The sequence below is a fragment of the Vombatus ursinus genome, unplaced genomic scaffold (genome assembly GCF_900497805.2).
Source record: "Vombatus ursinus unplaced genomic scaffold, bare-nosed wombat genome assembly UNPS02014801.1, whole genome shotgun sequence".
NCBI lineage: Eukaryota > Metazoa > Chordata > Mammalia > Diprotodontia > Vombatidae > Vombatus > Vombatus ursinus.
The window spans coordinates 7,607,293-7,668,373 of NW_020954579.1; the positions used below are offsets into that span (position 1 = coordinate 7,607,293).

General features: G+C 44.3%; 2 protein-coding genes across 2 annotated transcripts in view; both read left to right on the forward strand.

Moving 5' to 3' along the window:
- Nucleotides 1–4,348: 4,348 nt before the first annotated feature.
- Nucleotides 4,349–26,416, forward strand: DBF4B (DBF4 zinc finger B). The gene is made up of 13 exons (XM_027873112.1): nucleotides 4,349–4,392; nucleotides 5,084–5,157; nucleotides 6,501–6,649; nucleotides 8,150–8,332; nucleotides 9,301–9,351; nucleotides 10,218–10,302; nucleotides 12,765–12,838; nucleotides 13,759–13,795; nucleotides 15,689–15,734; nucleotides 20,467–20,583; nucleotides 22,835–22,943; nucleotides 23,201–23,325; nucleotides 24,145–26,416. The coding sequence occupies exons 2-13, from the start codon at nucleotides 5,118–5,120 to the stop codon at nucleotides 25,442–25,444; spliced, it is 2,316 nt and encodes a 771-aa protein (XP_027728913.1). The 5' UTR covers nucleotides 4,349–4,392; nucleotides 5,084–5,117; the 3' UTR covers nucleotides 25,445–26,416.
- An 18,790-nt stretch (nucleotides 26,417–45,206) lies between these two features.
- ADAM11 (ADAM metallopeptidase domain 11) overlaps nucleotides 45,207–61,081 on the forward strand; it is a 33,203-nt gene continuing 17,328 nt past the window's right edge. Inside the window, exons 1-2 of the mRNA XM_027873131.1 lie at nucleotides 45,207–45,273; nucleotides 45,874–46,052. Coding sequence (XP_027728932.1) covers nucleotides 45,207–45,273; nucleotides 45,874–46,052 — 246 coding nt within the window. The remainder of the gene's footprint in view (nucleotides 45,274–45,873; nucleotides 46,053–61,081) is intronic.

Below are 61,081 nucleotides of genomic sequence, written 5' to 3' on the forward strand. Positions count from 1 at the left end.
CCACCAGTAGTAAAGTGATATCTCACAGGGCTGTTGTGAAGATAAAATGTGAGATAAGATCCAAAAAATGCCATCCAAATGTCAGCTATTATTATTATTATTATTATTTTAAATTTAATGTCTTATTTTCCCCCAATTACATGTAAAAAAATTTTAACATTCATTTTTAAAAATTTTGAATTCCAAATTCTCTCCCTTTAAGAGTCAGCTATTATTTTTTGTTTGTTTTATTTTTTTCAGCTAGTATTGTTATTATTTTTAGGCAATTGGTGTTAAGTGACTTGCCCAGGGTCACCCAGCTAGTGTCAAGTGTTTGGTCTGAGGTCACATTTGAACTCAGGTCCTCCTGACTTCAGGGCAAGGGCTCTATGCACTGTGCCACCTAGCTGCCCCTCAGCTAGCATTATTGAGAGACAGCATGGTATAGTACAGTGGTTCTCCAGTAACGAGCTTTTATATAGTGCCTGCTATGTGCCAGGCACTGTGCTAAGCACTTTACAACTATTATCTCATTTGATCCTCATAACAACCCTGGGAAATAGGTGCTATTATGATCCCTATTTTACAGTTGAGGAAACTGAGGCAAACAGCTTAGTTAAGTGTCTGAGGCTAGATTTGAATTTGGGTCTTCCTGACTACAGGACTATCATTCTACACTTCCCCATCTAGCTGCCGTATGTAAAAAAGAGTTATTAATTGGAGAATGGCTGAGCAAGTTGTGGTATATGAATGTGATGGCATACTATTGTGCTGTAAGAAATGATGAACAGGCTGACTTCAGAAAAACCTGGAAAGACTTATATGGTCTGATGCTGAGTAAAGTGAGCAGAACCAGGAGAATGTTGTACACAATACCAGCCACGTTGCATGATGACTAATATTGATAAACTTAACCCTTCCCGGCAATACAAGGATCTAAGACATCTCTAGAGGCCTCGTGATGGAAAATGCTATCCGCATCCAAAGAAAGAACTATGGAAGTTGAATTGCTATTTTTTTTCTTTTTTGTTGAGTTTTGCTTCCTCTTTCTGATGGTTCCTTCTATTGGTTTTAATTTTTACTTATAACATCACTAATGTGAAAATATGTTTAATATGAATGTAAATGTATAGCCTATATCAGATTGTGCGCCGTCTTGGAAAGGGTCGTGGGGAGGAAGGGGGAGAAAAATTTTAAATTCAAAAGCATATGGAAGTGATTATTGATAAATCAAAATAAATTAATAAAAAAAAAATAAAAAAGAGTTATTAGAACCCAAGATCCCAACCCTCAATCCAGGGCTCTTTCCCCTATTGGCACATATTATTGCCTGTGATCATAATCTAAAAAAAGGAGTTCTGTGCTCAGAAAAGGTATGGTTCCACAAAGGGAGGGGCAGGGCTAAGAAAAGGCCGGTGGGGAGGGCTGCCTCTCCTGAGTGTCTCAGGGCATCCTGAGCACTGTGGGTGCTTCGGAAAGGAGCATCACCAAAATGAGTGGGGTGGGGTGGGGGTGGAGGGACAAGAAAGAAAAACGAAGGAGCCCTTCATTTTTAAAATGCTGACTTCACCATTTAACCTAGGTCACACTGACTCCAGTGTCTGGGTTCTCCTTACACTTCTCTTCATTTCTGTCCTTTTCAAAACATCTCCCACTCTGGTTCCCATCAAGCCATGTCCTGCTATAGCAGAGAGTGACCTATACTGAAAGGCCTTGACAATCTGGAGGCTTTGTTCCTTCCAGCTTCATCACTTGCCGACCTTCAGCCTCTCAATTTCTTCATCTGTAAAATGAGGTGTTTGGTCTAAATGGTCGCTAAACTTCCAGCTAGATAGCGAAGTGGATACAACGTAGGCCCTGAAGTCAGGAGGACCTGAGTTCAAATTTGACTTCAGACCAAACACTTGACACTTACTAGCTGTGGGACTCTGGGCAAATCACTTAACCCCAATTGCCTTAAAAAAAAAAAAAGCACTTACACAGTGCTCCTCCCAAGGTGGTTGTAAGGATCAGATCAGACATTTGAAAAGAATCTGGAACTGCTTCTTCTGACTCCACATCCAAGATTCTTTCCATAACCCTGGATTTGGAGTCAGAGAACCTGGTTTCAAATCCTGCCTGCATCATTTATAACCTATGTGACCTTGGACAAATCATTTAACTTCTCTGAGCCTCAGTTTCCTCATATGTAAAATGAGGGACTAGATGACCTCTATAATCCTTTCCAGCTCTAAATCTATGATCTATAATCTACTTGTTGTTACTGAGACATTTCAGTGGAGTCTAACTCTTTGTGACCTCATTTAGGGTTTTCTTGGCAAAGATACTGGAGTGGTTTGCCATTTCCTTCTCCAGCTCTTTTAACAGATGAGGAAACTGAGGCAAACAGGGTTAAGTGACTTGCCCAGGGTCACACAGCTAATAAGTGTCTGAGGCCGGATTTGAACTCCTAAATATGAATCTTCCTGACTCCAGGCTTGGAACTCTATCCACTGTGCCACCTAGCTGTCCCTATAATCTATTTAGTGGCAGCTAAGTGTATTGTGGATGGAATACTGGGACTGAAGTCAGGAAGCTCTGAGTTCAAATTCTGCCTCAGATACTTACTAGCTCTTGTTATCTTGGCAAGTCTCTTAACCTGTTTGCCTCAGTTTCCTCAGTTCTAAAATGGGGATAAATAATAGTACTTACCTCCTAAGGTGGTTGTAAGGATCAGATCAGACATTTGAAAAGCACTTACACAGGAGCAGCTAGATAGCGAAGTGGATACAACGTAGGCCCTGAAGTCAGGAGGACCTGAGTTCAAATTTGACTTCAGACCAAACACTTGACACTTACTAGCTGTGGGACTCTGGGCAAATCACTTAACCCCAATTGCCTTAAAAAAAAAAAAAGCACTTACACAGTGCCTGGCACTTAAGTCTATTATGCAAACACTGTGCTAGGCATTATGAGGCATTCAAAGAAAAGTGAGACTTGGTCTCTGCCCTTAAGAAACCTACAACATTCAGGGAGATGTGAACACATGAATAAGTACTTGAGTACTTGACTTTTGTGGATAAGCCCTCTACCATATCCAGACTCCTCTACAAGTTAGTAAACTAGTCTTTGAGAGTTGCTATGGTGGCAAAATTCACTATTAGGCCAACTTTGAGCCTCCCCAATCTTAGTCTGATCTTAGATGGGTAGACACAGTCGTCCATCAGCCAAATACTCAAAAGACTTTCCACTTTAGCAGAATCTGCTAGAGATTGTGTTCTGCTGGCAAAGTTTTCAACTATAAATGGATGACATTCAGCCAAAAATGCAGAGAAAGACATAGATTTTTCAGACCCTGCTAATATGGGAATTTTATTTTTCTGGACCTCGAAAGCCTGTGATGACGGTTTTATTATCTCCAGTTTATCCTGTTTATAGCTTATTTATACGTAGTTTGCTTGTTGTTTCCTCCAGTAAATTGTGAGCTCCTTGAGGGCAGGGATCATCTTTTGTCTTTTTTTTTTTTTAAATCTCCAGGGAAGATAAGCACAGTGCCTGGCACATAGTAGACAATTAAAAGATGCTTGACTATTTTAAACAAATTTGCTCAATGAGAGGGGCAAAATAAAAACTTTTTTTTTTAAAGAATAAAAGGATGAACAGAGGACTTAAGTGGATGGCGCATAGATAACAATTGGGGAGAAAAGCAGGTAAGGGAATAAGTATTTCTTAAACACCTACTATGTGCCAGGCATTGCGCTAATAGCTTTACAAATATTGTATCATCTGATCAGCACCCCCTCACACACTAGTAACACTGGCAAAGGCAGGGATCACCGTGGGCTGGAAGCCTTTAGGGAAAACTCTTGGAGGTGGGAGTTGAAGAGGGTCTTCAGGGACGCCCAAAGGTATTTGAATGGGTGGGATTCAGTTCGAGTAAAACGAAACAGGTAAGAACTGCTGAAACTCCTCCGCCCCCACACACAATTATCCGTCCACAACCCGCCTGGGCCTCATAGATAATAACCAAGAGGCACCGCCCTCCTCATCGTCCCGGGGCGGGGAGGGTAACAAGGTAACGGGCTGGAAACCCAATCACGACCCTCCCCACGGGACGCACTGGCGGCCCGCCCCGCCCCCTTTAAACTTTAAAGCCTCGCCCGCAGTCTTGCACAAGAGGTGGGGCGAGCAAAGCAGAAATCTTAGCCAATGGGAAGTCGGGAGAGGCGGGGCCAAGGCAGGGAGCGGAGTGAAGCGGAGGGCGCGCGTCGCGTCGTCTGCCGAGATTTTTTGTCCCCCTGCGGCCGCCGTCCTACCTCTTCACGCGGTGGTTGGGTTGTTTCTAGGGGCGGAGCGGACGGGAAATTTAAACTTAGAGCCGCGGCTGAGGGCGCGGGGGACTGGACGACGGCCCGGCCCGGAGCCGCGGGGGAGGTAGGAGGCGAAAGAAGGAAGCCGGACAACGAACGCGGCCCTCGAAATCGAGACGGGGAAGGGAAGCAGGAGGGGGGGACCCGGATTGAAGGAAGGACAGTCGGGGGGGGCCTTGGGGAGCACAGTGGGGAGGGGGAGGGGGCACCTGAAGGGGCTGGGGAGCATCAATTGTGGGTTAGCTTGGGCCCATGAAGGGGGCTGGAGACCACAGGCTGAGCAACAGGGGTGGGAGAGCACAATCAAGAAGGAGAATGGGGAGCACAAGTTGAGGGGTCTGGCAGCACAGATTAAGGAGAATGGAGGGGGATGGGGAGCACAAGTTGGGGAGGGGGAAGTGGCTACGGAGGGGGATGGGAGCACGGAGTAATGATAATGAGGACATAGAGGGGACTGGGGAGCACAGATTAAAGAGAATGGAGGGAGATGGGGCACAGGTTGAGGAGGGGGCCAGGGCTGTGGAGGGAGACGGGGAGCACAGGTTGAGGAGGGGCATGGGGAACACAGGTTGAGGGAGGAAAGAGACAGAGTGGGCTGGGGGAAGGTCAGGAGGTCATGAAGGACCACCAGCAGGAGAGCACCCTCTGGCCTCTGTGAGCTGGACCGCAGATGGGGTGATCCAGGTTGGGGAAGGCTGACAGGCAGAGCCTGGGGCTGGTGGGTGTTGAGCAGCTGCTCTCTTCTTCTTTCCCAGGTGTGTGGTCAGGGTCCTCCAGCCTGGGAAGCTGATGTCTGAGATGAGGCTCAAGCCCCTGCCTCGACATTCAGGTAGGTGTTGAAGCCTGGCCTACTCATCATGGACTTGTTTTCAGTCGATTCAGTCTTGTCCTTCTCTTCATGACCCTATTTGAGATTTTCTCGGCAAAGATGCTGGAGTGGTTTGCCATTTCCTTCTCCAGCTGATTTTACAGATGAGAAACTGAGGTAAACAGGGTTAAGTGATTTGCCTAGAGTCACACAGCTAGGAAGTGTCTGAGGCCATATTTGAACTCAGGTCTTAAGGTGACTCAAGGCCAAGGGCTCTATTCACTGCGCCTCCTCACAGAGGGATTTATTTTTTACCTTACTGGGTTTGTAGTATAGGAAAGTAGAAAGCTCTGGGCTTGAAGTTGGGAGACTTGGGCTCTGGTCATTGATGTGCCACTAACTGCCCTAATCTTAGGGAAGTCACTTGCTTCACTTTTCTGGGCCTTAGTTGCCTCATCTGTAAAATGCAAGAATTAAATTAGATGTTCTTGAGGAGCCCTTCCTTCCACTTCTCTCAGGCTATTTTGTATTTCTTTATCCTATATGCCTTGTTTTACTCTTAGTAGTAAGTTTCTTGACAACAAAGGACTGTTGTTTTTTGTCTGAGGCAAATGGTGAAGATGAGGATAGTTAGAAATGAGGACAGATAGATATATTCAGAAACAAAAGCTAACCTTAACTTTAGCTCTGGTTCCTGCTTTATCTGCCTGTAATCATTTATTAAGCACTTACTGTATGCTAGGCACTTTGGATACAAAGACAGAAGTGAAATGAGCTCTTCCCTTGAGGAACTTGCAGTAAGGGGGGGTTGAAGAGGGCAGAGAATAGCATATTTATAAAGTATAGATACAAAATAGATATGATATGGAGTGGGGTGGGGAGGGAGATGAGAAAAGGTCGAAGGGCTTGTCCTAAACATTGTAGAAAATTGGAGATTCTCAGAGGCACAGGAGAGGAAGGAGTGCATTTCAGGCATGGGGGACAGCCCGTGGAGATGGGAAATGGAGAGCTGTGGATGAAGAACAAGAAAATAGTCACTGCATGTGGGCAGGGAGTAATGTGTCATAAGGCCAGAGACGTAGCTTGGGGCCAGGTTGTAAAGGGCTTTAAATGCCAAACAAGAATTTATATTTGATTGTGAAAAGTCAATGATATAAGCAAGTGGAATTGTAACTTTAAACATTTGAGGCATCCAAGAAACTCATAAATAGTAGGGAAAGAGAGTGCAAATGTGATCGTCAGCATTTTGTCAAGGAGAAAACTAGCAGAAGGAGGCATGAGTCAAGTATCTTGTCAGTGAGGACACTCTAGTACCCATAAACATTTTGCTTATTGTTCTTTTTTAACTGTCTTTTTTTTTCTAGGGGCTCAAGTGATCAGTTGGTTAGGAAAAAAACATAAAGAACCTCCTGGTGAAATGAGACAGCCACTTTCTGGAAAGTCCTTCTACTTGGATCTGCCTGCTGGCAAGAATCTCCAGTTTCTGATGAGGGCTATCCAGCAGCTGGGTGGAGTGAGTGACAGATTTGTCTTTTTTTGGGGAGGGGAGGAAGGGGAGGTCTTGTGCCTGTTGGGACTAAGAATTAGAGAGGGATTAGATTAGTGATTCACACCCATAAATATCTCATTAGATTGTCAAAATTAATTTAAGCTAATTAAATAGTCTATAAGTATGCCACTCAATCGCTTCTGATGAGTATAGGAGCAGAAGTGGGGTTTAGGGATAGGGGGTGCATTGTGAAATCATGCAAATGGTAAACTGTCGAAAAGATTGGGACTGAGTTTGTTGTATACTTTGGATTTAGCAAATAGTTAAATTGGAAAAAAGATATTAAACAGAGTTTAAAGTCACATGGACACATGCTAAGGTCAGAGCTCCCATGAGGCTCTATATGGTTCTTGTCTTTGGAGATAGCATAGTGAGCTACTAGTGCTTGGCTCAGCAGCAAGTAAACACGGAAGCTTAAGCTTTGTCTAAACTGGGTCAAAGTACAAAGGTTCCTTGCCATCAAACTGGTAGGAATGAAAATTTGAGCAAAGAAACTTTGGAATGGGGAATGGAATAAAGAGTTGCTGATCAGAATTAGTCTGATTTTGTCCTCTTCATTCATCACAGTGATTCTCCTACCTAACTTCTGGCATTATAATAATACCTAACATTTACATAGCACTTTAAGGTTTGCAAAGCACTTTCCTTATATTATTTCATTTGACCCTCAAAATAGCTCTGGGAGGTATGTGTTATTATTGGCCCGATTTTACATTCATTCTTGCACATATTCAGTGCAGTTATCTATATTAGTAACAGCCAGAACTTTTCCTTGGTCTGTTTTCTGAATGAAAATACCAAGTATCTCAATATGCCATTTGAAAGTACTCTGTTTCCTTCTAACACCACCTAAAAAGGAACTGGAGGTTCTTCCACTGGAAATCACAAATTGCCAAATATCCTTTTCTTCTCTTGTTTTTCCTAAGCTCCTTTTTAAGAGTAGTCTTGCCGTAATTAGAGATTCAGTTCTCATATGGGTCAGTTTACTTCACATTTAAAAAAAGCAAAAACTGTTCCAATTTTCAAAAAAAAAATCAATAAACATTTATTAAGCATCTTCCATGTGCCAGACAGTGTACTAAGTAGTGTTATAGCCAGCTCTCTCACAGATAATGTGGAAGTCGGAGCATAAAGGAGAAGAGCTATGGATGGCCCAGTGTAGACTCATGTTTATTCCCAAAAAAACAACTCGTTATCCATGGCTTACTACTGCGGGGTCAGAAGCATTATCTCTGTACAGTTGACTGGGTTTTGTTTTGTTTTGTTTGCTTATAGTTTGGATTGATATTTTCTAGCTGGGAGTTTTCTACAAAGCTGTCCTCAGACTATTTCAAAGAATTGACATTTCTTCACTTCTGGCTTGATGAGAGGCAGAATTACCTCCCCAGACCTTGGTATTGATGCTTCCATTCTGCAATTGCAACCTTTTTTTTAAAACCACTTTTCTCCCCCCTCTGCTTGCAGGTGATTGAGAGCTTTCTAAGTAAGGAAGTGAGCTACATCATAACTAGCCGCAGGGAGCCCAAAGCAGAGAAGAGTGCAGTGGGCCACCAGGGCTTCGAGAGCCTTAGGAAAAGGCGGGTGGAAATGACCTCTCCAACTGATCCTAAAGGTGGCCAGAAGCTTGGGCCGAAGCCAAGAGATGCTGTAAGAATTTCTGAATCGAGAGACTGAGAATGTGAACCTTCCTTTGTGTGTTTATATAGCCTTGGGGGTGGGGAAGAGCTCTGTCCAGAAGGAGGGTGGTGGGCTCCTACTGTCATTTGGGATAGACTTCTCTTTTCTGAATCAGGGGCTATGAATGTTTTATCACAGCTCATTGACCCTGGAAACCCTCAGCGACCCTGGTTGCAGTATCTTATCACTCCCAAGTGTATTTATCCATACAACTCTTAAATGACGGATCCATTCCTCTTTACATAAGAAGTGGCATGTATGTTGCCTGAGTGTGTATGATAAGATCCCTGGGGAGTGGCTTCCTTTGTCTTACTTTGGAGCCACCAACAATGATGCAGATAACCCTAAAAGTCACCTTAATTACCTTCCTAACTAACTTAGGTCAATACTAAAGTTTACAATAACGACAACAGCTAGCATTTACTTAGCACTTTACAGTCATTACCTCATTGGATATGTTCCCTGGGCATAAATTGGCACAGGTCAGGTCAGATGTGTATTGCAGATGGGAAGGCATTAACAATTTACTGCAGATTGGCATCATTGTAGAGTTATCATAAAGGCAGAAATTCTGGGATAGAATTTAAAAGACCCACGTTTTAGTCCTACTTGTGCAAGGTCTTCTGTGTCTTACAGTTGAGCCATATGGATCTTTAAAGAATGGCTCTATTTGTAACTGTCTCAGAGCCCTTCTAACAGGATGGGATTTGACAGCTGGAGTGCCTGTATTTAGGTGTCAGCTCTGCTTTTGGCTCGCTAGGAAATCTGGTCTTCGGTCACATTGAGGTTTTACATTTCACTCCTTAACAGTGACTGTACCTTGGGGTGAAGAACATGCCATCGTAGGGGAGGTGTAGCAAGACCATAGTTTTTAAACTATACCTGGTGTTAGGTAAGCATCAGCTCTGAAATTTCATTTTTGTCCTTTTTCCTGGCAGGTTCCGATGAGCAGAGGGAAGGAGCTGTTGCAAAAGGCCATCCGAAATCAGGCAAGCTTGGGAAGGGCAGTAACTCAGGAAGCATGTTCCTGCCCTGAATTCTTTGGCCTCTCCTGAAAGCTACCGTGGGGTATATGGGCCTGTGGGTTTGATAGATGTTGCTGATTTTTACCTAAAAAAGGAAAGTAAATGTGCTTTCCATTTCGTCTAGTCAAGTGAGTGAGTAGTGTAGAGTGGTTCTGGGTCAAAGGACCTGGGTTCAAATTTTACTTCAGACATTTTCTCCCTTTGTGACCTTGGACAAGTCACTGAACTCTCCCTTGCCTCAGTGTCCTCATCTGCAAAATGAGAGGGTTGGCCTAGATGCCTCATCCATTCTAGCTCCAAATCTCTGATCCTGTGACGTATTGTGTGAGCTGCTAGATTTTGGGATGCAGTGAGTGGAGAAAAATCACCGTCAGACTCAGTTATCCACGAGTTATTTCTGAGGCGCTTTCCCTCTATTGTTTCGCTCACTCACTACCATTAACTCTGTGGAATAAAGAGGCTTCAATAGCTGCCCTAAGACTTTGAATTGGCACTCAGACTTCTGGGACAGCTGCATAGGTGCATGTTCTAATTGGCTTGGTAATAACGCCGAAGAAGCAGCTCTCTGTCCTGCCTGTGTCATTTACCAGCTGTGTGAGTTTGGGTAAATCACCTCTCCTCTCTGAGCCTCACTTCCTTCCTTGTTTCATATGCCTCCAGGTTATGGAAGGAAAATACTTTAAGTGTGTTGCCATTTATTTATTGTCCCTTTCAGTTCTTATGGATGTCTGGGAGGTGACTGTATGAAGAAGGTCTAGGAAGCCCTGTTTTCCTGATTCTTGTGCCTGGGGATATCTTGAGGACCTGACTCTTTTGTTCCCTCTTTCCAGGGTAGCCCCAGTGGCAGCCCAGGTGGCAGCAGCAGCCTCCTGGCCAATGCCCGATCCTGGGGAGTGCGGATCCTCCACGTCGATGGTACTGTCTAACCCTCCTTCTGTGTGGTCAGCATGGGGTGGGGATTGATGAATGTGAGCGAAGAAGCGAATCTCTGTGGGACAGATCATAGATGGTTTGGGGCGTAAGCAGTGGAATGAGAGGATGGGACATAAGTTACTTTAAAACTTTATTTACCAATTTTTAAGTTAAGTTACATTGATGCCTTTTTGAAAAACACCATACTTATTTCCAGTACATCCTCTGTTGTAACAAGGAAAGACAGTTAAGAAAAACCAACTCTCACAGCATCTGTGTTCCCATCATTCTGCGCTTAGTTTCCAGTGCCCTTACTGAGAAAATGAAAGTCTGTTTCAGCTTCTGGCCTGGTGAACCTAGATTGGTGGTTGCATTGAATCTGAGACTTTTTCATGCTTTTTTCATTTGCATTATTATAGTCAGTGTGTATATTGTTCTGCTGGTTCTGTTTTTCGTTCTGCTTCCGTTTATACAAGTCTTGCCCTGTTTCAGGGGTTTTGTTTTTCTTGCTTTCTCTGTGAGGAGGAAGAGAATGTGGATCTAAAAATAAAATGACATTGAATTAAAAAAGAAAATCAAGAAAAAAGCCATGGAAAACAGGAATGCTGGTATGGTGCTGGAGAGGAGCAGATGTCCTGCTTTTTACATTCATTCAGCCCATCTACACGCATTTATCAAGCACTGCCCCAGGCACTGTGCTAGATGCTGGGGAAACAGAGACAAACATGAAACAATTCCTGCCCTCCCGGAGCTTATAGGAAGAAAACAACCCCAAAAAACCAAGTCTCCCACTGCTTCTCAGAATTCCTCATCTTGTTATGTAGCCCAATAATTCATTATTTCTTGTAGTGCAGTAATATCCCATTACATTCATATATACAGTTTGTTCAAGTATCCCCAATCAATGGGCACCTGCTTATTTTTAGGTTTTTTCTGCTGAAAAAATCTTGATATGGATATTTTAGTGTATATAGGACCTTTCTTTCGGGTTTTGACCCCTCTGAGGTATATTTACAGTAGTAGGATGATGAAGTCAAAGGGTATAGATAATGTAGTTGTATTGCTCCCATAATTCCAAATTGTTTCTCAGAACAGTTGGATCGCTTGATAGCATCACCAAAAGTATATTAGAGTTCCTGTCTTTCCATAACCCCTCCAACATTGTCTGTTTCTGGATTTTATCATCTTTATCAGCTTGCTGAGTATATGGTGAAACCTCAGAATTGTTTTAATTTTCATGTTTCTTATTATTAGTAATTTGGAACATTTTTTTTCTTTAGAAAATTGTTCATATCCTTTACCAACTTTTGAGGAATGGCTTTTAGATATATATTTGTATCGATTCCCTTTATAGCTTACATATCTTTTATCAGAAATACCTGAAGCAAAGGTTTTTCGTTTTGTTTTGTTTTATGGTAGCGTCATAGGAGTGATTTCATCCCCACATATTTTATCAGGAATTTGGAGTACTTTTTTAAAATGACCATGGAATGGATTATATTGAACTTTACTTCTGCAATTACAGGTGTAAGTCTGGAAATGCCAGTTTTACCACCTTTTTAGTTCTAAGTCTGAGTCTTTGTGGCATTTTCTACTCTTAACTTATAGAAAAATCAGTATGATATAGTGGGTAGAATCCTGCACTTAGTCATGAAGAACTGGTTTCAAAACCTGTCTCAGATACTTACTGTCTGTGACTCTGGACAAGTCACAATCTCTCTACGCCTCCTGTTTTTTTCTTCTACAAAACAGAGAAAAATACCTACCTCATATGATTGTTTTAACAATTAAAAGAGGTGATATATATATATATATGTATGATATATATATAGTTTTGCAAACCTTAAAATCCTATAGCACTTTAAATAAAATAAATGTAACCTGCCATCATTATTGACTAGAGGGATGCTAATCTCCCTCCACCCTAAATTTTAAGTCCACCCACACAAGCACAGTAGGCCATCAGCTAGCTAGTTTTGAGTACCCTCGATCTAGAGGGACTTAGAGTTGCTGGAAATTAAGTTTCTCCCAAATTCTTTGCATTTCTTCCTTTCTGGTGGGTTGATTAAGTTCTGGAATGGTCATCCCCCTGCCCCTCCCCTCTGAGAGGACATCTGGACCCTTGATGTTATTTCTCTGGCTTGGCCCATCCGGGGCTGTTACTCATTAGCATTTGTGAGAAGGTCTTGATTTATACCTAGCCAAGAGTTTTCTTTCCTCCCTGCCTCCAGAACAAAGGATTTTCATGAACACTAGCCCACCCTCGGGCCATTTTCTGCTTTCTTTCAGAAGTTGTAAGAGCTATCGGTTGCCAGAAGGTGGCAGGCAAGGCCATTAGGCAAGGCCACGAAGCAGGATCCGGGGAATAATTAATTCCTGCGGGGCTCCATGGACGGGATAAACTAGGGGAATGAGGAACAGGGCCCTTTGGTCCACGATCTCTTTTTTTTTCTTTCTCCCAATAGAAATGTTGATGCATGTGCAGCAACTGTGCCTTGGTATTTTGCACATGACCGAACAAGAACAGAAGAAGCCAAAGGTGGGTTTGAAAGGGTTGGGGTTGTCTCTATAGGTCAGTGATTCCTGAGCTTTCAAGTCTGGTGACCATTTGGGTAATCCAATGGACCATCCAAATTATTTATTCTCACTTGCTACCCCCACTCCCTCAAATGCCTTTGGAGCAGACTTCTTTTGGTTCCAACCCTATCATATATTACTTGTATGACCTTAGGTAAATCGTTTAACCTCTGGGCTTCAATTCTCTTTTCTGAAAAGTTCAGGGGGTAGGATGAAATTACTTCTAAGGTCCCTTCCAGCTCTGTATCTGTGTTCCTATGTTCTGCTTTATTCCCAGCTATCTGATATATAAAATAAACCTCTTTCCTTCTTCTCTTTCTTTCTTATGCTCTCCGGGAACTTCACACAGATACTAGCATACCCTATCCTGGCATTTTGTACCAGACCATGGTCATCTAGAGAACCACTGCTGTTGGTGAAAGTATTGAGCGCAAATTCCCTGGTAACCAGGAGGTTAAGGCTCTTGGTACAGGGATCAGTGGTTGAGGCTAGACTAGAGAGGAAATTCAGAAAATATTTCACTTTTTCTGGATCTTTCTTTGGGTCAGGATTATATACAGTACTAGGACATTCCCCTATTGATTTAATCCCCTTCTCCCACCCTCCAGCTGAGGAGGCAGCTAGCATTAAGATGAGGGGCCATGCACCAGACTAGACGGTCTATTCTCAAGATAAGCCTTCAAGGCTGTTCTAGCACCAAACTCCGGTTCAGCCAGCCTGGCAGGTTCCCATGAGCAGAGGGAAGGAGCTCTTGGCTTTGACCAGTTCCTCCGAATAGGGAAACATGGGAGAGAAGCAGCATGGGTCAGACAGTCTTTGTTCTTACTGAATGTCGTCCTACAATTCCCTCTTACTTTTAACCTACTCTTTCTTCCCATTTAGAAAGCGTGTGCAGCAGTGGAATCAAGAGCTCCTAAAGGTCAGTGTGGAAACTTTTCACCATCTAATTGAAATTCCTCCTTCCCCCAACACCTCTGACTCCCTGCGTGGTGACATCTGTCCTATCCTATTTGTGGCAGGAAACGAGTCCAACCTCTAGCCATTCCTGCCTCAGACACACATTTCTTCCCGGTGCTTTGTCAGCACAAAGGGCCGGTGCCCTGATTTGTGGGTGGAGGTGAGCATCCACCCTATACTTCCAACTGAGGGGCTGCTTCTAGGAGGGTATTTTCAGGGGCCAGGGCTCACAGGGCTCCTCTTGGAGTGCAGGAACTTGGAGCCAGAGCTGTACGCACAATTGTGTATACTTTCAGATCCTCTGGCAGTGTTAGCCATGGAGTGAATTTGGGTTCGAAACACCCTCTTTGCGTTTTCCTTTCGATTCTGTAACGTTCCGAGGTGGGCAGTTTGACAGCTGCTTTCCATTTTTAGAAATGCCAAACTCCTTGAAACTTGACAAACAGGCAGATTGATAGGATTTTTCTTCATCATCTTATTTTGGACAGAGAGAGTTTCTCCTGGAGATGCTCTTTAAGTGGCATTTACACATCCAAAAACAGGAGCGAAGAAAAGTCACTTGGCACTGTGTTTGAAATGCAAGGAAATCTTTGAGGAATTGATTTTAATCATTGTGTCTAAGTTAATTAGAAAAGGAGAAAGAATCACCCAGAATAGGATTAATAAAAGCTGCTGTCTCAAGACTTAAGAGGCTGTTCTTTACTTTGATATTGTCAAGATCCTAAATTTGGGTTGGGATGTCTGATGGTACCAGCCTTATTTTGAAGTCCTGGTGCTTTCTGGGTGCTTTTCAGATCCCTTTTTGACTATGTGCTCTATCCCCTCATCCCTGGCCATTGCTTGTTTACCCACACTAGCTAAAACTCTTCTGTCACCAATTCAGCCCTCCATGTCTGATCTCCAAATTAATTCTCACCCTCCCAACACCCCCTGACCCCAAAAAGGAATGGGATTAGAGGGTACCGTCATCATCCAGGATTAGACATTTATTCAGGAGACTGCCACTCCCCGTCTTTCCTCTACTGGGATACCCCTGGAATGAGTAAACACTGACTAGTCCCCTAGGTTCCATAGATGAGCTGCAGCAGGAGCAGCCTTGGGTTTAGGTTACCATCCTGTTTACCCAATAGACTTCTTTGACTTTATAAACAACTCAAGCAAATAGTAGGTGAATTTTTTTAACTTGGTGATTTCTGAACTCAAATGCCATTTTCTAGCTTGTTTCATGTGGCATATTTTTGTTTTGAGACTTCACTTCCCATTATATAACCTGAATTCCTTGACCCTAACCTCTAAATATGGCTGCTACTCCAACTCTTTTGTCTTATTACTTTTCCCTTGTGTTTAATGTGGAATGCTGTTTTGAGACACTTTTAGGGCCCTTGGACTCGGCATCAAGCCTTTGGGGAAGATCTAGCTAACGCTCCTAACTTAGACAAAGTTATATGACTGATTCTTTAACATAATTTGTAATGGTAGTAGGTGGGGGGGGGGTTTGTATCATAGCTCGTGTTTGCAGTCTGTTTTATTTACTGGATTCCTGAATGTGTTCTCAAAGTGCTTCCCATTCCCTGTTAAAATGAGGGTACCCCTCCCCTACATATCACTAGTTCTGTCTCTGGAAACCACAGAACTGTTAATATTATCCAAATAAAGGAGGGAAGGAAAGGAGAATAGAAAACTTATCCCTTGCCAAATGGAAAGACCCATCTCAATCTGTCTTGTTTTTCTAGCTCATGAGAGCCTTTTAGACTTTGGCAGAATCTCCTGTACATCCTGTTTATTAAGAACCCCCCCCCCCCCCAACTCTGATCTGCAGGCAAATGGCTAAACTTATATGTTGTTGCTCTTTCAGTGGCAAGATTGAAAGTTCCGTTCTTAAAGATCGAAGACAGCAGCAGGTAAATGAGAATCACCCCCACAAGACTCCCCTGATGCTTCCCTGTGAGGCCCTGACCACAGAAATGACTTGTCCACAGTTGCACTGATAGAGGCTGACCTGCACTTAACATTTGGAGTTCCCCAGACCCAGTGTATGTTTCTGTTCCCTCTTCAGAAAAAGCTTTTCTCCACACGTGGAAGTCAGAAACCAGAATGAGAACCTTTTTGATCTGGTCTTTAATCATCTCAGATTATTGTTCAACAGATAATGATACTCCCCATACCTAAAGATGACTCATGATGACTCAGGGGTTGATTATTTAATGTGCGTATTACTGAGATTTCCTACTTTAAATACTTCATTTTTTTATTTTATTTTTTTTATTTTTTTTATTTTTTTAGGCAATTGGGGTTAAGTGACTTGCCCAGGGTCGTATAAGTGTTTGGTCTGAGGTCCGATTTGAACTCAGGTCCTCCTGACTTCAGTGCCGGTGCTGTATCCACTGGGCCACCTACCTGCCCCAATACTTCATTTTTATTAACTCTTCTTACCCTTTTTAGGGCTTCTTAATGCTTTTCTTCTTTTCCTGAGTGTATCTGTGGACATTGAACATCAGCTTACATTCATAATCTAAAAGTTTTAAGAGTTTGGTATGGGAGGAGACTCACTTAGCTTAAGTGACTTTCTGGCTTCTGTTGTTTCTCTTTCTACTTAAGAATATTTGTCCTTTAATATTGTTGAGGGGGTGGTTGTTTTTAAGCTTTTTTCAAAGAACTTTTATCTCATCTCATTTAATTCTCACAATGAATGCTTCTGTGACATAAAGCTACCCATTTTTTAGGTGGCGAAACTGCCCAGAAAGTTGAAATAATTTGCCTACAGCCACACAACCAGCTAACCCCAGTGCCAGGACTAGAATCTGATTCCCAACCCTTTCTGTCAATGCTGCTCATCTCCTCTCACAAAGATCACCTCGGGCTGGTGAGGCAGGGCTACCCCAGCGTTAGACCAAGTATGGTCAAGCCTTTTGTTTTGTGAGTACCTGCCATAGATGAGCCCCTGCTCCCTGAGGCACAGAAGTTCCCTGTCACACTGTGGAATGAAAGGAGAAAGCTCTGCTAAGAGGAACAGAGCACACCTCCCAAAGAAAGATGTCTCTACTGCCCTTGGCAGCAGTCAGGGTAGAGGCTTAATGTGACCCAGGGGGTTGGGGGGGAGGGCAGAAAACCTTGTGAATGGGAATAAAGCATGTGTCTGTGCTGAAAATATGTAAGTAATCAGCTCTGAAGTATTTACGCTAATGGATGAGAACAGAGACATGAAAAATCCAAAATAGCATATAGAGGGGGGAAAAAAATCTTAATTACCCACAAAATACTAAAGTGGAAAGAGCACTGGGCTCAGAGTCAGAAAACACCAGGGGGCCAGACCCACCTCTATCACTTCCTAGCAGCATGATTGAGGGTGAATCTCTTAATCTCCATTTCTTCATGAGTCATGTGGGGAGAATCATTTCTGTCTTGCTTGCCTTCACAGTGCGATTGAGAGGGTCAGATAAAAGAGTTGACATGCAAGTACCCTGTAATCTAAGGAGGTTGATGTGTGAACAATGTTGGTGTGCCTGAAGCTTTTCTTATAGCCCAGGCCTTACAGAGACAGTGCTTTATTGAATCCTAGGACCACTAAATTCCCTAAGAAGGTAACTCAGAAGCCACGTAATCCAACCCCCTCATTTTACAGATGAGGAATTTGAGGCCAAGGAGGGTCAGTGACTTGTCCAAGGTCACTCAGGTGGTGAGCTCCAGCCCTGGGCTTTGAATTCTGGTTCTCAGACTCGAGAGCTTTTGCACTCATGCAGAAGTGTTCTCTCTCTTTGACCTTTGTCTGAGTCACTCTGTAAACAAAAAGCACCTAATTGTGTCCAGTTTTATTGTAAGGAAGGAGAGCTGATCTGTAGCAGTGGCCTCTTGTGTTTCTTTAGTCCTTCCATTGAGTAAATCTTGAAATCCTTTTCACCTTTTCTCTCTCTCTCTCTCTCCAACAAGCGTCCAGAGAGATGCTCAGCTGCAAACACTAACATAAAGAAGGCCCAGTCTTGAAGATGAGAGAGAGTGAGGCTGTTGAATGAATGACACATTTCACCTCTTCTCTTGGCCTCAAAGAACTTTTTACTTAAGTCCCTACTAATAGGCCGTGTTGCAGGGATTTGGTCTCAACTTTAATCTTATGAGTCTGGAAGTTCTAAAAGTCAATTTTTTATTTAGTTTTGAAAGACATTTTTATATTTGAATTTGCATATTAGAAATGAGAACCTCTTAATTCTCTGAGATATTGAGTGTCTTCAGACATCCTGAAATCACCCCGTGAAGATCTGATTGTCAAGGCTTTGTTCTCATTCATTGTCCTCTTCAAACTTTTCTACTGATCCTTGCACAGTGCTGAAAATAGATTGTATCTTCTTGGAAGGTGAAAATGCTGAAGAACTAACCTAAAGCAGAGTTTCTGTTTCCCTGTAACTTTATTGGGAGGAATGATGAGAAATTCCTCTTCTGAAAAACAATCATCTGTTTTCTGCTGGGCCCTCAGTCATCTTTTCTTCTCTCTTTTAGTCCCTCAGGTTTGACTCGACTTGTTTTCACCTTCCTCATCTAGTCCCTTCCTCCCCTCCACTCCCACTGCTGCCACCACCACTACCACCCAAATTTAGGCTTTTGTTACCTCTTGCCTAGACTAGTGTAATAAATCTAACTGGTCTTCCTGCTTTTAGTATCCTCCTTTTCAAACCCATACTTAACACAGCTGCCAAAGCAATCCTGCTAATGCACAGTTCTAAGCATGCTGGTCCCTTGTTCAAAGACCTCAAATGGCCCCTTACTGCTTATAAGATAAAATACGGATTCCTAAGTTTAGCATTAGGGAGGGCACAGTCTGGCTGCAGGGTAACTTTCCAGCCTTATTTCATACACCCCACCACCCATACATGCTCTATGCCAGCCAAACTGAATAGTGGTCAGTGCCTTGTTTTCATCCTCACTTTTCTTGCCTCTTATTTCTATGTGCCCTGTATCCTGTGCTGCTGAGGGTAGACCTTTTCCCACATTCCTACCATTCCTTTAGGGCCCTTCTCAGGGCCACCTCCTCCCTGAAGTTCTTCCTGCTTTCCTCCTGTACTTGAAAGAAATGATCTTTCCTTTCATAAGTCTCATATCTCTTTTTTGTTGCCCTCTGCCTTTATCACATTCTAATTTGTATTATATAGTTCTCTCTTCCCTCATTTATGTTATATTCCCTCAAGGGCAGAGACTGTATCCCCAGAAACAAGCATAGTTATTTTGTACATAATAGGTGCCTATTAATAAATACTGAACCCTTTTTAATTAGAATAAGTAAAAATCCTGTTGAAGTTTATCAGATTTGAGTGGTGCAGTCAAAAGTATTAAATTAGGAGACCTGTGTCATGGTTCTTAGTTTGTGTGTGACCTTGGACAAGTTCCTTCACTTTTCTGTTTCCCCTTGTAAAAGGAGAGGGTTTGACTAGACAGTCTTTAAGATCCTTTCCAGTTCTAAATTCTGTAATCCTATGATCTACTGGCTGTGTGACCCTATCTAGCACTTATTATGTGCCAGGCACTGTACTAAGTGCTTTACAATTATTGTCTCATTTTATCTTCACAACCACCCTGGGAGGTAGGTACTGTGATTATTCCAATTTTGTAGTTGAGGAAACTGAGACAAACAGATTCAGTGATTTGCCAAGGATCATACAGCCAATTAATATCTGAGGTAGGATTTGAATTCAAGTCTTATTCCAAGGCCAGTGCTTTATCCACTGCACCACCCAGCTGCCCCCAGTAGTTTACTGTGAAAGGCTTAAAAGAAATAATGAATGTGAAAGTATTTTGGAAAGTATTCAAATATATTCATTTAGAAATTCTTGGTATTATTTTTGCTCTGAAATTGAAAAAAACAATAAACTAAAATTGAGTATGTAATTAGGATTGTTCCTGTGGACCTGGGATATGGATTGGAGTAACTTCTTTTCCTTTGCCTCCCCCAATTACAGGCAAACTTTGGAGCTTTTGTAGGTTTGATTGTTTGTTTTTCCTGTTTTTTGATGTATTTTTGATGACGTTTTTTTTAAAAATTATTTATTTATTTTTAGTTTTCGGCATTCACTTCCGTAAGATTTTGAGTTCCAAATTTTCTCCCTATCACCACACAAGATGGGGTTGACATAGGCTCTATACATACATTCATATTGAGCCTATTTTCACATTAGTCATGTTGTAAAGAAGACTTAGAACCAGTGGGAGAAACCATGAGAAAGAAGAAACAAAAAAAAGAGAGAGAGAGCAAATAGTATGCTTCGATCTCCATTCATACTCCATAGTTCTTTTTCTCGATGTGGATAGCATTTTCCATTGTGAGTCTTTTGGAGTTTTCTCAGATCCTTGTATTGCTGGGAAGAGCTAAGTCTATCAAAGTCAGTCATCACACAATGTGGCTGTTACTGTGTACAGCATTCTTCTGGTTCTGCCCACTTCACTCAGGATCAGTTCATTCAAGTCTTTCCAGGTTTTTCTGAAGTCTTCCTGCTCATCATTTCTTATAGCACAATAATATTCCATTACATTCATATACCACAACTTGTTCAGCCATTCTCCAACTGATGGGCATCCCTTCAATTTCCAATTCTTTGCCACCACAAAAAGAGCTGCTATAAATATTTTTGATGTATTTTTATTTTTCAGGAAATTCCAACCTTTCTACCATCAATTCAAATGTTTTCCTGAGCTCAACTTCCTGGGACCCAAAAACACAAGTCCATTTGAAACTCTGAGAACTTCCTTCCACAAACACAAAGCCAAGTAGGTCTTTCTGGCTCCATGCCTGGGTACTGGAACATGCAGGGCTGGTTACAAATGAAGGTTTACAAAGATTTACTTTGCAGTTTACATCTGTACTGTTAGCAGGAAAAGAGGCATAGACTGGGTGACCTCCAGTTCCCTCTGGGCTTTGTGTTGTGAGATAGTTGGTATTCACTTTAACCCTGAGCATCAGTAGCTCCAGGCAGTCGCTGGAAGTGCTACCTACTGACCCAAGTGATATGCCAGGGAGAAGGGAAGGGAGTTGTGTCTGCTCAGGTCCTGCAGCCAAGTTCAGGTAGCACTCAGTTGTCCGAATGGTGAATTCCTTCTCGATGAGAGCAGTTCAGCTGCAGTTGTAGTCATCCCACAGTGAGATAGTAAGGACTGAGACCTAGACAGATGAAGATGATGGGAGAGAGATTTCCAATGGAAAAGTGACCGAGTTTGATTTGATGAATGAATATAGGGGCCCAAAGAAGATGACAGCAAAATTAATTTCAAGGTCTTAAGAGCCGTGATGGCATAAAGCGTTAGTTTTCAAAATGCGTTTGTTCGTGGCGCAGTATTCATCGCCATGAGAGACAGTAGCGCAGTGGATTTTTAATTTGGTAAAACAGTGTGAGAGTCCAGAGACTCAGCATATGAAGTTTCCCATGACCAAGAATAGCTGTTTTTGTCAAGTTCTGTATGAGTTCAAGTCTAATATGGTTTGAGGTCAGTGCATACATTCAATAAGCAAGGTTTGTTTTCTGAATATTTACTATAGTATATATGGTGGGTAAATAAAATTTATATTAAAATTACATATTGGGGCAACTAGGTGGCTCAGTGGATAGAGCACAGCCTTGGAGTCAGGAGGCCCTGAGTTCAAATGTGGCTTCAGACACTTGACACTTACTAGCTTTGTGACCCTGGGCAAGTCACTTAACCCTGATTGCCTCACAAAAACAAAAAAAAATTACACATTTATTTTACCTACAGTAACATCACATCACAAATGTCACGTATCTAGCAAAGCAGATGGCGTAATCACATAGAGAGCTGGCCTTGGAATCAGGAAGACCTGGGTTCAGATTTAATTTCTGACACATCCTAACTGACCCTTATACAAGTTAGTTTCTAAATGCCCAGGCAAGTCCCTAAGATAATAAAATGCAGAATAGTTGTAGGTCTGTTGATTGAGTATTTTATTACTAGGAATACCAAAGAAATCTCAGTTCTAAGAGAATGAGAAGTGGGGAGGAAAGCTTCTCTGAGGGTGGGATAGAAGAAAGATTGGGTTTAGACACGATGCTCTGAGCTGCTGGTGAGACATTGAGGAGCAAGGATAGGGCTGGAGTCTAGGGGAGATGGGCTGGGACAGGTCTGGTGATATAGATGGGCAAGTCATCAGTGTAGACTTCACTCACTGCCCTCACAGAGATCTCTGGCCTAGCAGAGGGAGCCAGAGAAACAGATGTGAGTGCCTGCTTCTGCTATCGGCTCTCAGGCCATCTCAGGCAAGCCCTTCCTCCCTCGGACCTTCTGTTTTCTTGTATGTAAAATGAAGGCTTTGAATGAGATGATCCTTAAGGTCCTTTCCAGCACTTAATCTCTGATCTTAAACACTTAGGGTCAGGCGAACAAGGGACTAGTCCCAAACTGACTCTAGAAAGACAGGAAGAATGCTTGGGGAGGGGCTGGGTTAGGAGGAGGAGCTTGAGATTTTACCTGTTCTGCTTTGTAGTCTTTGCTTCCCTTTGTCCCAAAAGACGAATTGTTTGGTGGGTGGGCAGAATCTGATTCCCCACACCTGGTCCTCTTTCTTTTCACAGGTGATTTATCTGTGCCCTGAGGCCAGGGGTTGGGTTGAAGAAGCCCACCCACATTCACTGTCAGGAAGGAGGAAAGGCAGAGGTCAGGGGAGGAGGAGGTCAGACAGGGACCTCCAGAGTAGTCTCCACCTCCCTTTTCACCCCGATTCTCTAAGCTGCCAGAAGCCAATAGACATGGGGAGGGATATACCCAGCCCAAAGTGGACCTATAAATGAGAAATAGAGGTCTTTTTTCTCCTTATTGACTTATTCCCAGGGCCATCGTCTCCCAGGTCCCGCATCCTCAGGGACTGTTGGATTGCAAGTCAGAGGGTTATGGGTCTTCAGTGGTGTCTGGGGATGCAGACTTGGAAGATAAAAAAGTGGCAGGCTTGGTTTTGGAAGAGTTTGGGATTCTCTCAAGCCATAGTAACTTTTGCTTGTGTGTTTGTCCCTAGAGACCCTGAAGGCGATGAGCTGAGCCCCCAGTCTCCAGCCTGTACAGTGCCCAGGAGGAAGAAGGGGTACTGCGAGTGTTGCCAGGAGGACTTTGAGGAGCTCCGTGTGGTAAGGCCTGGGGTTTTTCTGAGAGGCATCATTGCAAGTTTTGGAGTACTACAATAATGTAGACAGGGCAGCCGGAGGGCCACCAAGTCCCAAATCCCTCACCCCCTTTCCGTGTCTGGTCCTGGGCAGTGCTCATGCCCCCACCACCAGCGCCTCAGCATCTGGCTCTCAGCCGGCAGGGGAAGCCTGGCAGTGCGCTTGTCTGCATGGGCAGCCACCTCTTCATTCAAAGGTCTGCATCTCTGCTTCCCATTCAGCATCTCCAAAGTGACCAGCACAGGGGCTTTGCTGTGGAAGCATCCAATTATACAGCAGTGGACCAGATCACATCCCAGCTCAGCAATAACTTTGCTGACCTCTCCATTCAGATGCTGCCCCCCAGGTGAGTCTGACTTGCCCTGTGACTTGGCACAGCAGGGCCCTTGGACCCCACCCAGTTGTACCTGGAGTCCTGCCTTTGGTGTTCTCCCATTTCAGATGCTTGGGGCAGGGGTGGAAAGAAATTGCAAGTTGTTAGGATCTGCCCTGGGGATGCTCCCTTCTCTCCCCTTTCCCTCCTTCTTTTCCTGTTTGTTTGTGATTGTGTGACCTTGGTGAATTCTCTTCCCTCTGGGGAAAGAAGAAATAGCTCGGAGAAGGAAAGGGGAAATTCTCCTTTTAAAAAGAAACTAAATTGAAATGGGTTAAGTGGGCATATCCCAGGTGAAGAAGGAGTATCTCTGGGACCAGAGAAAGAGACAGTCTCTGGTACTCTAGCAGTACCAGTAGTGGTTTCATCTTGCCTGGAGCTGTGGTTTCTCCTCCTCCCTGATGCTGTTGCTTCTTCCACTGCCCTCTCCAGCAACCCCACAGTAGGATTCCTTTGCTTAGAGCCACTAGCCAGGGTGCCCTCTCACCTGCTCCTCTCTGGCCAGTTCCGACCGCAAGGCCACAGAGCCAGGAGAAGAGGGTTCTGGAAACCAGTGCAGGCTTGGACACAGGAAACAGCTTACTCCCTCTTAGCTGTTTCATGGGGGTACATGAGGGGCTCAAAGGAGGGGAACGCTGATCTTTTTAGTTGGAAAAAACCAAGTCCTGGCAGTGGCAGCACATGCCCCAGTGGAGACCAAGCTCAGGTCTCCATTGTTTCTCACTGGGTCATCCTCTCTTCTCCCTCCCTGTGCATCTGTACTTGCAACTGATCAAGCAATTGTCTTTCTAGGCTGCTGGGCTCTCCAGCTGTTGGTCTGGAACCTCATGGTTCGGGTTCTTTACAAGGACTACCTCCTCCAAGCCACTTTCCAGATCCCAGGACAAATGGAGCCCCAGGAAGAACTGAGGAGAAAGGAGATGACCATTTGTCATCGGGCGCTCTTGACCCCTTGGCACCTGCTGAACAGACTAGTGGCAAGAAAGCTATCGGAGCAGAAGGTTCCAGGAGGTTGGGGCAATTGGGCGGGATGGTTAGGAACTCCTCAGGGGCGCCATCACTCGTTCACCAGCTCACTCTGGCTTGTGTTGCTTCTGTGGACCTCTTGGCTAACCCCCATTGTTGTGACTGGTCAGCAACCTCTCCATTCCTCAGTGAGCAAGACAGGTCCGTGATAGGCCATAAGCGGAAACTCCCATCCCCTGATCATAGGGCAGAGAAGAAACTTCGGGTGCCCACTGATGCTCTGCCTTGTCCAAACATCTCGGATATGCCTGTCTTGTTCCCTCTGGTCGCTGGGCAGGAACAAACAGATACTTTATCTCTGCCTCCTAACGTGGCCGTGAATCCAGACATTTTGCTTGCCTCTCCAAGTGGTGCTACCCACAGATCTACATCTCCCTCCCAGCACAGCTCCCCTAGCAAGCTTCAGAGAGATCCACTGTGCTCTGGTCTCCCAGGCACGGAAGTAGGTCTAATAACAAAGGTGTCTGAAGACGCAAGCCCTCTCCAAGGAGAGGCACAGACAGCCCCAGCGCTGTTTCCCTGTTGGGTCTCTAGCCCTTCCCCTGACCATCATTCTCAGTCTAGCCACCCGGCCTGCCAACCTGCACCCCTCCAGCTGACAACCTGTAGCTCTGAAAAGCATTTGCAGGGAACCAGTTTTCCATCATCATTAGAGGATGTGGTATCCCCACCTCCTTGCCCACCATCAGAGAGACAAGGTAATCTGGACAGCACCTGGCTCCCTGTACCTTCTGCAGCTCCTGCCTCCCTCCCTCCAGCTAAAGTTAGCTCTCCGCTGTTGGTGGAGCACTATTCTTCAGAGTCAGAATGGGACACGCAGCTCCTCTCGAAGTTAGAGAGGCCACAGGCTTCACGCGACCGCTCACTGGATGCTGAGGGTCTCCGCCGGGCCCGGATTGTGATTCTAGACAGTGGCTACGAGTCTCACCTCTATTCAGTGCTGCAGCCCAAGCCTGAGCTAGATTGGGAAAGGAAAGAAGAGCAGAGTCAAGGGAGCTGCCGCGCAGAGACAGATGGTGCCCCCTTCTTGACCTTTGAGGCCTGCCTGGACACCTGGACCAGCTGAGCAAGCTCCTTAAAGTACAGAGATCTGGGTACTTGTGTGGACCCAACCTAATTAGCCTTGCTGACCTCCAGAGACTTCGTGTAGAATGGGCTGGGTGGGGTTGACCTCCCAATGCCCCTCCTCTTCCCTCCAGATGTCCCCCAGCCATGACCCCACTGTCTACATGCCTTTATTCAGGGCAATGATCCTTGACCAGGATGTCACTACCTCTTCCCACCCCCCACTCCCCTCACCCCCATTCTAAGATGCAGGACTGGCACAGAGAGGGATTGCAAATAAAACAACAGGAGTTACATTCATCCCAGTTTTCTATTACAGCCAAAGCAAAAGGGCTAAGGTTTCCCCTAGAATTAGCCTCCCTTCCCACAAACATGTGCTTCACTTGTGGTCTTCCTCCCCTCTCTGTCTCTGCCAGATAGAAGCATACCCAGATCTGAATCAGGAGGGGGCTAGGGCCATTGGGATTTGCCAAGCCCATGAGCTTCCTCCCAACACACTTAGCTGGCTTCCAGCTCTGACCTTTCCCTTCCATTCCAGGATGGGGCTGGGTGGAGAGCTGATGTCAGTCCTTCCAGCCATTTCCCTAGACTCAGAGCAGAGAGCCCACCCCCAATAACTTAGAAGTCCTGCTTTTCTGAGATAATTGTCTTAACTCCACTTACTCCCCCATTACTCTCCTCACTCCACTCTGCTGAACCATTAATCTGTAGATAGAGATGGATTTGTTATTGATTCCTTGAATACCCCCCCATTTTTAATCTATGCCGTGGTTCTCATTCTCTGTCCGTCTGTGTCTATCTCTTTCCTCCACTCCTTCTTTTAACTGGAACTGTCGGAGGCTTGATGCTATTAAATGACTAAGTTTAGGGGAAGGTTGGCATAGGTCTCCATGAAGACTTTAGTTATTAACTTGGAAATGAAATATCTGAATGTACAAGCCCTGATCACCTGTTTGGCATTTTAAATAGTATTCCTAAGTAAATTGAGAAATTTTAATTTTGTTATAAAGAATATAAATAAATGTATTAACAAGGTGATGACTGATTGTGTATGTAGTGCTTTACATACACTATCTCATTTGATCTGAACAATTGGTACAGTGCAAAGAGCACTGAGTTTAGAGTTGGAAGGTCTTGGTTCAAATCCCAGCACCACAGATGTGTAACTTTGGGCAAGTCATTGAATCTTTTGCATCTCAACTTTCTCATCTGTTAAATGAGAGAGTTGTACTAGATGATCAATCACTATGGTCCCTCCCAGTTATGAGCCCTGTGAGCCTTGGTAAAGGTCCTTCCCATTGAGTGCTATGGAACCCCCATGCAATTTTGTCCTCACCGGGACTGTAGCCTGACTTCTGCCCATATGATATCATATCCCCAGCTGACCTTTCCAGTAAGTCCTCTTTCCCCTTGGTGGGAGGTGTCTGCCCACTCTGGTCCGTCGTGCCACTTTGGGGCCTTCGGTTCACCAACATCACTTGGTCCTCATTTGAAGTCCTTGCCATTGGACTGTGCTAACTACTCTTTACATCACTTTTCTCACTTGTTTTTCTCTAGATCCCCAGTCTTCCTTCTGCCTGGCCTATTGCCATCATCTTCCACTACGTCATTATTAATAACTCAAGCCTCGATGTTGTAAAATCCGTATCTTATCACGGAGACCTGCATCTCCACCTTAGGCACCTTATCGTGACATGACACCCCAGATCTCAAACCACAACCTCTTATTTGTCATCATGCCCATTGAACCATCAGTTTGATAATGCCAGGAGTAAGCCATTGGATCTCTTCTGACCCCATAGCCAACTCCATCAATACAGACCTCACCAAAACTCAGGATGTCTCAACTTCTCCCCTCCCCAAACACATAGGCATAGATAAAATGGCTCCTGGCTCATTCTCCAGTCACTGATGTTATAGAACTTGATTATATTTTGACTTCTGTGTTTCATCCTCCATATCAAATTGGTCTCCAAGTTTTATTCATTCATAATATCCCATAAATCTCCCCTTTTTATTTTTACTACTACTTTTGGAGTTTGGGGCAACTAGGTGGTACAATGGGTAGAGTGTCAGGCCTAGAGTCAGGAAGATTCATCTTCTAGACGCATTCAAATCTGGCTTCAGATACTTAGCTGTGTGACTCTAGGCAAATCACTTCACCAAGTTTACCTCAGTTTCCTCATCTGTCAAGTGAGCTGGAGAAGGAAACGGCAAACCACTCCAGTATCTTTGCCAGAAAAACCCAAATGGGGTCACGAAGAGTTGGACACAACTGAAATGACCCAACAGTTCCTTCATTGTGGTATTAGTCTCTTCAACCCATGCTACCTACTGATGCAATATTAATTTCTAACACAGTTATCTACTAGATTTCCCAGTGATTACAGAAATAAAGCAAAGATGCCCCCTTTGTTATTATCTGGGATAGTGCTGGCAAATAGTAAGAAAAGGAATCAAATGTGTAAACAGAGACAAATAGAGGATAAAATTATCCCTATTTGTAAACAACATGATGGTTTGCTTGGAAAATAGATTCAGCAAATGAAATTAATTTGGACAATTGCTTTAGTAAAGTGGCAGGACAAAATATATCCACAAAGGTCAATAGAATTTCTGTAAAGGTAATAACAAAATCTAGGAGGAAATAAAAAGGAATCTCAAATAATTATATAAGACATCTAGATGCCAATGTACCAAGGTGCACTCAAGATGTATAAATACAATTATAAAACACTTTAATTACCACTAATTGGAAGGATATTTGTGTTCATTATCTTGCCCGCCAATATAATAAAAATTCTGTTAACCTAAATTGACATATTTAGTGCTATGCCACTGAAACCAGCCACGAGATAACTTATAGAGCTAGATAAAATAGTAGTAATTCATTTGGAGGAACACAATGTTGAGAATCTTAAGGAGAATAATGAGGATGGGGGGAAGGGGAGAAAGGAATGAAAGGGAAATAGTATTTTTGGACCTCAAATTAAAAGACAATGATCAGGAAAGCTGTCTGATACTAATCTAATGCATTGTTACCATCATGCCTGTTCTCTGCTCAGAAACTAGTTCCTCCTCATGACCTAAAAGATAAATAGCCTAGAATTCAAATTTGAATTTTTATTTGCTTCTGTTTCCCTATGTAAACCCTTTGTTTCGTTTCCATCATAACTGGTTTGATATCCAAACATGTCACCATGTTCAGTCCTGCCTTGGAATCTCTCTTTCCACCATCCTTCATATCCTGGCCCAATTGTTACTCTTTCTAGAAAGTCTTTCCTGATCACCACCTCCCACAGATGAAACTAATTGTGCCCCTCACAGGTCATGGGATTTTTTGCAGCTGGAAGAAAACTTTGACACCATCTAGTCCAACCCTGTCTTTATGAAAAGGAAACCAAGTCCCAGAATGGGGAAATGAGTACTTGTTATGTGCGCATGCACACACGCACACACACACACACATATATATATTCAAGGATGGTAGGGACCACCATCACTAAAGAGGCATGAGCCAGCAAGAGAAGCCCTGCTGTCCTATCCCTTTATCAGACTAGGATTAGAAATTCCTTCATCCCATGCTCCTCTCAGCCTCTTTCTCTTTCATCATCTGCTTTCCTTCACTACTGGAAAAAGAGGTTAACAGCAAAGGCGACTTTCCTGGTACGTTTCTTATTCTGGAGTGTCTTGTTTTTTTGTTTGTTTTTTTTTTGCAGTTGGGGTTAAGTGACTTGCCCAGGGTCACACAGCTAGTAAGTGTCAAGTGTTTGGTCTGAGGCCAAATTTGAACTCGGGTCCTCCTGACTTCAGGGTCGTTGCTCTATCCACTGCTCCACCTAGCTGCCCCTACATTTCTTATTCTAAGTAGAAAGAGTCTCTCTGCTTTTTGCTCCTCAAATCTAGACTCTTCTGTCTCCATCACTTAGCAACATTTTTGAAGTTCACTCCATCTGTCTCCGCCACCTAATCCAGATCCTGATGCCAGCTTCCAGGTCATTCTCCCTTCTTCCTAGAGAAATTCAATACCTATTGTACTGTCTTTTTCCATCCCAATTTTAAATTTTTTATCCTTTTTTATTTTTTATTATTTTATCCTTCAGTATTTACATTGTTGGCACCTTCAAACACTCCGACTTCCCATTTCATCAATCTGCTCAACTCCCATGACCAACATTTCCAACTCTTGTTACATAAAGTGGCTTAGGTCTCACTGTTTCCCCAAACTGTAACTTCTGTGATCTTGAATACTGAAATTCTTCTCTCTGATCATAGTATCCTGTATTTCCATGTCTCCCTGTGCCTCACTTCTAAACTTAATCATGATCTCCAGTCTCTGCTCAATCTATCACCACAACTCTGGCCTTAATTTCCTCCCTTTGAAGTTTTGACCTTATAGTTAACCATTTCAATTCTGTTCTCCACTAATTGGTTTTACTTCCATTGACCCCTTGCCAACCCTGGATCACCCCCCATCATTCCCCTTTTCCCTTTTTGTTCAGTCATATCCAACTCTTCGTTTTCTTGGCAAAGATACTGGAGTGGTTTCCTTCAGCTCATTTTACAGATGAGGAAACTAAGGCAAACAGAGTTAAGTGATATGCCCATAGTTACACCGCTAGTGAGTGTCTAAGGCCACATTGAACTCAAATCCTCCTGACTCCAGGCCTGGTACTCTAGCCACTGCTCCATTTAGCATTGTTCCCCACTTCCACTCCCAAACTGCTGAATGTTGCTAGGGCAATTCCATTCTGACTGGGTCTGCTACAAAATCATGTCATTGAATGTCAACCAGACTTCCCCGTTAACAGTGATGTTTTCAGTCTTCTGTCCCTGACTCTATCACACTCCCCTCATTGTCCACCCCAAACTTCTCAAGCCTGCAGTACCTCTTGCCCCAGCACAGCCAATGACTTTGCCTCCTCTAATGAAAATCTAGGGCGTCTCCTGTAGCTCCCTCATTTCCTCTAATCTACACCTAAATATCCCTACATTTTCAACCATCCTCTCTTCCTTTATTCCAATCTCTGAAGAAGAGTTAGCCCTTTGCTTTTCCAACACAAATCCCTCTGCTTGTCCCTAAACCTGAGTTTAGTCCAGGCGCTTACTGTGACTTTGGACATGGCATGTAAACCACTAAGGACCTCAATTGCTTCCTTTTTAAAAAAATTTTTTTTGTTTTTACAAATAAAAGTTGTACTTGGATTTGACCTCTGAGATCCCTTCTGTTTCTTCATCCCATCCCCTCCCACTCCAGGAGATTGTCTCACAGATTCTTCTCTCTGTCTCCCTCTTCCCCCTATTTCTCTCTACAACTCATACCTCCCCCACACCATATACATTTTCTTCTGCTCTCACCTTTTGGGGATGTGGAGGGGGTCCCTGTGACTTCTTCAGTGGAAGAAGCTCCCAGTTAGGAGACTCCCTCTAATTCAGATTTGCAACTATTTTATAATTTATTGTCTTAGAGAGTTACCTGGCAAGACATTACCTGCTGTTCTCATGGTCACACACTAGCATGTGTTAGAGGCAGGATGTGAACTCACATCTTCTTGACTTCAAGGCCAGCCCACTATCCACTAGGCCACATTGCTAGGCCACATTGCCCCTCAAGAATTTCAACTATTTGGTTTAAAAATTTTAAATATTATATTATTTAATAATATTTATATTACTATTAATTATTATTAAATATTAGGAATTTGGCAAATATTATAAAACATCATTTCCAAGTACAAAGAATTAGAAAAGGTATTTTATATAAAACTCCATCTCTATCATAATTCCTTGTTTTTGTTTGTTTGTTTTTTTGAGGCAATCAGGGTTAAGTGACTTGCCCAGGGTCACACAGCTAGTAAGTGTCAGGCCAGATTTGAATCCAGATCCTCCTGACTCCAGGGCCAGTACTCTATCCATTGTACCACCTAGCTGCCCACCTTGGTTCTTTTTAAAATGTACAATACAATAAACCACCTTCTGATAGGTGAAAAACTCAGAGTATATAATCACTCACACACACACAGAGGCATATGTGTAGGTCTAACCATGTTGTTCAGTTGTTCCAGTTGTATCTAACTCTTTGTGACCCCATTTAGGATTTTCTTGGCAAAGATACTAGTTTTGCCATTTCCTTCTCCTTTGACAAATAAGAAAACTGAGGCAAACCAGGTTAAGTAACTTGCCCAGGGTCACACAGCTAGTAAGTGTCTGAGGCCAGATTTAAACTCAGGAAGATAAGTTTTCCTGACTCCAAGCCTGGCATTCTATTCACTGTACCACCTACCTGCCCCCTATGCCTAGTAATAGTATTACTGAATCAGAGGATATGCAGAGCTTAATGACTTGGGGTGTGGTTCCAAATTGCTTTCTAGAAGTCAGAGCACTTCACGTTGCCATCAGCTATGCATTAATGCGCCTGTCTACCCACAGCCCTCCAACAACTGTATTTTTTCCTTTTTGTCATCTTTGCCAATCTGATAGGTGTGAAGTGAAGCCTCAAGTTTATTTTACTTTGCATTTCTTTATTAGTGATTTGGAATTTTTTTTTGGTATAGTTCATGCTAATAGAAAAAAAATTGAGATGTTTCTGCTCTCAAGGAGCTCATGCTCTAATTGTGGGAGATAAAACATATAAAAGTTCAACTGTAGGGTAGATGGAAAGACCCAGAAATCCTGAGGGTGCAATGGAAAGGTGCATAGCAAGGCCTAGGGAGGGGTTCTTACAATTCATAAGCAAGTCATTGGGAAATTTCTAGGAACCTGGAGGTACAGATCAAGTGATAAGGCCTGTTAGTTCTCCATGTCACTGGAAGGATTGTAATTGGTGCCTCCCAGCTCATCCAAATGTTGTGAGTAGCCACGTTGCTCTTCCTACCTGGTTGCCCAAGTTAGGGCCTGGGCACACCAGGGTGAGGGCAAGGGAAAAGGAAACGTCCCCACTGGAATCTAGATGGAATATTACCTCATTGTATGAAACACTGAATATGAATTATTCAGAGAACTTTGGGAAGACTTCTATGAATTGATACAGAGGGTAGTAAGTAGACCCAGGAAAACAATATACAAATTACTTCAACAACTATAAATGGATAGAAAAAACAACAAAGAATAGAAACTGAGCACTGTTTAATTATAGTGTTCAAAAAGCTTGACCTAGAAATTGAGAAAATGTGCCTCCTTCCCTTTTTATCCAGAAGTGAAGGGCTATAGCTATATGGAAAATACACACACACACACACACACACACACACACACACACACGCACAGTTAGGCTCAGTTGATATGCTGATTGTTTTTGCCTCTTTTCTTTTTTTAAACTCTGCCACAATGTTACTAGGTTAGGTTGGAGAGAGAGATATATTCAGAAATGAAAATGATATTTTAAAAAAGATCAATAAAACGTTTTTAACTTTACAATTTTACATAATCAAAATCATCCATTTTATCTCCAATAATCCTCTCTATACCTTATGTAGTTGTCTGTAATTGTGCAAGGTATGTTCTTCCATACTCTTCTGATTTGTTTATGATGTGAATGACCTATATCCATGTAGAGCCATGGATACATGTAGCCATGTATCTATTTAGAACTTATCTTGATATATGGTGTAAGCAGTGGGTCTAAACATAATTTCTGCCAAATGCTTTTTTAGTTTTTGCTTCATGTTACAAATAAGAAAACTGAGGCCCAGAGAAGTGGCCTGGCTAAAGGCACACATTGCATTTGAAAGAATCAGGACCCTGATCTTCTAATTCTTAGTCCTGTGCTCTTTTTATCATACCACAAAGATCCACTATAACCTTGGGCAAGTTCCTTCACTAAAGGCTGGTTTCCTCATTTATAAAATGGGAATGATAATAATTACTTCATAGGATTGTTGTGAGGAAAGTGCCTTCTACAGCAATAAAATTCTGAGAAGCATTATTCCCCTTCCCAATTTCTTTCTGCTACTCTATATCCAATTCCCTCCTTCCAAACCCAACTCAAAGTACACCTCCCTAACTAACATTATTCTACTCTTATTCACCTCCCCCAGCACTGAGGACCTCAGTCCTTTGCTCTTACCTCTATGTTTCTCCTTCAGAGTTTGTAACTCATCTTCATATTGTCTCCCAAGCATATTAGATGCTGACCTTCTTAGATTAGATTTGCTTATCCTCCTGACTTCATCATTTCTGTCTGTGGTACCATCGTTGATACATATGTTCTTCCACAGATGATAATTGAATCCATGGGAGGAAATGAGATTGACCAGGGAGGTCATAGAGAAGTACGAGGACTTAGGAGGGTGAGAGATGAATGCTGCTGCTGCTGCTGCAAAGGAAACTTAGAAGGACTGATCTGATAGAGGGGGGAAACATAGCGGTGTTGGGAGCTGGGAAGGAGAGAGTATCCAGGAGGAGAGGGTGGGCAAGAGAATCAAAGCATCAGGGAAATGAAGGAAGATGAGCAACAAGACAAGGTCATTAGATTCACTGGTTAAGAGATTATTTTGAGAGAGCATTTCAGGATAGTGATAGGGTCAGAGGCTAAATTGTAAGGGGTTGAGAAGTGAATGTAGACAATTCTTTCCAGTAGTTTTTCAAGGGATGGTGATGGCAAGGTCAAGTGGAAGCTTTTTAAGAATCGGTGAGACTGGACTTCTGGTTAAGATGGTGATGTGAGATGTCACAAAGGAGCCAGGCTCTCTAGTGAAGATCTAAAAAAATGTACCAAATCAAATAATGATCAAGAAATCCAAAGAGAAACAACTAAGTGCCTGTATCCAGCCCCAAAAGATAGCCAGAAGCCTATGGGCACTGGGAGAGTGGTCCTACCAGGGAAGCCAGGGCAAGCCTTCCAGAGCTCTGACCATGGATGCTGTAAGGTGACAGGAAGCCAACAGTGCTGGCCAAGGATACTAGGAAGAGGGGCAAGGAGTGACAAAACCAGGGCAAGAGCCCTGGAAATCAGATAGGATGTAACAGGACCTGACCACTCCATGTAAGAGTTCAAGAGGGAGTGGAGCCTACATCCTGTTCAAAGTCACAAACTAGGAACTTAGACTAAAGATATGATTAAACAGAAAAAAAAATCCTCAATACAATGAATGTAGTAGATTAGGAGATGCTCAAGAGGTAAACCCAGAAGAAAAGAGTAAGTAAAATAAATGACTAAGGAAAAAATGCCTTGGGGAGTGCAAGTGAGGAGAGAGAGAGAGAGAGAGAGAGAGAGAGAGAGAGAGAGAGAGAGAGCAATTATTAAGTGCTTACTATGTGCCAGGAACTGTATACTAAGTTTTTGGAAATACAAAACGATCCAAGATGAAAAAGATAATCCTAACTTCAAGGAGCTTATGTTCTAATAAGGGAAGACAACACATAGAAAAGATGGAAATGGGGGGTGAGTGGGGAAAGGAATAAGGGAGAAAAGTTTAGAGAGAGAGTCAGGAGTGGAGCTGGGAGAGAAGATGTACGGCCTGGGCACTTCCTAAAATGGTGGTTCCAGGCAGGAATTCACCAATCAGAAGAGAAGGACACAGGAGCAGAGTCATCTTCAGAGTGAGAAAGCACAGAGGTAGAAAAGTCTGGAAAGTCAGGAGCCAAGTGGATTCCAAATTATGACTGAAAGAAAGGAAGCAAAAGATAAAAAATTGAATTAGATCTCAAAGAGAAAAAAGGAGGGAAAGAAAATAAATAGCTTTGAATAGAAGGTAGAAACCCTTATTCAAGTAGTGGACTCCCTGAAAAATAGAATAGAGTAAATAGAACTCAATGATTCCATGAGACAACAAGAAATATTAGAACAAAGTCAAAAGAATGAAAAAATAGAAAAGCATGTAAGTTATCTACTATCAAAAACAGCTGACCTGGAAAATAAATCGAGTAGACATAATTTAGGAATCATTAGTCTCTCTGAAAATCATAATCAGATAAAAATCTGGATACCGTATTTCAAAAAAACCTTCAAAAAATTGTCCATATCTATTAGAACCAGAGGACAGAGTAATAATAGAAAGAACCAGTTAATTACTTCTTGAAAAGAAACCATAAATTGAAAACATTCAGAAATGTTATGAACAAAATCTAGAGCTTTCAGATCAAAGAAAAAAATATTGCAAGGGAAAGAGAGAGAGAAGGTGAGAGATAAGGAGGAATGGGGATAGAGAAGAAGAGGAAGAGGAAGAAAGAGAATTCAACTACAAGGAATTGTAAGCACGATCCCACAAGACTATGTAGAAACTACTATAAAGGAGAAAAAACCTTAGAATGTGATGTTCCAAAATTCAAAAGATAAAGGCTTACAAACAAGAATAATTTATTCTGAACAACTAAATATAACCCGTACTGTGAGAAAACTGTATATTTAATACAAGAGAGGACTTTCAAGTGTTCTTGATGAAAAGAACAGAACTCGATAGAATCTCTGAAATATAAATGCAGGGAACAAGAGAAACCTAGAAAGATCACTGCATTTGATCCATTGGATGAAAATCTTAGATGCCAATAGGAGAAAAAGGGACAAATGTCTCTTTTGAACCACACTGTCTTTAAGGGTCATAAAAGGACTAAGAAACACTAGTGCAAGATCTAGTTAAGAGTTTTATTCTGTTTTGTTGGTTTTTAGGAGAGGAAAGAAAAGAGGGAAAGAATATACTAGGGAAGAAATGAGAAACCTACTATTTCTCACAACTGGGATTTGAGAGAAGAGTATACAAACACGGAGGGAATTGTGGGGTAAGTTTGGATCTCATAAACTTCACTCTGACCTAGACAAAGGTGTGGTGGACACATATAAACATACTAACTCTCCCTTCTACCCACATAGCCACTGGGGAGAGTGAATTCAGATTTAGAGGGGCTGCTACAGTGGCTCACTTTTGAATGTGTCATAGCTGTCAGAGAGGCATTTAGGCTGCTGGGTAGATCCACCGCTGGGCTGCCTCCCTCGGGTTGGTCTTCAGGTTCTGTGCTCCTCACCAGCCTCCACCACTAACAAAGTCTTCTCTTCATGGATCTCTGGTGGCCCTTCCAACCTTTTGCAGCTCATAAGGGCTCATGAGTTTAGTTCATTCTATTTGCTCCATTCTTCCACCTAAGGTCAGGAAAGAATTAAACACAACAGAGATAGAAAACCAATGGAACTATTTGTTCAAAGCACATAGTAGCCTGCAAGGGGAGATAAGGGACCAAGGTCTCTCTCCCCAGTTGGAGATTTTCAGATGCCTTGTTTGCCCACAGGGAAGAGAGAGATTTGGTCAGTCTATGACCTTTTATAAGTACAACTTAATTCCAGCTCAACAGCCAATCAAAAGGCTCTTCTTTGCCATTCAGAAGCAAAACCTCTTGGATAGCACATAATCACATACTTCCAAAAAAAGACTCGGCATCATGTGGGTTGTTAGCCAGAAAAACCTAGTATTCATTCACTCAGAACTGGGTCTTCTTTGGTCAGTCCCCATTATATTTAAGTCATGATTTCTTAAAAGAACATTTTGCAATTGTATCCAAATAGGTCTTGAGTGTGCTTTGGTAGACGCAACTCTCAGATATTTTACACATTTTGTAATTAGTTTGAATGGAACTTCCCTTTCTATCACTTCCTACTAGATTTCATTTTTATTATATAAAAATGCTATTGATTTTTTTTTTGGGTGAGGCAATCGGAGTTAAGTGAATTGCCCAGGGTCACACAGCTAGTAAGTGTCAAGTGTCTGAGGTCGGATTTGGACTCAGGTCCTCCTGACTCCAAGGCCGGAGGATTATCCACAGCACCACCCAACTGCCCCAATGCTATTGATTTTTGTTGATTCACTTTATAACCTATTTTATTGATATTGTCTCAGTTTCTTTGGTGATACTCTGGAATCTTCTAAGTAAACCATCATATCATCAACAAATAAGAATAGTTTTGTTTTTTTTTTCCTCTCCTTTGTTTATGCTTATGCCTTTAATGTCTTTCTCTTGTCTTATTGCTATTGTTAACATTTCCAGTCTTATATCTTCCTTGGCTGGGTAATAGCAGGGAAAAGGGACTAACCTTGCTTTACTCCTATATTATCAAACAGTCAATCAACAAGTATTTAAAGGGCAGTTAGGTGTCGCAGTGGATAGAGCTCTAGCTTTGGAGTCAGGAGGACTTGAGTTCAAATCTGGACTCAGACACTTGACACTTACTAGCTGTGTGACCCTGGGCAAGTCACTTAACCCCGATTGTCTCACCAAAAAAAAGCAAAAAAACAAAAACAAAAACAACTACTTAAGCATTTATTATGTGCTATGTACTGTGTTAAGCATTGGAGGTACAAGAAAGACAAAAAACTCCCTGCCCTCAAAGGACTTACAGTCTCCTGGGGAAGACAACATGGAGCAACTATGTACATTAAAAGATGTAACATGAAGATAGTTGTTGAAGGAGGGCACTAGCATTCAAGGGCATCAGTCAAAGCTTCTTGTAAAAGATGGGAATTTATCTGGGACTGGAAGGAATCTAGGGAAACCAGGAGACAGAAATAAGGAGAGAGAGAATTCCAGGCATTGGGGACAGCCAGGGAAAATACCTTAGAGTTGAGAGATGGCGTGTTTTGTGTGAGAAACACTGAGTATATGCAGCCAAGGAAGATATAAGACTGGAAAAATAGAAGGGGGCCATGTTATGAAGGGCTTTGAATGCCAAACAGAGGGTTATATATTTGATCCTGAAAGTGATAGGGAGGCCACTGGAGTTCATTTTTTTCCCCTATTTTTTAATTACATGTAAAAACAATTTTTAAGATTTTAAAAAAATTTTGAGTTCCAAATTCTTTCAATTCCTCCCTCCCTGTCCCCCTCATTGAGAAAGCAAATAATTTGATGTAATTATACATGTTAAAAAATCCCTTAGGGATATAGACCTAGTAGTATTACTGCTGTATCAAAGGGTATATACAGTTTGATAGCCCTTTGGGCATAGTTCCAAATTGCTCTCCAGAATGCTTGGATCATCTGTTCTCCTGGGTTCGATGATCACCTCTAGGCAGATCATTCTGAAATCTTTATATCTAGCCTTAATCTTTCTCCTATGGCAGCTAGTTGGTGCTGTGGATAGTGTTGGACCTGCAGTCAGGAAGACTTGTCTTCATGAGTTCAAATCCAGCCTTAGACCCTTGCTAGCTGTGTAAGCAAATCATTTCACCCTGTTTGCCTCAGTTTCCTCATCTGTAAAATGGGCTGGAGAAGGAAATGATAAACCATTCTAGTATCTTTAGCAAGAAAACCCCAAATGGGGTCACAAAGAATCAGACATGACTGAACAATGACCAAACAACAATCTTTCTCCTAAACTCCAGTCCTTCATTATCAACTACCTGCTGGATAGCTCCACCTAGATATCTCAGAGGCATCCCAAATGACAAAGCCAAAACGGACCTCACATTTTCCCCAAAGTCTATTCCTCTGCCCAACTTCTTGTCACATTCACAACCTTGGAGTCAACTTTGATTCTTCACTCTCCCTCCCTATTCCTCACCCTGCACCCCCATATTCTATTGGCCGTCATATCTTGTCATTCTACTTTTTCATTTCTTGTATCCATTTCTTACTCATCACTCTCACAGCCTCTAACCTAATTCAGTGTCCTCATCACCTCACTCAGTAGTGCAATAATACACAAATAGTCTCCATGTTTCTAGGCTCTTTCCCCAGTAGCTCTGTACAGCTGCTAGATTGATATTCATAAAGCACATGCTATAAAAATGAAATCAAAATTAAAAACATATACCAGGTTATTCCCATATCAAAAAATCTTCTGTGGCTACCCTAATGCCTCTAGGATAAAAAACAAAATCCTCAGTCATCCATCTAAAATCATCCATAGTATGGCTTCTATTTACCTTTCCCATCTTATTTTATATTATTGTTGTTGTTTTTCAGTCATATCTGACTCTTCTAGACCCCATTTAGAGTTTTCTTGGCAAAGATTGTGGAATGATTTGCCATTTTCTTCTCCAGCTCATGTTACAGATGAGCAACTGAGGCAAACAAGGTTAAGTGACTTGCCCAGGGTCACACAGCTGATGCATGTCAGAGGCTGGATTTGAATTCATGAAGATGAGTCTTCCTGACTCCAGGCCCAGCATTCTATCTACTGTGCCACCAAAAATGTTTCAGACTCTTCATGACCTCATTTGGGGTTTTCTTGGCAAAGATACCGGAGTAGTTTGCCATTTCCTTCTCCAGCTCATTTTACAGATGAAGAAGCTGAGGCGAACAGGGTGAAGTGACTTGCCCAGGGTCACGCAGCTAGTAAGTGTCTAAGGCCAGAATTGAACTCAGGAGGACAATCGTCTTGTCTCCAGGCTCAGCACTCTATCCATGGTGCCAAGTAGCTTCCCAGTCATATTTTTACATTACTTCTCTCCAATCAGACTGGCTTACTATGTGTTCCTTTTACACAATATTCCATCTCTTTCCTCTGGGCCCTTGCAAAGGTAGCCCCCGGTGTCTGCAATGGGCTTCTAATTTGTCTCTGATGTCATATAATACTTTCCTTTGAAGCAGAGCTCATCTTCTGCCTCCTGATCCATCCAGGTGTTTGTGCTTTGCCCCTCTTGAAATTGCTTCGCTGCCACTCTGTATTTACTTCTTCTCCACACAATCTAATTTTCTTTTTGAGGGAAGGGACTCTGTCATACCACTTATGCATTGTGGGTGCTTAATAAAGGTTTGTTGGATTGAATTAACAGGTAGAGCTGCCCCTCAAGTGAAATGAGCTACCTAGGGAGGAGATAAAGCAGGAGGTCCCCAAGTACATTCTGGATGACTGCTCATCTAGGATGTTACAGAAGAGATCCTTGAACTGTTTGTTATGGGGTGGACAGACAGCTTCGGAGACTTTCAACTCAGAGGTTTTGTGATTCTGGGAGGCAAGGGGTCTGCCCTGTATCTGGCATGGACCCATAAGACCTGGGCTCAAATTCTAGCTGTTATCATCTGTTTGACATTAGAGCAAGGGTTCTTTTTTTAAAATCTTATTTGATATTTTATTTTTCCCAATTACATGTAAAAACAATTTTAACACTCTTTTCAAATTTTGAATTCCAAATTTTCTCCCTCCTTCCCCTCCCCCCCATTGAGGAGACAAAGCAATTTGACATTGGTTATACATGTGTAGTCATGCAAAACACATTTCCATGTAAGACACTCTTTGAAACAAAACACAAACAAAAAAACCCTCCAAGGAAAATAAAGAAAGTAAAGAAAAATATCTTTGCTCTGCATTCAGGCTCTACCAGTTCTTTCTCTGGAGATGAACAATACCTTTCCTCATTAGTCCTACAGAGTTGTCTTGGATTATTGTATTGCTGAGAATAGCTAAGTTATTCACAGTAGATCATCATGCAATACTGCTGTTACTGTGTACAATGTTCTCTTAGTCCTGTTCACTTCACTTTGCATCAGTTCATGTAAGTCTTTCCGTATTTTTCTGAGAGCATCCCTAGAACAAGAATTCTTAAATTGGGGTCTATTAACTTTTTTTAATATCCTGATGACTGTATTACAAAATAATTGGTTTCCTTGGGAATCCTATGTATTTTATTTTATACATTTAAGAGCTTTATTCTGAGAAGGAAGTCCAAAGCCTTTGCCACACTGTCGATAAAGGAGTCCATGGCCTCCTTCAGACATTCTCTTAATCTTCTCTGGGTTTCAATTTCCTCTCCCATAAAATAAAGAGGATGGACTCGATCCTTTCCACTTCTCATTGCTATGATCCTACAATGTAACCTCTCTGGGCTTCACTTTCCTCCTCTGTAAAATGGGGACAATGATAATACCCAATGTCACAAGGCTGTTGTGCTGATCAAATTAAAGAAAGTCTGTGAACAAACTAAATAATTCTGCAAAGTACTAGTTGTATGTAAGGAATTATTATTAGTATCACTGTGGTTATTATTAATGTAGTGATGGGTGAAGGTCTCCTTCCTCCTGGGGATATCCCATTAACCTCCCTTCCTCCTAGCCAAGAGGATTCCATTGACTCATTGGGATTTCAGCTTCCCCTATGGAAGGGAGAGGAATGGATCAAGGTGTAGAGGTCCGATGGTTTAGTCCCCTTCATTTATCATTTTGGGATCTCCATGGAAATCCAGAGAGCTTCTTCACAGATTGCTCCATAAAAAAAGTCAGTTTCCCTAAGCCCTGCCCCACAATAGTCTCTTCAACTGTGTGGTGGGGGGAAAGGAGTCACACTCATTGTACTCTTTCCCACCCCCCTCACCCCAACTCCATCCCCTCCATACATACACACACACACACACACACACACACACACACACACACACACATGCACACACCCAGCACTGATGTCAGCTCCTGGGAAAACGCCTTCTCACCTCTCCTGGGACTGAAATAGAGCTGGGCTAGGAAAACTGCCTGTCACGAGCCAGCTGGCACCACCACCCTCTTAACTGTGGCCTGAGTTTCCTGAGGAGCACGGAACGGCCTCCCTCCCTGTTTTAGCCTTCCTGTCCCTCACCTTGCTTGGGGTCTGAGGGTGAAAGATTCAGCTGTGCTAATCTGGTGCCTGCTGCCTGTGGGCTGCACCCCTGGCTCTGCAGTGGGTGCCCAGTCTCCCGCTGGCACCTTGAGAAGGGTGGACTGTCTCTAGGCCGCCTCTTCTCAATGACCCTGAACAAGGCAGGTCTTTCACTTCCCAGATCAAGAGCCAAAGCAGTTGGGACCCAGGAGCTCAGGTCCCCTCCCAAGTTATGTTATTTCTACCCCACTCCTACCCTTTCCCTTACCCCAAATCAAAGATGAGGGAGTTGGAAAGCAGAAGAAATACCTGTTGCCTCAGCCAGAACTTCAGGACCAAACTCCTACCAAGTTCCCCCAAAGCAAGGGAACCAGCAGTTGGGAACTTTGGGAAGGCTGGTGGAGGTTAGAAGAATGGATAGGAGCCAGGCCCTACCTGTTTGTTCTATAATTTCCCTGTGCAGAATGGGAGATACCAGATGGCCCTCAGGGAAGAACCTAAATCTAAGGGGCTTGGATCAAGATAAGCACAGTGGCTTATGTTTATGCCTTCATGACAGCCTTAAGGAGGAGGCAGCATGAGGCTAATTATTATGACTCCTATTTTATGCATGAGAAAGGTGAGGCTCAGGTCTGAGACTCAAACTCAGGGCTTCTGGCTTTGTCTAAGAGAAGGCTTACTAGCCTTCTATTCATGGATCTATTCATGGAGGCACCAAGTCAGTACTGATATGGGGGGAAGACTTAGAAAGCCAGGACTTAGGTATGCATCCTGCCCCAGACACTTGGGTGGGATAGTACTGGACCTGTGATTTTTATCAATGAAGGGAACTTCCAGTAAGGAAACTCTCCAAAAGCAGCTGATCACCATTTTTTTTCTGCAAGTTATTTTTTTTAGGGAGTTGCCTTGAGGCACTGGGAAGTTGTCCGTGGTCCTGGTCACAAACTAGTATGTGTCAGAGATGAGACTTGAACTCATGCCTCTGGAACCAAGGACAGCTCTGTATCCACTCTGATGTGCTGTCCCAGACCTTTTATACTCAACAATAATGATGAGACATTTATATAGCTCTATAAGTGTTTAACATACATTATTTCATTCAACCTTTCACTTGCAAAATGGAGATAATAATAGCACCTATTTCACAGGATTGTTGGGGGATAAATGAGATAACATAAGGCACTGCTATATAAGTTGGCTATTATTATTAGAGAGGCAAAGTGGGCTTAGTGGATAGAGTCCAGGTGAAGAAGCCAGAAGGATCTGAATTCAAGCCCCCTTCTAATCCTATTGCCTATGTGAACCTGTGTAAATCGTGTAACTACTCAGGGGTGTTCTCTAAGACTAAATTGCAGAAAAAGTCAGGAACTACATCCTTAGAGAGGCTTTCAAGTGGTACAGTGGATAGAACACCAGATCTAAGTTCAAATCTGACCTCAGACACTTATTAGCTAAGTGCAAGTCACTTAATCCTGTTTGCCTCAGTTTCCTCATCTGTAAAATGAGCTGGAGAAGGAAATGGTGAACTACTCTAATACCAAATGGAGTCAGGAAGAGTTAGACATGACTGTACAACAACTTCCTTAGAGGAAATTTCCTTACATGTATATACAAATGACATCAGAGGTCCAGTCCCTATGTCCTATTATTATTATTCTTGGACTTGATCAAGTAAGGTTTCCTGGAGAATAAGGTAGAGGGCACCCTGAGTGGGTAGAAGCAATGAGCCTACGGGATCAGGGTAAAGGGGTGCTAATACAAAAGTTGGTCAGGGGTCAGTAAGAGACCAAGGAGATTCATGTGGGTTGATGAGGAGCTGGGCAATTTAAGAAGTGACCGATGGAGAGAGCCAAGGGAAGGGCAGCTGAGACCCCTTCTATGGCAGAGACACCAATTCTTGGGTCAACTCAGCAATGACCCACTTTGCAGGGAGAGCAAGTGAGTATGTGATTCCTGCAGGAAGGAGGTGGAGAAGAGAATTGATCCTGGGTCCCTGCCACACCTCCCCTAGTAACCAGTAGCGTCTTTCTTGCTCCCCTGCTCCCCCACATTGGTCTTTCTATGGTCCCTTTCTCTGCCTCATTCAGTTAGTCGCTTGCTCCCCACCCCTACCCTTAGTCTCCACGTTGATTCTTCCTCTGTGGTCAGTTTCAGTGGACCAGAGGGCTAGATGGGATGAGCCCTGGTATTCTCCCCCTCACCCAGTGAGGTGGCTCCTCCTCAGCCTCAGTGACTCTCCGAAGAAGGTCTCTAAGAGTGAGAATGGGGAAGTCCTAGTCTCTGTCCCCCTTGGTCCCAGAGCCTAGCCTGAACATAGGAGCAGCCCCTTGGGACAACGTTGGGATGTTGTGATGAAAAGAGGTGAGGATGTCTCTCCTACTCACCCTTGCTCCGCCCCCCCCCCCCAGTGTTCCTTTCTTTAGGGGTCTGCTCTCTTCTACACCTCACCCCAAACTTATCTCTATGCAGTGCCTGGCTCCTCTTAGAACGCAGCTCTGGCTTGGGTTCCCTAATGAGGGACGGGGGAGTATCCTCTTGTCTCTGGACTTGGGCAGAGGTAGATAAGCAGAGGGAATGACCTTCCCCTTGATGAGGAGCAGGAGGGGCTCTTGGCGCATGGCCTGGGCACCTCTGGGGGCCGGGGGAAGAACCATCCCCAGCCCTGCGAACCTGCCCTCTGGACTTGGGAAGAAGCCGGGTGCCTGGGGAGAGAAAGGAAGGGGTCGGGTGAAGCCTGAAGCCGACGCTAGGGAAGCAGAGGGGGCCGAGGGGGAGGGGAACTGGGTGGCCGCCTGTCTCTTTGTCCTTTCCCTCCCGTGGTGCCTCGGCTGGGCTTTGTCCCGGCTGCCCGGGTGGCCAGGCATTGCCCCTGTGCTAGTTCGGGGCGGGGCGGGGCGGGGCGGGGGAGGGGAGGAGGAAAGGAGGGGGAAGGGAAAGGGGGGGCGGGCTCTTTCCTCACGTGCTCCCCCAGCTCGGCACTTAACACTGGGCTCACGCCGCAGGGGGATGGAGACGGCTCCCTCTTCCTGAGCTCTGGGGGCGGCCACCCGGCCCCTGCCCCCCTCCCGCCTCCCCTCACCTGCTCCTCAAATCCCAGCCTCCCCACCCCAATCCATCCTGGGAGAGAGACAGCAGAGGCAGCGACCCCCTCTCCAGCCCTCGCCTTCTTTCTCCCCCGGTTGGCTCCCACCCCAGCCTCCCGGTCCCCCAGCCGGGCATCTCCCTCCTTGTCCTCAGCCCCCCGACCTGGGGAGATTATGAGGGAAGGATGAGTCGGATGCTCCGCTGGGTGTTGGTAGCTTTCGTCGTTTTCTTCGCCCTATTCCCACAGCCTGGTGAGTGCCCCCCCTTTTCCCCCCAGTCCCAATCGGAGGGCCCTGGTCGCAACAATCCTACCCCACTCCCCAGCCCCCCGGCCAGGCCCTTTTCCTCTACTCCAGCTCCGGCCCATCTTCCCTGCCCCCCCCTCCCCCCCCGATTGCAGTATATTTTTGCTGCATCCACATTTTTCTGCAGTGTGTGTGGGGGGAGCACCGAGTTTAGGAAGGTTGAGGTGTGCCAAGGAGCCATCCACCCACCTGTCCCCATCCAAACTGTCTTTCTACCACGGCCACCCCCCTGCTGGGATGCCCAGGTTTCCCAGCTCCCCCCATGGGACCTTGGAGAAGGGGGTCTGTAGCGATGCTTGGGCTGGAATAAAGGAGGAGGGCCCATCTGGTCCATCGCTCCTCATCATTGCCGACTGCCCAGCACAGCCATCCCCTCCCTGTCGGTGACCCTACCTCCTCAGGTCTCCACAGGTGACACCATAACGCTAGGGTTCTGGGGAGTCCATCATCCTGTTCATGTGTCTGTCCCAGTGCCTGTCCCCTGTCCCCTGTCCCTTATCCCCCACTGTGGTGCCTTCCCCCCTAGCGGATGCTTTGTCTCTGCAGGTCTTGGTGGGATGGCTGGGCCAACAGGAGCCCTGCAGTGGGGGAAACAGCCCTGGGACAGGGGGCTGCATGCTTCTGAGGTCACCTATCCCAGCCGCCTGGTGGGGGAGAGCTCTGGGAGAGAGGTCAGCAAGCAAGAGCTGGACACCAGAGCACGCAAGGAGCCCCCTGGGGGCCCGGTGAGTGGGGTACCTTAGGAAGGGAGCACAGTTAACTGGATGGCAAGTTTTGGGGAGAGGACTTGCTTCCCTAGCCTCCTGGATAAGGGACATAGGGAGTGAGGGTACCCACAGGACAAGCCTGAACTTTCCAGCTCTTCTCAGGAAGAAGCCCTGAAGCCCTGCCTCTCTTGGGCCGCAGTTTCCCTTTCTGTAGGGAGGTGCTTAAGGGGCTGCAAGACCTGGTGAATGGCCGGATCTGCTAAGCTCTCTAGACTCATCTCCAATTGCCCTGGTGAGCTAAGTGCTTGAAAGACTTGGCTGGGGGGAAGGTATCACTTAAGTTCTAAGCTCTCCATCCCAGTCTCTCTGCTATACCCCGTTCCCCAGGCTTCTAAATTCCTTTTCCTTGAGAGAACAGTTTTGTTACAAAACAGGGCTAACTTTGGGCCTGGTTGGGGTATGGGAGAGGAGGGGTAGTGGTGAGGGAAACTTTGAATCAAGAATTAAAACTCCTGGGTTCTTTCTTTGGCCCCAAAATCTCACTGAGGACATCTCAACTCTATTTATGGTTCCCTACTTTAGGGTGGAGGGACTTGTCAGTCCTTCTTCCTTCCTTCCATTGAAGGCAGGGTCTGGAGTGTCCAGAAAGTGCTTTGAGATCCCCTGCTAAACCGTTGCCTGCCAAGCCCTCCCACCCCCACCTGCTCCCTTTCAGCTGCTGTCCCCTAGGGTGTCTCAGAGGAAGGTTAAGAATGAAAGAGATTAATTGTAATTAATATTTAATTAATATCATGTGAATAATAACCACCAAAATGGAATATTCATTTGGAGTTCTGGGCAATCTTGAAGCTTTGGGGGAGGAGGTCAGGTACCAGACCCTGAAGAGGAGGAGGCCAAAGCCTTATGGAGGACATTGGGTGGGACCAGCTATACAGAAATACAAACTGAAGGACTTGGAGGGTGTAGCTGAGGCCTGAGCGGGAAGAAGGAAGGAGGGCAGAGGGGATATATGTTGAGGGAGGGGAAAGGGGAAGTAGGAAATGGAGACTACCATTATAGACATCTGTCAGTCTGGCATCTGTCCTTGGCTAATGTATTTGGTTAAAAGCCCTAACAGAGGAGTGGGGAGGGTGGGGGGGATGTGGTGGAAGGAGGGGGAGGACTGGAGATGGAAGAGAGCAGGAAGAGAACATGCATAATAGATGGACCATCACTCAGGGTGGTGGGAGGGGGGCAGGAGGGGGATAGATTAATGGTCCTGAGAGCTTGGGGAGTGGAGGGGAAGGAAAGGGGTCTAGTCAGGCTCTACTTTGGTCTCCTGGGGTGTGGGGGGAAGGAGGGGAGAGGGAGGGTTGAGAGATGACCTGAACCAGGGGCTAGACACGTAGGCTCCTGAACCCTCCGTCTGGGGGCTTAGGAAGGAAGCTGGGACACTGGATGCCCAGGTCCTTGTTCCTTGGTGTGATGGCCTCACTTGCACACCAAGTCCCCCCTGAGAAAGCAGAGGGGAAGACATGGGGATGGCAAATGGAGAATATTGACCTACCTGTCCCTTGGGCCAAGGTGGCATGCCTCCAGCTCTCTAACCCAGCGGCCGCCACTCTCGGCTTCTATGGAGGCTGACCTGGTTGGAGGACAGAAAAAGGGACAGTCTTGAGAAGGAAGACAGATGGGGGGGATGGAAACAGGGACACCAAAGCTAAGGAGACTGTTGCCTCAACCTAGTTTTCTGAGTACTTGATCTAAAGTGAGAAAGAGATTGGGGGACTGGGGTATATTGAGACATGAGAATCATAGATTACATTTACGTCAGACTTTCAGCTTTACAGGGTGTTTTATATACATTATTTCACTTGATCCCCAGAATAATCTTTGAAGTAAGTGCTATTACTATTCCCATTTTACAGATGGGGAAACGGAGACTGAAAGATTTCTTAACATAGCTTGTGTTTGAGGTAGGATCTGAACCCAAATCTTCCTGACTCGAGTCCGCACTCTGTCCGCTACACCTGACCATGAATCCAGAGTAGGAGTTGCACCCTGCAGGGCACCTTGCCATCCAGAGCACTGCAGGATTCAAGGAGATGCTAAGGGATTGGGGCCAGGAAGAGACTGGAAGCCCAGCCCCCTGGTTCCTCTCCTGTCAAATATTTTGGGCTAGAAATATACTTTGCTTTCCCTTGTCCTTGGGGAGCTTATGGTCTTGTTGGGGAGGCAAGAGCATTATTCAAAGTACCCAGCCCTGTGGAGGACACATCTATTTCCCTCTTTTCAGTTCCTGCCCCTTTGACCTTTCCAACCCAGGCTCCGGTGTGGTTTGAGGTGGGCAGTAATCCTCAGCCCAAGGCCCATCCTCAGTCTTTATTACCTCCTGGGGAAAGAAGGGGCCTTCTGCTTCCCTCTTGTCATTTTTTGTTATTTCCCAGGTTTCCAAAGCACTCAATAGACTCAGAAAATAAAGGATAAGGGGGGGCCATCCAAGCTTGTGCCTGTTGGGGGAAGCCCCCCCCCCCACCCCATGTAGATGCTTTCTTGTGAGTTACCTGGTCAGACAGAGGTGGGTCCTGGGGCTTAAGTGCCCACATGGTGAAGGATGAACATTGGGTCTTTAATATCCCTTTGAATAGTACATTATTTGGACATTATTACTTGGATAGGATTTGGGGTCCCGTGTAAACATTTATGCTTAGGGGTCTTGACTGACAGCATATAGGGGCAGTGTGTGTTAAGAGTAGATAGGTAAGGACCTAGTAAGGATAACATATGACCAGCCTGAAGGAACCCCGGGTTCTGTTAAAGCACAGGGCTCAAGGATGTTGTGTGTGTATATTTGTGTGTATGTATGTGTGTATAAAAGAAAAGGAGACCAAAAGGAAAAAGGAGGAGAAGGAAGGCAGTGTGATATAATGAAAATAACAGTAACCTCCAAGTCAAGAGACCCGGATTCGAATTCTGATTCTGCCTAAGTGTGTGATTCTAAAATCTGGCCTTTTTTTTTTTTTTTTTTAAGGCAATTGGGGTTAAGTGACTTGCCCAGGGTCACAAGCTAGTAAGTGTCAAGTGTTTGGTCTGAGGTTGGATTTGAACTCAGGTCTTCCTGACTTCAGGGCCAGTGCTCTATCCACTGCACCACCTACCTGCCCCTAGCCTTTTTTTTTTTAATGAGAAAGTTGGACTAACCAGGCTCTGCCAGTCATGCTTTCACAGATTTATAGCTAGAATTTATAAAGCTAAATTTATAGCTAGAATCTAATCTAACAAAGAAACTGAGGTTAGGGAGTTTAGATGAATTATCTAACCTTCTAGAGTCAGTATTTGAACACAGGTCTGATGGCTCCAAAGCCAGCCTCTTTTTCCATTGTATCATATTTTCTTTCTAGACCTTTGTAGATTTGGAAGTCTATGATTCAAAAATGAGTACATATAGTCTGATGTGGCCCTGGGCTACATTCAGAGTCAAAGGACCTGGATTAGAATTCTGACATTGCCACCAACTCACTGCGTGCCTTTGGGCAAATGGCTTTTCGTGGCCTAAGCCTCGGTTCCCTCATTTAAAAGGTGAGATGGTTATAGGGATGACCTGGGAGTGTCCCACCAGCTCTGTCGTTCCCAGATAGGATGGCATCAGCAAACAGTTGTGAAACATCTGTGGAAGTTTGGAACTAGATTAGAACCAGGACCCAGAGAAACCCAGAGCTGCTTAAGATGCAATTTACCTTAATATTGGAGTAGGTTCTCAGGAACTAACTACAACCATTTGCTGCCTCAGGAGTTCAAGGGGGCTGAAGAGGGTCCAGCCAAAACTTAGCTTTGCAGGGAACTAAGTGTAAGAAGGCAATGCAGATTTCTCAGGGGAGGGGTCGGATTCGATTGAGAAGTCTGGGTTCAAGACTGAGGAATGTACAGGTAGAACATATTGACTAGGCTGGGCCAGGCTGGACTTCCATACCCATGGTGTGTACCTGGTGTTCCCGATCTGTCTGTCTCCTCATAATCCTCCTGCCTGAAGCCAGGTAGTTCTATTACCCCTTGGCATCACTGGCCTGCTCCACCTGCCTTGTCATGGCAGAGGGCCTCGCGTAGCTCAATGAAACTAGGAGCTGTGGCGTTCAGGGTTACCCAAGACGGACAGGTCGTAGTGGAGAGTTCTGACAAAAAAAATGATCCACTGGAGGAGAAAATGACAAACCACTCCAGTATCTTTGCCAAGAAAACCCCATGGACAATAATGGAGGACAGAAGGGCCTGGGGTGCTGTGGTCCATGGGGTCACGAAGAGTTGGACGTGGCTGAATGACTGGACAACAATAGCAAAATCACTGGCCTGAGAGTGTGCTGATAACAACACCTTGCAGGCACTATACACAGCACAACTTACACATCTATTATCTAATGATGATCATTTTATGAATGAGGAAAATGACGCCTAGAGAGAAGTGACTTGCTCAAGGTCACGTAGTGAGCCGTGGCACGTTAGTGGTTGAGCCAGAATTAGAATTCAGGTCTCTAGGACTCTTTCTGCTATATTTTGCTTTCATCTATTAAGATGCACACATCTATTAGATTAGATGATCTCTGAGGCCCTTTCCATCCATAAATGTGAGATTATAATTTACAGAGTCCTTGTAGACCAGTTATCATACTACACAGATAAAGAAACAGACCGGGTCATAGGAGGAGAAGTAAGAGGAGAGAAGACCTCAAGTGGGAAGAGTAGAAGTGTCAGGGGAGGCATTGCCTTGGGGCTCGGCATCCAGATTTCCAATGCATCTGCTGTCTTATCTAAAGGCTGGGGCAGGTAGAGGAGGACAGTGCTGAGCCCTGGAGTTGAGGGTTTTCTAGTGGAGGAGGAAGATTTCATCTGCCACTTCCATTTTGGGCTCAACATTCTAGTTGTTTTAGGAAAGCATCGTGATGTGCTCAGTTCTGAGGTTGGGAAGGGATAAGGAATATGAGAGATTGCTGTTCATCCTTCGTTCTCAAAGAGGACCAGTGACATCACGAGGATGGTATCTTGACTTGTGAAACACCATAGGTAGGGTTCAGTGGGGCAGCTAGGTGGCTCAGTGGATAGAGTGCCTGGTCTGGAATCAGGAAGACTTATCGTTGGGAGTTCAAATCTGGCCTCAGACACTTACTAGCTGTGTGACCTTGGGTAAGTCACTTCACCCTGTTTGCCTCAGTTTCTTCATCTGTAAAATGAGTTGGAGAAGGAAATGGTAAACCACTCTACTATCTTTGCCAAGCAAACCCTAAATGGGGTCATGAAGAGTTGGACGTGCCTGAATAACAATAACAACAGGGTTCAGTATCAAAGATTGTGGAGCTCAGTGTCATGAATGGGGAGCTTCAGTGTCAGGGATGGGAATTCTATATCAGGGCATGAAGGTCTCAGCATCAGGGATGAAGGTCTCAGTGTCAGGACGGGGATTCGTTTTCAGAGACGACAGGGTCAATGTCAGGAATGGTGAGAAGTTAGCATCAAGGATGGGGGTTCAGTGTCAGGGATGGTATCTCCATGTCAGAGATGGGGTTCAGTGTCAGGATGGGGGTTTAACATCAGGTAACTCAGTGTCAGGAATGGTGAGGAGTCAGCCTCAGGGATGGGGGCTTGGTGTCAGGGATGAAATATCAAGAGGTACGTCGTCTGGGTTAGGTGAGGTTAGTGATGAAGAGAAATGAGGATGGTTAGTGCCAGGAAGGGCCTAGCAATACAGTTTTGTAGTGGGCTTAGAAATCCCCAACCCCAGCTGTGTTCACAGTCCATTCAATCCCTTTTTCTCCATCTTGTCCCTGATTCTTTCTAGTGACCCAGCTGCCCAAAGTCCCCTTCCCTTCAGAGACTGCGACCCTGCAGGGAGGTGACTTTGTCCTCAGAAATATAGGTCACTTCTCATCACCAGAAGCTTGTCCAAGTTCCTCTATTGTCTTGGCATTGTACTGTGTCTGTGGCTAAGTGGGCCATCAGCTTATTCCTCAGAGTGAGGTTTGGGTTGTCCTGGGATTTGGTCTGTGTGATAAAATGGGGGACAGTTTCCCGTCTGAGCTCCGGGACATCTGGAGTCTCCTGTTTGCTGCCGCTGCCACCACCTTGTGAACACTGTAACTCAGAGGGTGTTGACTTCTATCGCCGAAGACCAGGCTTTTGAATCCTGACCTTTTCCCTGCCCTCTCTGGTTTCCATGTCCATTGGCTTCTAGCACATGCAGGTGGTTCTGGGGTCATAGTACTTAGAACTAGGGGGCGTTTAGAAGTCATCTAGTCATAGGACCATAGATTGAGACCTTTGAAGCTTATCAAGTACAACCCTCTCATTTTACAGAGGATGGAATGGAGGCTCATAAAGGTTAAATGACTTGTTTAAGTTGACCCGGGTAGTAAGTAGATTCTTTATGTCATTTCCCACTACATTCAAACCTCTTCTCTTCTTTCCCAGTCAGCCTCTGTCCCATTCTCCACATTCACAGCTAACCTGGTTCACAAAGATGGAGCCCATCCAACCTTAAGCTCCCTCAAGCTCCTCTCCTACATGCTTAGCATCATAGGCATGGAGATTTAGAACTGGAAGGGTCCTCCCAGGTCATTGGGTCTGATGCCCTCATTTTACAAATGACATAACTGAAGCCTGGAAAGGTTAAGTGACCTGCTCAGGATCACATGGACCCTTCTCCTACCAATGCATGTACTTCATCCTATCCCCTTCTCCGGGACCTTGTCTCTCAGAGCTAGGATCCTACAATTCCAAGTCTCATGTCTTTCCATTCTGCAATTCATCTCCTTCTCTGTTCTCCTTCCTCCCAGTCACAGAAGGAACATTCCAACATCTCACTAAGGTCAATCACTTTCCCTTTGTCTTCTATCTCACTTCCTTCCACATCCTGCTAGGACCTACTTCTATTCTCTATTTTCCTCTTTCTTGCGTCTTCTCTCTCTGTCTCCCTCTCTCCCTGTCTCTGTCTCTGATTGCCTCTTTCTATCTCTCCTGGGTTTTTCCCATTCACCTAACAATATGTTTAAGCCTCCCCAAACTTAAACCTCCCTTCATCCCTTCTATCCCATCCAACTATTGTCCTGTCTCTCTTGTCATCATCACTGCTAAACTAACATAAATGATGCCCCAACCTTCTTACTATGAATTCTGACCTCAATCAATTGCAATTAGCCTCTATCTGAGTCACTCCATGGGAACTCTTCTTTTAAAGGTCAGTGATGATCTCTTGCTCACCCAATCTAATAACCTTTTCTTAGTTTTCATCCTGCTTGACCTCTTGGCAGATTTTTGAGGCTGCTGACCACTCCCTACAACTAGATACTCTTCTTGGCTTTAGAAATACGACACTCCCAAGGTTTTCCTATTTCTCTTTAACTGCTTCTTTCTCCCTAACATTCTCCCGTTAGGCAATCTCATCTATGACAATGACTCCAATTTCTCTCTCTCTTTCTCTCTCTCTCTCTCTTCTTCTTCATTCTCTCTTTTTCTCTGCTTCTCCTTGTCTCTGTCTCTCTTTGTCTGTGTCTGTGTCTGTCTCTCTGTCTCTGTCTCTTTCCCTCTGTCTCTGTCTCTCTCCCTCTCCCTTTCTCTTTCTCCTTCTTTGCTTCTTTGTTCTCTTTTTCTCTATTTTTCCCTATCTCTCTGTCTCTATTTCTGTCTCTCTGTATCTCTGTCTGTCTCTCTGTGTCTCTCCCTTTTTCTCTCTCCTTCTTTGCTTCCTTGCTGTACTTTTCACTGTTTCTCTTTGTCTCTCTCTGTCTCTGTCTCTCTCCTCGATTGAAATATGCTACACTCAAACCCTGTCCTTTGTGCAGTCATGCTTCCATAATCATGCTATATTCCCTTTGTACAGTGAAAAGAGAAGTGACTTTGGACACAGAAGACAGGAGTTCAAATCTCATCTCTGATACTACCTGTATGAACTTGGGGCAAGTTAGTTAACCTCTCTGGGTCTCAGTTTCCTCATCTGTAAAATGAGGGGGTCAGACTAGATGGCCATTAAGGTCTCTTTCACTTTTAAATCTGTGATCCTGTGGCTGTCCTTTTTCCTTTTTGCCTGTTTAAAATTCAGTTCACATGTTGCCTCTTCCAGGAAGCCTTCCTTAATGTTCTCCTTCCCCTTGAAGCTCATGTGACGCTTTGCTTAGCACCTCCCTCATGAATTAGCACACCTTGTCTTTAGATGCTTTACAGCTTGTATATCTCAAGCTTTAAGGGAACTTAGAGGTCATCTCATCCAACTCCCCTCTTTGTTGTAGATGCCTGAATCAAAGGCTGAAAAAAGTGACTTGACCAAGGTAACCCAGGCAATGAAAAGCAGAGCCAGGATTCAAACTTACATCATCTGATTCTATCAGCATCAACCAGGATCAAATCCAAATACCTCAGCCCTCCACAGTCTGCTCCCCTTCCCCTCCAGGTGCCAGATTGTCTAGGGCCTTAAATGCTGGACAGAGGTACTGGGCCATCGTTGACATTCTTTGAATAGGGGAGGGCAACATATCCCATGGGAGGGTAGTATTTTAGGTGTATGGATTTCATGATAAGAATATTCATTTGGACATAGTACAGTTTATTAACTTTTTGGTCATTGGACAAAGATCACACATGAAGAGAAGCAAGGACTTATTTGATATCTGGGGATGGTCTGAGAAGTGTGTGATTTTGAAGACCTCCAAGTCCCTTTCTGCCACTCTCCTGTCATTACTGCAGACATGGAAGGGGGCTATCTAGGTCTGGGGGCCATTCTGTATTTTAATCTGCTTTGTGGATCACCCTGGCTGCAATATTCATCATCTGACCTCCGATCATCATGCTGGTGTTGAGCCTCTCCAGATTTGTCTAGGGTGGTCCTTGGAAAGCAGGCACAGTATCTGGGAGGTGGACACATCCCATAGGGAGACTAAAGGATAACCACTAGTATCAGCCAATCAGCCAACAAGCATTTATCACGGGCTTTTTGTATGCCCAGCGGTGTTGGAGATCCTGGGGATATAAATACTGTGAGTGCAACAAGCACTGTTTGCAAGGACCTTAGCGTATCCCCAAATTGTTCGAAGAACCAGATTCTACAAATCAAGTTAATTAGCATTTATTAAGCATTTATTTTGTGCCAGGTGCTGTGCTAAGTGCAAGGATACAAAGAAAGGCAAAATCATGCTCCCTTTTATCAAGGAGCCCACATTCAAATGAGGGAGGCAACATGCAAATAACTATGCCTCTAAAATGTAGGTGCAAGGTAAATTACTCAGGGAAAATTTTCTGTGTATCCCCCTTCGGTGAGGGATTTGCAGAAAGGGGTGGATGAGAATCACAGCGGATGAGAAGGGATGGACCGGTGGTAATCTGCCCTGAGGTGGTGGAACCAATGAAATACAGAGAGAAACCGTATTAGGGAAATCCCCTCAGGTTGTGTGTCTTTGGACTAGTTTGGGCTTCAAAAGACCTTCTTCTTCTAAGGTCTGCCAAATCTTTGGGAAGAAGGGAGGAGACTGAGTCAGGGAGAGCAGGTCGGTTTAATAATCCAGGCATGTGGTAATAAATACCTCGACTAGATTGGTGGTTTTAGGAGCGTAAAGGAAGGATTGATAGGATTTGGTAATTCATTGATTGGGTGTTGTATGAGAAGACACTTCCTTTCACTCCTTTGAAGAGCTAGGGGTCTACATGTGTTGCACATTGCAAATATTTTCAGATTTTTTGCAGTATATTGATCAGTATTGCTGATTCCTTTTTTCTCTTCCTTTTTTTCTTTAAAAATATTCTTGGTTATATGGGATGACTCTCTGGGAAGAGGAGGGGAAAGATACAAGGGGAAATTTAGTCAATGTAAAAAGAAAAGTTATTGATAAAAATTTATCTTAAAAAATTAAAAATTTGATTGGATGTCAAGGGTGAGATAGATGAAGGAATCAGAGATATCTCCAAGGCTCTGAGGATAAAGGTGCTGTTGATAGAAATAGGGAGGTCAGAAAGGGGGTAGGGCTGATGTTGAGGGGAGGAAGATGAGTTTGGTTTGGGACCTGCCATCACATCCAACGCAAAATTAAATTTGCGGTGATAGCAAGACTTGCAAATCGAAAGGTATAGTAGACAGTTGGAGATGTAGGTCTGGAACCCAGTAAAAACACTGGGGCTGGAGAGAAGTATTGGTGAGTGATAGCTGAAGTCATGGTATCATCAAAGAAGAGGAGTCAGATACAGAAGAGCAGGAAGCTGGAGACTAAGTCTTGGGGTATAGCACAGGGAGAGAGTAGGAGGGGGAAAGAGGAAGCCTCAAAGGGAATCAATAAGTAGAAGTCAGAGGGGTAAGAAGAGATCCAGGACACTACAGGGACATTAGAGGTCAAGGGAGGAGCAGGTCAAAGGAACGGTCCATGGTATCGAATGCAGCTGAAAGGTCATTGGGGATGAGAGCCGATAAAAAGATATTGGATTGGGTAATTAGGAGGTCACTGGTAACTTTCCAGAGAGCAGTTTTAGTCGAGTGTCAGGGACAAAAGCCAGATTTCGAGGATTAAGGAGCTAATGGATTGTCGGGAAGTGGAGGTAGCAAGTATAGACCACACCTTCAAGAATTTGGCAGTGAATGGAAGGAGAGAATCAGGATGAGAGCATTTGGATGGAGTGAAGGTTTGTCAGGGCAAAGAGAAGGATTTTTGCTTAAAGGTACAGGGGAAGAAGGACACTATGTGCTAGAAAGAGGATAATTGAAGAGGCAAGGTCCTGGAGAAGGTGAGAGGGAATAGGATGAAGTTGTTTTTGTTTTTGTTGTTGTTATTTGTGCTTCGTTCTCGAGGAGGATCAATGACAAACATAGGCTGGTGAGAGAGAGGCACTGTGTGTGTGTGGTATCCTGGAAAGAATGATAGATTTAGAATCAGAGAACCTGAATTCAAATCCTGCCTCAAACACTTTCTAGTTGTGTAGCCCTGGGCAAATCACTTAATTCCTCTAGCCTTCATTTTCCTCATCTGTAAAATGGGGATAATAATAGCATTAATCTATGTTGTGAGGATAAAATGAGGTAATATTTTGAGGACCTAGGTTCAGATCATGACTTTGCTACTTACTTCCTCTGTGACCATGAGCAAGTCACTTCACATCTGTCAGTCTTAGTCCCCTCATTTGTAAAATGAGGTGATTGGATTAGATAAACTTTAAAAAATTAGTATTTTATTTTTTCTCAGTTACATGTAAAAACAATTTTTAACATTTGTTTTTAAAACTTTAAGTTCCTAACTTAGATAAGTTTTAAGTCCCCCATCTATCCTCCACACAGTGAGACATCAGATTGGTCTGGTAAGAATAACGAAGGTGGGTCTGGGAGACCTGTCCCTTGGAATTTCTTAGCTTTTTTTTTTCCCCAAGCAAGAGAAGGCTCATTGGCTGGATGGAGGTGGTATAACTGGAAATGACTGATTATTTCTAAAGGCATCAATACAACATGAATTTTTTAAGTTTCAAAAATGTTATTGATATCTTTTGTTTTCATATCACCTTCATTTCTGAATATTATGACTTCTTCCTTCTCTCTCACTCCCCTCGTCTCTACCTATCCATTATAGAACCGAATAAAAAGAGCAAGCAATTTGGCAGAACTAAACAATACGCCAGCTGAGCCTGATGGCCTAGTGAGTGTTCTGTATCCATAGGCCCCCACTTCTGCATCCCCCACTGGCCACACTTGGTCTTTATAATTGCATAACCTTCACTTCTGCTTTAAATTGATTTTTAAAAAATCAAGGATAAGCTGGTGGAGAGGGCAAATAGATGGCTAGATAGCACCAAAACCCTAGTAGAAACTAGATAGGAAGAATTTGGGGTGGGCCAAGTCTGCACACTGCTGTGACCTTGCCTAAGCAATGCTCCATGACCTGGGAGTAGGAATGGAGACAGCAGATAGTGGGGATGACTCAGGCCTGGGCAAAGCACAGGTTCAGTGGGAGTGGGAAAGCTGAGGAAGTTGTGGGCATAGAAGGCGACCCTGAGTTTGCAGTCTTAGAGGTGCCATAGGTCATAGGATGAGGTCTGGGGAGTATGGGTGGCTGATGGTGGAATAGAGATGGAAGGCAAAGAACTTGGAGTTTGGGGTGCCCAATGGGTTGTCACCACTGCTGCTGAAATAGTAAAAATGATGGCAGGAGGCCAGCTGGAAAATAAACCTGAACCAGGTTTTCAAGGGATGTGGGTCCTGGATTTCAGTAGGTAACAGGAGTGAATGTGGAAATACTGATGTAGTCTGATAGCATGATGAAATGGAGTAATGGTGGAGTAATGGCCTGGGACCAAGGATCAGACTGACCTTTCTCCTTTTCTTCCACTGATTTGGAAGAGGGCGGTGAGAGATGAGGAATCATAAGGGGAAAGGCAAGGATTCACACAGAGTCCACAGACCCTTTGGATAGGTTTCAGAGGGGGTCTATGAACCAGGATGGAAAAACAATTACACCCTTATTTCAATATAATGATTTTCTTTTCTAGTCCTGTGTATTTTACTTTATGCACTTAAAATCATTATTCTGAGGAAGGATCCATAGGCTTCACCAGACTTGTCAGGAGGGGTGTTTGGCACAAAAAAGGTTAAGAATCCCTGCCTTAAGGTGAGGAGGGGAGGAAAACATTGAAAGAGATAGAGGAGATTATACCCCACTGAGTTACATGGAGGTTCCTCAGAGCTCAGTGGAAGGGGTCAGTGGGGAGAGAGTTGGGACTGAGCTAGATTAGATTATTTTGGGGAGCTGACAGTGGGATCGAGTTTCCTCCGGAGGTATGGAGGGGAGGATGGGGATGACCACAAATTAGGAGGCTTATGTTGGTGGTGCAGGAAGATGTAGGTCAGGGAGTACTGGATAGGTAGTCTGGTTCTCTGAAGAAGTTGGGGAATAGGAGGAGGAAAGTTAGGTACAGACAGGTAGCAAATCCCATCCTTGGAGTCTGAATGGAGCGGTGGCAATGAGTAGAAGCTGTCACAGTCAAAGGAGAGATCCCCATTCCAAGCAGGAGCCACATTTTGACTCTCTCCTATCCTAGGGAGTAGGACCTGAGTCTTCTAAGAAGCCACTCCATCCCTGCTCAGCTGGGGGCAGGCAACCTTGTAGGTTATAGTTGGGCCAATGTAAATATAGTTTTATTTCTCTTTTTTCTTGTCACTGATCCCATCTGTATCCTAACCTCCTCTGAGGGACTGAGTCTCATCTGACTGGGAGCTCCCTGAGGACAGGGTCTGGATCTCCTCCTTTCTCTGGCTCTCTCTCTATCCCAGACCCTCTCCACAAGGGATGTTACAAACAGAATGGGGACAGATGGATCGACCGATTCTCCTGAAAGTGTGGGAGGTTCAGTCAGAGCTACAGAGCTTTGCCATCAGAACTTTTCCAGAATCTACCAGCAATATCCCCATCTCTCCTTTCTCATCTCCCCTCCCTCCAGCATGCCAGCACAACAGCTCAGGAAACTAACTGGGCAACAGCCACACAACCTTAGAATATCGGTGTTGGAAAGGACATTAGAGATATTCTAGTACAAACATCTCATTTTACAGGAGGAGGAAACCAGAGCCCAAGGAAGGGAAAGTGGCTTGCTCCAGGTTACACAGCCAGTGTGTGGCAGAACGGGGATTCAAACCCAGATCCTTAGATTCCCAGTTCTGTCTTATTCATTTTTATCACATCTCTGTGAAAGTGATTGGGGGAGAGAGGGAGGAAACAGAATTTTTTCCAGAGGGAGAAGCTGAGCCTCTGAGAGATGGAAAGACTAGTTCTTGGGAGTAGATCAGAGAAGGGAACTCCCCAGGGGTCGTGGACACAGGCACTCCTGAGAATGGGAGAAGGCAGAAGGGTTTTGGGGAGAGGGTGAGTTTGAGTCATTCTGACCAACAGAAGGAAGCAGGATTGTAAGGAAAGCAGGACAGAGGAAGGTGGAAGTGACTCCTTGTCCTTAATTATATCTCTGATGGAGGCTATGGGGACTCAGAAAAGGAACCCATATCCTTGGCCAGCTCAGGGATGGAGGACAATGGGGTATGGAGAAGTCTTTGCTTCTTGGGGATCAAAGAATTTGCCTTACCCCTTTCTTGAGCTCTTCACAGAGCCCCTCTAGGACCCCAAGCCTGTGACACTCCACCTTCCTGCCATGCTGCTTTGCTCACCCTCCAACACCCAACCCGGCAGTCCAACCCCTCCCTCTACCCCTTTCTCACTCCCTGCTCTTGTTGGTGAGAGTTCACCATGTCTATGCACCTCCAGACCCACCATAATGGCTTCAGGCCATCTTTGTGTCATGCTGCTCATCCCCATTCCCTTCTCCATCACTCCCTTTTGTTCTGGAAACCAAAAGCAAGTCAAGAATACCTTTCCTGGAAAGGAGAAGTCAGTTACTTACCCAATGTCTCCACTCAACATCTCTGTGACTATCTAAACAGAAACACCCTTCTCTGGCCCTCTATGTGTTGTTTTCCTTCATTGGAATGTAAATTTCTTGAAGGAAGGGAACTTGCTTCTTGTATTTGAATCCCCAGCATTTAGCAAGGCGCCGGGTATGAAGGGCTTAATAAAATTTTCATTCCATTCATTCATTCATTTGCCACTTACCCTCAGCAAGCTAATTGGAATCATTTAGAGTGCCCTCCCCTCATTCTGCTTTCTCCTCTTCAACACCGACATCAACAAAGGCTGCGAGGGAAGACGTCTGCTGGCTGATATGGAGAGGAACTGGAAAGTGGGACTTTTGGGTCCAAGACAGCCTTGCTCCATGATCGTGATGGACAAACCTGGGTGTCTCTAGAGCTCTGTTCTCAGCATCATGAGACTTTAGTGCAACAGAGGGACTTTAGTGGAGAATGCAAGAGATGTGTGTGTGTGTGTATGTGTGTGTGTGTTGGGAGATAAAGTGAATCATAACTAATCTTTGTAGTATTTGGAGAGGGTATTGAGGGAATACAAGTTAAAGGAAGTGGAAGCTGAGATTTTTTGATAAGACCTTGGCTGTTCTGCTTTCCAGGTATATATATGTGTGTGTGTGTGTGTGTGTGTGTGTGTGTGTGTGTGTGTGTGTGT

Excerpts from the sequence above, each read along its gene's own strand:
- DBF4B (XM_027873112.1), top strand. The coding sequence starts at position 5,118 with ATGTCTGAGATGAGGCTCAAGCCCCTGCCTCGACATTCAG. Across the intron at positions 5,158-6,500 it reads GCCCCTGCCTCGACATTCAG|GGGCTCAAGTGATCAGTTGG; the intron begins GTAGGTGTTGAA and ends TTTTTTTTCTAG. Across the intron at positions 6,650-8,149 it reads CTATCCAGCAGCTGGGTGGA|GTGATTGAGAGCTTTCTAAG; the intron begins GTGAGTGACAGA and ends CTCTGCTTGCAG.